The 70,541-nt window shown below is 40.3% G+C and overlaps 4 protein-coding genes across 5 annotated transcripts; 3 read left to right on the top strand and 1 right to left on the bottom strand.

Annotated features, from left to right (window-relative positions):
* Window positions 1-2,663: 2,663 nt before the first annotated feature.
* On the bottom strand, window positions 2,664-26,193 carry OSTF1 (osteoclast stimulating factor 1). The gene is made up of 10 exons (XM_074166851.1): window positions 26,062-26,193; window positions 12,846-12,892; window positions 12,150-12,200; window positions 12,010-12,073; window positions 9,067-9,120; window positions 8,506-8,613; window positions 7,993-8,042; window positions 7,799-7,877; window positions 7,229-7,327; window positions 2,664-3,956 (listed from the first exon to the last, which is right to left on the bottom strand). Exons 1-10 carry the CDS (start codon window positions 26,093-26,095, stop codon window positions 3,898-3,900), a joined length of 645 nt encoding a protein of 214 aa, XP_074022952.1. The 5' UTR covers window positions 26,096-26,193; the 3' UTR covers window positions 2,664-3,897.
* Window positions 26,194-26,461: 268 nt separating this feature from the next.
* On the top strand, window positions 26,462-35,340 carry NMRK1 (nicotinamide riboside kinase 1). 2 transcript variants are annotated; one of them, XM_074166849.1, is made up of 9 exons: window positions 26,462-26,531; window positions 28,656-28,768; window positions 29,188-29,278; window positions 29,930-29,978; window positions 31,420-31,591; window positions 31,673-31,744; window positions 32,769-32,875; window positions 33,799-33,888; window positions 34,270-35,340. In XM_074166849.1, the coding sequence occupies exons 2-9, from the start codon at window positions 28,740-28,742 to the stop codon at window positions 34,287-34,289; spliced, it is 630 nt and encodes a 209-aa protein (XP_074022950.1). In that variant the 5' UTR covers window positions 26,462-26,531; window positions 28,656-28,739; the 3' UTR covers window positions 34,290-35,340. The 2 variants fall into 2 exon arrangements, with proteins under 2 accessions (XP_074022950.1, XP_074022951.1); XM_074166850.1 differs by lacking the exons at window positions 33,799-33,888; window positions 34,270-35,340 and having other exon boundaries at window positions 32,219-32,864.
* Window positions 35,341-41,061: 5,721 nt separating this feature from the next.
* On the top strand, window positions 41,062-59,189 carry CARNMT1 (carnosine N-methyltransferase 1). Its single transcript, XM_074166537.1, has 8 exons — window positions 41,062-41,402; window positions 45,023-45,218; window positions 46,206-46,369; window positions 50,556-50,696; window positions 55,613-55,791; window positions 57,440-57,553; window positions 58,445-58,548; window positions 58,833-59,189. Exons 1-8 carry the CDS (start codon window positions 41,062-41,064, stop codon window positions 58,932-58,934), a joined length of 1,341 nt encoding a protein of 446 aa, XP_074022638.1. The 3' UTR covers window positions 58,935-59,189.
* Window positions 59,190-62,084: 2,895 nt separating this feature from the next.
* CZH9orf40 (chromosome Z C9orf40 homolog) lies at window positions 62,085-68,065 on the top strand. The gene is made up of 2 exons (XM_074166707.1): window positions 62,085-62,414; window positions 66,579-68,065. The coding sequence occupies exons 1-2, from the start codon at window positions 62,085-62,087 to the stop codon at window positions 66,732-66,734; spliced, it is 486 nt and encodes a 161-aa protein (XP_074022808.1). The 3' UTR covers window positions 66,735-68,065.
* Window positions 68,066-70,541: the final 2,476 nt, after the last annotated feature.

Genomic DNA, 70,541 nt, shown 5'->3' on the forward strand with positions numbered 1-70,541 from the left:
CAGCTTTCTAGGAGAGGCTGCAGAATGGACACATCATCTTAAGCATCAATTATCAGCTGGGAAATAGCAAGCATCTGGTAAATGGGTAGCTGGGGTTTTTTCCCCCTTTCACAGGCAGACACTACCACCAGTCCAAATTCTGCCCGAGAACTTTTGATACAGAGTTACATTTTTCTGAACTGCTTCTGTACTATCGTCTTATTTTTAGCTTCTCTGCTTTCTTTTATTGTGTAGCTTTAAAAAAAAAAAAAAAAACCAAAACAAACCCAGCTGTTGCCTTTTCATCTTTTTAGTGAATGAGGATAACGATTTTGTATCAAAATAATTTGATCTCAAATTACTTTTGAAGAATCCTGTTTCAAGTTTTTCAAACCATTTCAGCTTGCTTCTGTCTCCTGATACGATCAAAGTGCAGTATGACTAGCACTGCCCCAGAACACTTTTTGTAACTTCAGCTCATGTCTGTCTCAAGAAGGAGCAAATGGATGACCTGTCAAAACAACAAATCTTTAATTCAGTAATGTATACTGCATGCTCAAACACCTGACTTTGTAGCAGATAACTGAAACGATCAGAAGGTCAGGCTAACTTACTTTCAGCAACATTTGGCCCTTGATATAAAACTCAAACACAAGAAACTCAATGCTGTCTTCAGAAATTAGGATTCAGGAAGCAGGAAGGTTCTAAGCTGGACTGCATGTTCGAAAACGGGCCACCGAGTTTAAACAGTTAATGTGACCTTAACTGTTTTAAGCAAATCACATTTCAGGTGACAGGACACGTATAAGAGCTGAATTTAGTAAGATGGGCTTTGTCTTAGTCAAACAGTGTAGTAACCTGAAGATTATCCACATGGACTAAGAACTCTACTGGAGACAAGTCAAGAAATGTTCCATTTTAATTTATACAAACCAGGGATTTTTGATGAAGCAGACAGAAAATTTACTGGTATATTTTGAAAAAGCCTCAAATAAATCGGAACAATTTCTATCCCCTAGTAGAACAGCACTTCTAACTGTAACACAGCTGATTTTCAATAAAAAGGCACACATGGAGTTCAACCAGAAGTACACAGGACAGAATATACTTCAATGTGCACTTAGGAGACAGCATAAGCTTGACGACTTTCATTTTGCTGCTCTTCTTAAAAACCTATTTTTCTTATTGTTACAAACCTTAATGCAGCTGTCCTTGGTAAGAGTCTTCAATTTATCCAAGAGCCTGCAGGCACACACGTTGTAGAAAGGTAGAAAAGTAAGGGGAGTAACTAGGTTTGAAAACTAGTAACATATTGTATCGTCTTACTCCAGCTGTAATTCCTTCTAGCTACAGGACTTTTGCTCTGTTGCTCTTGTTTTTTAAATCAAAACTTAACTGCTAGAGTTAGGCAAAAAGTAATTTATTGCCTGAAAGTTTTCACAGTGATTTGTATTTCACAAGATGAGTAGACAGTTGCATAAGGAGAAACGAAGTTGGGGGGGGGCAAGAAAAAAAAAAAAGCAGTAATTCTGGTCCTAGAAACAAATTACAGCATTAGCTAGCTGCCTTGCGTTGTAAATGTGCCTCCTTCAGGACACTCCAGTAAGGACTTCACAGGCAATCTCTGGACCCAGCTTGGACTTCTGTCACCATTCTTCCCTTGCAGCACTTAGATCTGTCTGCAGAAGAACACAGGGTCTTCCGGCAGCAGCTAATTCCACAGATGTGAGAACAACATTAAATTTTTAAATCAAATGCTGCAATTAATTTCTAGGATGTTGAACGCATGGCAGCAGAAGACATCACATCAAGAGTTACTTATGAATACAAATTCTGCCTCCAAAGCTTGATAGAGAAAACGATGACTTGGAAGAGCCATTCTCTCCACATCCTGTGACATCGAGCAATTTTAACCTTGTGGGCTTCGTTTATGCAGGAAAATGATTCACGCAACAGATACAAGAACATTTCTGCTTCTCTAGCCTCTTACTACAGGTCCTTTTTTCCTTGCACTGTGAAATTGCATCATGTTAGTCAACAGCATGCATGCGGCTTTACTGTGATAAGAGTCTGAGCTAGAAAAAATAGCTGGCTGATAAAATGAGAAGCAGGACAGTTTCTGCCTATTGTTAAGTCCTGTTCAACAATTGTTCTAATGAAAGCTAGAGAGAAAAACTCGGTGGCTTTGGTGTTAATTTCTTCCCCTCTAGGATCTTCAAGTTCACACAAAATAAAACATCACTGTTCAGTCGACCACAGTATTTCATAGGGCTAAAACATTTGTTTTATGGTTTTAACACTTAAACAGTTTAGAATTATATCTGCAGATGATTATTTGTGTAATGCCTCCATCTTACACAGTTCTGGTCAATCAAGCGCTGCCTTCTTTGGTAAGTGCTCATTTAACAAGCTTTACCTGTATCTAGTTCTTTCCAGATAATAAAAATACAAAAAATCTGGTTCAATATAATTTTAAAAGTGGGATGTAAGAGTGCTCTAGACTTCTTTTAATCTCTAAAACACTTAGTGTGATTTTTATTTATCCCCAGTCTTTCACAAGAGCTTTTCATTTATCCCCAATCTTCCGCAAGAGCTTTTCATTTATCCCCAACCTTTCACAAGAGCTTTTTTTGCTTTTTTTTCTTTGCTTTTTTTTTTTTTTGCCTTTTTTTTTTTTTTTTTTTAAGTAGCACAGGCTGCTGTGTTGGACTGAATCTATCAAAGTTGCTAATAGGGAAGTTAGCAACAAAAATTAAAAATGAGATTGTACTTCAAATACTTTTCTTACCATCACAGTAAGGAAGTATCCCTCAGTAGGGTATGATATTTGGCTGCAGCTATTTGAGCAATCTGAAGTAAGTATTTATTTTTTAACTCTGCAGGGAAGCTTTAAAGTGGCTCAATTTATTTTTCAGTTCTCTTTAATTCACAGGAAGAAGTAATACATATTTTAAATGTTTATTCAGCTTCAGATATCTCTTCTAAAGATAACTGGTATATTCGATATATATCTTCCCTCGTTCCGTCAAACACACTTAAGCTTTGAGGTAATTTAGGATAAGATATAAGAACATTTTTAAAAAATAAAAGCAGGAGATCTAAAAAAAAAAAATAGGCAGGATAAATAGAAAAATATTCTGTCTTCCTTTCACTATGAATAGTTTCAGCATAATGCACTTCAAAAAGCAAAATCATCGTCACTAAGTCCAGAAGTAAGTGTAAGTCCAGTCAAGCAAAACTGACTTAAGCAAGCATTTCACCTGAGTTTACATTTCAGGGATTGGGCCCACAGCAACAGAGAAGACAAAGCATCCAGGGCAGACCATCCCATGTCATTCTACCCCTTATTTAGAGGGGTACAGGAAGGAATGGGGGAAAAAATTTTTGCCAAAAAAATTACTAAAAAATAAAATCAAACTTTGCCTTGCTGGCTCCATGTGGACAAAAGATGGTCACGCTCTAGCAGCATCTCCATTCATGCCTGTCAGCCAGTACTGACTCTGCCAGTATTATCTTATCTGCACAAAGGAACCAATATTCAGGGAGATTTTGGAAAATGTTAGCAATAGTATCCTGCTGTCCCAGAGGGACCTTTCAGTTTGAGGAGCGTTTTCCAGAGACAAAAGGCACTTACTGGGAAGGCCTGAGATGAAACCTGTGAGTTTAGAAGATGGTCCTCTGCCCATTCAATGATAAAGGTATGCCACACTTCCTCTGTGAGATAATTCCAAAGGAACTCAGATTTAAAATGTGGCATCTTCTGGCATACGTGAAGATTATTCCTTTGGAACCTGTCATTTATATGCTATACTGGAAGACTGCAATATTCTAAATAAGATATTTTTACAGTTGTAAAGATACATTTTGGGAATGACATAGGCAATGCAAGTTATAGTTCTTTAGGCTGAATGAAAAAAGCTAATCAGAGTCTTCATCATCGAGGTATTCTTCCGCATTACTTAATGTTCGGACTGCACCTGGAAAGAAACAAAGACCCCTCTTAATCCAGAATAAAATCAGAAAAAGCTTCACATTGGCAATTCTTGCAAACCAGCACTGAAGAAACCTGATGCCTCTACCATTAAGGGATGTTAGGGCTACACAGATGGGGCTGTAGATCTAGATCTCAAAGGTAGGGAGGGCTAAGCCAGTAATCACATCTCCTACATATGAGACTTAGTCTGTTCATGACCTTCAAGAGCCATCTTCTGGCTCCTTGGAACCTGTACAGCAGAGCTGAAACTCTTTAATTCTATTTTCTGTATATATTACCCTTAAATTGCAAAGGAAAGGATGGCTGAGCTGGAGGAAGAGCCTCTATGGCTTTATTCTGAGTGCCTAGCTGGCTGCCATTCTCCGATTAAAATCCATCTATTACTTCCCCTCCCTCTTTTCTCACCTAGGTTTTTTCCTGAACAAATATTTCTTAGATCTACTTACAAGCTTTTGCTTTTGAAGGATACTAAGCAGAAAAAAAGGAGTACTATATGTGCAGCAATGCCTGGAGAATTACGTCTACCTTTGGGACTGTACAAAGATAAAGAGCATGGGCTTTTTGTGATGGATGATTATTTGCCTACAGATTTTCAAATATATGGGAATAGGAATATGGATTATACATAATGTAATGATATTGTACTATTGAAAGCCAGGAATCACAAGATCTTATTCAGTCCTATCTTTGCAATAACATATTAAAACAAGGTATTAAAAATACCAGGTGCAAACATAACAAGACTGACATAATTCCCAGAAGTGATAACCATGTTATCCTAGACTCCTGCAATATTAAAAATGAGTAAATTTAAAACTATTTGGATAAAAGAAATCTAAGATTTTTTTTTCCTTTTGAGTAGGAGAAGCAGCAGAGGAAGAAAGGAAAGAAAAGAAATAAATTGTAGAGCCTTGTGCTGAAGAGGTATTTCTTCTGTATAACAATTGCTCCCTTGTTCAGGGGCACAAATGACACAATCCTTTAATAACTTTAATAATTTTCATTTCTTAGAATATACTTCAGCAATCATGACATCTGAACGTGTGTGTACACACGTAAACACAAAACTAAACATTTCAGTAGAAGCAAAGTAAGCTTTCTTGGATAAAAAAAAATGTTTTATAGATGGACTATGACAGAATCCACATTTAAATAGGAAGAGATTTGAAATTGGGGGCAGGACGACTACTGATATAGGACTGAATCTCTGAAAAAGAGCAATCGTTTCTTTCAATCACATTGGAAATATTGAAATGTAGAACCAATAGACACAGAAGAATGAAATGAATAAAAATAACCAAGTAAATACAAAATATAAGGGAAGTATACAGATCAGTGGTGTCAAGAGAGATTATAAAAGACCAAATTAAGACAGAAAAACAAACAAGGAAGCCAATATTGAAATTGCAGTTAGACTGAGAACATCAGCTCTTATATCAAGGCAAAAAAGAAAAGGTAGTGTGAGAGAGTACCAGAGACTGGTGATAGATGAAGTGACTAAGGATGAAAAAAAAAAAAAACAATCAATCAGCCATGAAACAAAATTAATTTACAGGGAGTGAGGCAAATGCACCAGAAGATAAGTTACCTAGTTTCGGAAAATGAAAAATTAATACAATTATTAGGGACATTAGAACAGAGAACACTCCTGTACCAGGAGTATTTAATCTTTGACAGGCAAAGATTAAGTAAGTGCTCCTCTCAGGGATTAAAAATATGGTAACAGAAAAAATTCTGCCCTTTGTTATAACTGCTTTCTTCAGAGTTAAAACTGACAAAAATAATTTGTCAAGGTTTTTTGGAAAATCCTGATATTACCTCTGTCAAAAAGCTGTACAGTATTTTTGCTGCAACTGCTCTTCTTGGCCTTCTAAAGCTGCAGTCAGCTATTCCATTATTTAATTCCCATAGCCAATAACCACCCACAGGTTAGCATTTCCTCTGTTCTCGCTAGCCCAGTGACAATACATTTGCTAGACTGCATATCCCACGGATACAAGCTGTAACTCTGCCCGTGTTTTTAAGTAATTTCTCTTCTTGTGTGTAATTCACCTAGGGCTTCCACTAACTTCAGACTCCTGAAATCTACATTTATTATGCAATACTGAACATTTTTTTTGACTGAACACCAGTCTTTGTTCAGGCTTTTAAAACAGCCTTTTATCTCTTTAACTCTTTTGTACATGGACACTGTGCTACTGCGAGAGATGAACACAAGTGGGAGGCAGTGAGACTATTTTGATAAACACCTGAAAGCATTCTTTATTTCCCTATTAGAGAATCACTCAAAGAGACATGGGAACAAGAAATTTTAAAAAATTAGCAATAAGAAAATAAAAGAGGAGCATCGGTTGGTGTTTATTTGGCTTAGTTTGGAGTAATAGACAGGTATATTGGAGCACAAGTCTTACGAAGAGAGGCTGAGGGAGCTGGGGTTGTTCAGTCTGGGGAAGAGGAGACTGAGGGGAGACCTTATTGCTCTCTACAACTACCTGAAAGGAGGCTGTAGAGAGGCAGGGGTCGGTCTCTTCTCCCAAGTTACAGATGATAGGACAAGGGGTAATGGCCTCAAGTTATGCCAGGGGAAGTTCAGATTAGATATTAGGAAATATTTCTTTACTGAAAGGGTTATCAGGCATTGGAATGGGCTGCCCAGGGAGATGGTTGAGGCACCATCCCTGGAGGTATTCAAGAGAGGAGTTGACATGGTGCTCGGGGATATGGATTAGTGTTGGGTGGTGTGGTGGTGTGTGGGTGGGTTGTGTGTGGTGTGTTGTGTGTGTGGTTTTTTTTTTTTTTTTTCATTGGTTGGACTAGATGATCTTAAAGGGTCCCTTCCAACCTAGGTGATTCTGTGATTCTGTATAAGGGGGAACATACCACACATTCTACCCTCATACCCTGTCGCTTGTGGTATACTGCTTTTACAGTGGTTTCCATCCTTGCTTTTTCTCTCTCCACTCTGAAGGGCCTGCCTTCCATTTCCTTCCCTTTCCACATCTTCTGAACTCTTTTGCCTCTTACCGACACAAGTTGGCATATTGTGTGGAGTCAACAACACTAAACGTGACAAACCACAGGTCACTATCATAGTTATGCTGAACTAACCCTCTCAAGCGAACCCTTCCAAACACAACATTCAACCCACATAGCTCCCAAGTGGGTTTTGTGGCTATCAACATATTGATATTTGGCCAGAATATTAAGGGTCCCCTAAAAAGGGAAAATGTATCAGGAAAACAGTATCAGAAATACCTGCACTTTGTTTCTTCTTAAGCAGGGAAGCACAAGCTGCATTGGTAGCCATATCTAAAGCCAGTTTCTTCTCATTGTTCTTCAGATCTGTTCTTGCCCCTTTATAATAGAAAATTTTCATCATGAACCACTGTCCCAGCTATTTCTTGAGCAATGGTATTATGATACAAGTTTCAGTAGCATGAGTTTCAGAACAGTAATGGACAAGGGAATCTCATCTGTGGACTGCTCTGAAGCAGACTAAAAGCTATGGATGCTCTTCCATAAGCTACAGTTGGCTAGGGAACTCGATGGCTGCTCTCCCTTTCCAGGAAGCAGATGTCATTGCTGTTCTGGGGTTAAGTGCCTAACTTTGTCTGCAAAGCAGGATGAAATTTATCTTGAGCAGGTGAGATGTCTACTTTCCAAACAGCTGCCAGAATTTTCTGCAAGGCTTATAAAGTCAGGCAGGTATGCTGGCTAAGGACTGTACCTGGGTTATAGGAAAACAGTTAAAAAAATACAGATTAATAAACATTCAGGAATCTAGTCTGCCACACAGATTGTTGAAACCTTGGTAAAGATCTTTACCCTTTGCCAGCAGCATCTCTACAATATCTGCATAACCTTTCCATGCAGCAGCATGCAAAGCTGTGTCTCCCAATTTGTTCTGTGGAGTTAGAGGGAAAAGCAACAGGATTAAAATACAGCAAAAAACCTTTCAGCTTCTACCAAGGATGAATAACATCACACCTCTACTGTAAGGGTCTATTGGTTTAACTTACCTGTTGGTTTAACTCTAGGTTTGCCTGGGTGAACAGAACATCCACTATATCTGCAGAAAATAGGAGGTAGAAATAAAGAGAAAAAATTAGCGGAAGCAAATAAGGCTGTTTGCATTCATAGCATAAATTTTGGTTAAGATTCAATCAAAGAGCAACCCAATCAGCTACTTAAAATCTGTAACAGTCAGACTGCATTGAGCAAACAACCATTAGTCACAAAGAAATGCTACTGCATAAAATATCCAAAACAATACAACACTTCTTTGTGGTCTTCTTCCCACTCTTCTTCTAACAGTTACACTGATTGGAATGCCTGCTTCAACAGCAACAACAAAACACACAGTATTTGATGGAGCTGAACCTCCCTTCTAGATTTATCTTTTTTTTTTAAAAAATTAAAACAACATTTAAAAACCCCTTGCTTTATTATTTAATAATGCAATTTTAGCAGTCAGTCTAACAAGCAAATCGAGAAAATCACAGAACAGTCATTTCACATTAATTCTCTGATACCTTTGTGGCCTCCATGGCATGCCCAGTACAGAGCTGTGTTTCCAGCTTTGTCTAAGCCATTGACCCCAACTCGATTATCCAAACACTCTCTCAACCAGCTTACGTTGCCTGAAAGACAAATTCAGTTCTGATTATTTTTTTTTCATTTGAAAAGTTAACAGAAGCATTAAAGGCATGTAATTCTTTCTGAAGGGTGTCAGTCCTCCTATGAACTTATGAGGAGGAAAAGTGATTAGCAGCAGCACTTATAACTCATTAAACATCTAGTCCAAGTCACACGAAACATCTTTTCTTCCACTTCCAGAACACCTTTAGATCCCTATATTGTTAAATGGATGGTAGCAAACTCTTTTTCTGTGTATACAATCACAGAGTGGCAATTCTACCAGGCTGTAAACTAGCTCAGCTTCTGAAAGCTGCAAAACTTACCAGAAAACTTGTTCAACACACCAGACAACCAAAACAGACAGGGTATCTTCGTTCTAAATCTATTATTATTTTGGCAGAAAACAAACAAATCATCCTTTAGCATTACACAACTAAAACCCAAATCACACTTACCACGTTTGGCAGCTTCATGCAGTGGGTTATCAATAGATTCAGCTTGCTCTGCCACTGAAATGAAACAGAGAGTAAATTCTAACTACTTCTGAAAGATACTTGACACCTGTGTGGAAACAGAACTTCAATTTATTCCAGAAAAAAAAAAACAGTAATACATATTTGATTCTAATGTGAAAGGGGATTTGTGAGTGATGAACTAGTCAGATGCACTTCAATTTCCTGTGCATGGGAAAGTAATTCAGAGAAGAGCTTGTGAAAACCTCACACAACAGCATAAAGTTGATCAGTGGTTGCAAGACATCAGGAATCTGATAATATTTCATCTCTGTTGTTACTTCCTTTTCTATGCTTGGAAGATGGTTTTCAACAGTTGCATGTGGCTAGTCTTTCAACATACAACTTGCCATCTGTAGTTATGACTGAATTATTTCCAAGAGGTCTGGGATGGGTAATTAAAAAAAATTTGCCAATAGGATTCCTATTTGGTTTATGGACATTTTTTATTTCCCCTGGAAAACTTGCAGGAGATCTGCAAATCCAGACTGCTTAAACAATGTATGTAGCGATGGGCAGACTGAAGTTCAGGCTTCTGTAGACCTTTCCTTCATCTCACAAGCTTTAGGTTTTATTACAGAGGAGCAGCAAACAGTTCCCGGTCACTGTGCTGTTGCAACAGCAAAAAGAAACTTAACAACACTGTGAAAGAGTTGGATGTCAGACCATAATCTGGAAACCCTTTTGTAAAAACTTCTTTTTCAGGTGGAAAACCCTGTGACTACTAAGAGTACAGGCAAGCAGGACAGCGTACAATCTGAGAAAAGTAGGCTCTCTAAGCCCTGCACTATGGCTTGTTACAGCAGGCAGGGAGAACATGAAAGGGTGTTCCTCAGATCAAACTGTTACTGCAATCAGATGCAATATAGGCAAATACAATGTATGTCAGTTACCAGAAATAAAAGTCTCAAGACCATTGTAGCCTATCCGGATCTTTTCTTACTTTGGTGTGTATTTCTCCCACAATGCTTGTAATCACAAGCTTTCAGATGCTTATCTCTCTAGCTGTGAGTAAAATAAAACACAAATGCTAGATTCTGATATTTCAGCTTAAAAGAATTTGTGCAAAGAGTAAACAGAACCCCAAAGCAGACTGGGAGAAGCCAGTCCCAGAGCAGCCAGCCACTACACAAGCAGAACATGCTAGATAATTGAGTGGTGTTTGTAGTGCACAGCACAAAGCATTAACATTAGTAACAACTCAAAAGCCTAAAAGTAACTTTGTCTTAGAAATTTTTTGTCAGATGTTCAGTAATAAGTATTTTTAATGCAGCTAACACCGATTCTATCTTCATCAGCTTTTCTGTTCACAGTCTTTTCAAACATGTTCCTTCAAGCCCAGCAGATGGAGCACAAGACCCCACGAGAGGCACAGTAGTTTCAGGTGTTCCAGCTTCTGCAAGAAAGTTACACAAGAGCACAGCAGATAACAGTGTTTCAACGGTTAAGACTGAACCTAGGCAGTCGCAATGGCAGCAACCAGCCCTTTGAGGATTTTGCCTAAAGTTTGTCTAAATCAGAAGACATGTTCCTGGTACTCTTCATTCTTAGGGTCTGCAGAGGCTTCTGTTCTGCTTACACACGAAATTCTTGGAAATGTGCAGACCCCATCCTCTCCCACCCAGCCTAAAATGGAAGTTAAACTCTTGTTCAGGTAACTTTTCCAAATGGGAACACAAACTGAATGAGTAAATTGTTGATTTTATTTTAAATGTAACACACTTCAATGTTCAAAATAAATTTGAGTGTAGGTAAGCACGTGTAATCTATTCTTGTCTATTAACAGGGACAAGAATCTGTTGTCTCTCTGTTGCAGATGGCAAGAGTAGAATCAGTCTGAAAGTCACAAACTAAAGTGAAATTTGATGCCATGGTCTCAATAACTGCACCCCAGGCTTCTATTCATGTATTTCCACTAACTACAAGTCAGAACAGGGAACCATAGCATTGCTACCAGAATGTCTCCCAGTGAAAGAGGGACACCATGAATCTACCACAGTTCCTAATGTATTAGCAGTTTTGACGTAATATGCCATGTTACACTGCTACTCTGCCTACATTTCGTGAGAGGACTTGGATGAAATGTGCTGTGTTGTCTGCACTCATGGCTTGTCAAAGTGACTCTAGTTCAATCTGAAAAAGCAATTTCTATTCAGTCCAAACGGGTATGGGATATCTAACGTGGTGCAATCCCCAAGAAAATAATGTTTTCTGTGGCTGAATTGCAAACAAAACAGCCTTATTTCTTAAGTGGAACAAAAGAATCAAAGGAGGTCTACAGAATTGCTCAGAATCTGCGTTAGCAATCTTCCTGTCCATATGCAGGTTTACTTAACCATTCCCATATTGATTAACTGTCTCTGTAAGAAGCCACTCCACTCTGTGTCAGACTTCTTGATCTCTAAGCTACTATAGGCTGCGCCTGTCCATCCTTAGGTCGACTTAAGAAAAAGGCAATGTACAGACTGAAGGAATATAGCCAAGAGACTGCTAATGAGAAGATCTTGAAAGCTGCAACACATTCATTGAGGGTATCAAGAATACAAGCCTATCAGTTTCACGTGCCATTTGTAAAACCATCCTTTAGATCCACACATTCTTCCCCTCAAAACTGACAACATCTATTGCTGTTACCTGCACAACCAGAAACATGAACACTTGGCAAACTCAAGCTGCCTTTAGGTTATAAAAACATAAGATAGCCTGTCCACTGCTGATGTACAGTGGTGACTGATATTGCTGATGTATTCTGAAATACTCTGGTAGAGGACTGTTAAATGCCAATACTGTGATCAGTTTTTGAAAATAAGCGTATCAATTATTTTTATTTAGTGATTTCCTTTGACCGTGAATGATCTTACCAAATGAAAATATTCTAGACATTACCATAGTTGCTTGGAATTAGTCCAGTTCTCCCTTTGCAAGTTCCTTTCCACCAATTGGTATCACTCTGCAGAGAAAAGTGAAAATATTTTACAAGAGATATGCTGCATCTCAGAAGCATGTATGGGATGTTTTAGACTCACCATGTCTGAAATGTAAATGATATCTCCTTCTTCAAAGTACAGTTCATCTGGCTGTAAAAAAATAATATAAAAAAGGAAGAGTAAATAAAAATCTGAATGTGTACACTTAACATAAAACAAATACATGGATAAAACAGAGTATATTCAGCTCTTCTTCCAAAAGAACAGTCACTGAAATTCTCTAGCAAGTAGGCAACAGTCTGACAGTCTTTCATACTGTAGTTTGACTTGCCTACAGCTAACTTTTTGGATCTGTGACCGACCTGATAACTGAATAAAAAGCCTGTGACCTTTCCAATAGACCACTATGCAACAGAAGCAGTGAAATATATCTTGTGTTTGCTAACTTGATCCCCATTTTGATTGGTCCCAGTTCATCAAATCTCTTAGTTCTCCATTATCCTTGTTGCCTTTGGAAGAAAAGAAAAATTCACTTCAATTGCTGATCTTAGATTACAGGGAACTGATAGGAGAGAAGAAAGCATGCTGCTTTTAAAAAGAGCTGGACTTAAAGGAGAGTGATGATTAATCAGGCAGTTTTAGTCACACTAAGAATCAATATCCATCAACAGGTTTTTTCATTGAAAACATAGTACAGTAAGTCTAATAGGCCAACCCTAGCAGAACTGAAGAAATGTTATTATAGACAAGATTAAAATTAAGCTTCTCAAAATCCTGAAATCTAGATGTACTTACTGTTCTGGGCTCAAATGTATACAGGGCCCTGAACACTTTAACCTGCCCTAAAAAAGAAAAAATAAACAGTATTAGTATTGTGCCTTCTAAACACAGCATACACATACAGCCCTCAAATCCTTAACCCTTAAAGCTGCTTGCTGAATGAACTGGTGCTCTGCCTCTGTCAATGAAAATCATAATGAAAAGACTCAACCCAGCAGCATGGATTTTGAGGGAAATGGGCCAACTGACCAGCTAAAAGTAAGCTGTCTCTTGCGCACACCTAATATGGTCCTCATAAGTTACTGTTCAAGTCAACTAAAGTGTTGCCATCAATTTCTGAGGCAAAGTGTAGTTTCAGTCATACGCACCCACACGCACTCATACATGTTGTATATATTTTTATTAGTAATACCAGATTTGTCAAAGGATACAGAATTAAGGAAAGAACAAAGAAACGGAACAATGAACAATGACTGCAACATGTTCTCATACTTACTTGTAATCCTTACTAATTAGGAAAATAACGCAATAGCACAGAAATCATTGCATTTAAGAAAAACAACAAATGGTCACCAAGTCCTATTTATGGAATGTACAACGGACATGGTGTTCTGTTCAGATACTTAAAATAAGTTATAGTGTTTACAATTCCACTAAGTGGGCAATGTTTAGTTTATCAGGGCAGCTTTGAAAAGATTGTCAGCAGCATCCAAGCCAAGAAAAGATAACCTTAATACAGAGAGGTACAGATTTAATTGCATAAACTGCAAAAGAAGCACCCCTATAAACATTTTTTTTTTTTAAATTCAATAAAGGTACATTTCAAGAGCACCAAGCATAAAGTATAAGGTGAGTACAGGAAAAGAAACATTTATCTTACATAATTTTATTAGCTGAACTGCTGAAGTCCACTGAACTCAATGGAGAAATATATTATGCAGACTGTTCCGTTTTGTTTACTTTTAAATATCGGAAGTCTTAAGTATGTAGGTTTGTTTATCTTTAAAGTAAAGAGTACAGGGATGCAGGAAGAGTAGAGGGTTGCTGCCCAGTTACAGAGGGACAAGGTCAGGAAGGCCAAGGTGTGGCTGGAGCTGAATCTGGCAAGGAATGCTAAGAATAACAAAGGCTTCTCAGGTATGTCAACCAGAAAAGGAAGGTTAAAGAAAGCATACCCTCCATGATAAGCAAGAATGGCAAACTCGTAACAACAGACGAGAAGGCTGAGATTCTCGACAACTCTTTTGCCTCAGTCTTCACTGCCAACCCCTCTCCTCATACCTCCCAAGTTGATGGACTGGGCGAAAACAGGGGCTATGAGAATGAAGGACCGCGCACTGTAGGAGAAGGCCAGGTTCGAGACCTTCTAAGGAACCTGAATGTACATAAGTCCATAGGGCCTGATGAAATCCATCCAGGGGTCCTGAGGGAGCTGACGGATGAAGCCGACAAGCCACTTTCCATTATATTCGAAAAGTGTCAGTCTGGTGAAGTTCCTGCTGACTGGAAAGGGGGAAACATAACCCCCATTTTCAAAAAGGGAAAAAAGGAAGACCCAGGGAACTACAGGCTGGTCAGTCTCACCTCTGTGCCCAGCAAGATCATGGAGCAGATCCTCCTAGAATTGCTGCTAAGACACATGGAAAATAAGGAGGTGACTGGTGACAGCAAACATGGCTTCACCAAGGGCAGGTCATGCCTGACAAATTTGGTGGCCTTCTGTGATGGTGCTACAGCACTGGTAGATAAGGGCAGAGCAACAGATGTCATCTACCTGGTCTTATGCAAAGCATTTGATACTGTCCTGCATAACATCCTGGTCTCTAACAGAGATTTGATGGATGGACCGCTCGGTGGATCTGGAACTGGCTGCATGGCCACACTCAAAGGGTTGCAGTCAATGGCTCAACGTCCAAGTGGAAACCAGTGAAGAGTGGTGTTCCTCAGGGGTCAGTACTGGGACCAGTGCTGTTCAACATCTTTGTTAGAAATGTGGACAGAGGGATTGAGTGCACCCTCAGCAAGTTTGCTGATGTCCAAGCTGCGTGGCACTGTCAACACACTGGAGGGAAGTGATGCCATCCAGAGGGACTTGGACAGGCTTGAGGGGTGGGCCCGTGTGAACTTCATGAAGTTCAACAAGGCCAAGTGCAAGGTTCTACACATGGGTTAGAGCAATTTGATACACAAATACAGGATGGGCAGAGAACGGATTGAGAACAGCCCTGAGGAGAAGGACTTGGGAGTGTCAGTAGATGAGAAGCTCAACATGAGCCAGCAAACAGCCCAGAAAGCAAACTGCATCCACGTCTGCATCAAAAGAAGGGTGGCCAGCAGGTCCACAAAGGTGATTCTGCCCCTCTACTCTGCTCCCGTGAGACCCCACCTGGAGTACTGTGTCCAGCTTTGGAGTCCTCAACACAGCAAGGACATGGACCTGTTGGAACGAGTCCAGTGAAGTGACACTAAGATGATCAGGAGGCTGGAGCACCTCTCCTGTGAAGACAGGCTGACAGAGTTGGGGTTGTTCAGCCTGGAGAAGAGAAGGCTCCAGGGAGACCTTATAGCAGCCTTCCAGTACCTAAAGGGGACCTACAGGAGAGATGGGGAGGGACTCTTTATCAGGGAGTGGAGCGATAGGATGAGGGGTAATGATTTTAAACTGAAAGAGGGGAGATTTAGATTAGATATCAGGAACAAATTCTTCAGTGTGATTGTGATGAGGCACTGGAACAGGTTGCCCAGAGAAGCTGTGGCTGCCCCATCCCTGGAAGTGTTCGAGACCAGGTTGGATGGGGCTTTGAGCAACCTGCTCTAGTGGGAGGTGTCCCTGCCCGTGGCAGGGGGGTTGGAACTCGATGATCTTGAAGGTCCCTTCCAACCTGAACCATTCTATGATTCTATGAAATATCTGAAGTATGTGGCAGTATTTCAGGTTCTTACACTACACTTTACATGTTTATATAAATTAACCTGTGATTGAAGCAGTATTTGGTCCACCAGTCTAATGCACTACTTAGACTACACTTAGCCCAGGCTATTTTGTATCCTCAGAGAAACTGGTAACTTACTGCCAAAGGCTAGTACTATACAATAAAGCATGCGTACACAAAATCTTGTGTAGTATATTATATGCAGAGAACTGAGTAACAAGAGAGTAGGTTTCCTTATGTCTCAAGAATAAGCTTTCACCTTTCTGTGAAGAAGAACCATTGCTAGAAACTTTTTGCCTGTTTTTTCCTAGATGTAGTCTTTGCTACCGCAGTACCTAAAAGTCTAGCCACAACAGTGACTTAAGGGCTTTAAGGGCTTTAGAAATGTCAGCCTAAGTGTATATATGCTGATAGGCTTGAGAAAGGAGGATGGTACTCAACTGCACAACCTGCCATTTTGCAGCATACCGCACAGTCTTGGGGTGGCTCTTAAAAGATGTTTCCAAATACCTCTGAATATTCCCTAGCATGAGCCATCCCACAGCACACGTTTATGAACTGGTATTTACCAAGGCATAACTACTAAGCAAAACATTTCTGTAGTCCTGTCTCAGCCTTTTTTGGAGCTAAGTGTATGTAAAAGTCTAACCATAAAATTAATCCATGTAAACTTTCTAGATTGCCAAATGCATGTAGACACTGTATATATGATTTTTCGTCAAATTTTTAACTGTATCCCATGCTTCTCCCAGATCTTATTTTTTTAATATCACCACAGAATTTCAGTTTGCCTCTACTGGTTCTCTCTCTCACACAGCAGCCATTTCCTAGACATAAGAGGTCCAACACTTCCCAGACCTTTGCCTCAGAAACTAAATACCCGTACTGTGGCATCAGCTAAAAAAGGATGAAAGCTCCATTCTGTTTGTTACCCATATAGAAATGATGAATAAGGACAGTGGACCATAATGTGTCCTAGGTCTAAAAGCTTCAGAATTAGATGTCTGAACTGCAGCTGGGGAGAAGTCAAACAACACCACCAACACCACCACCACAAAAAAAGAACAAGAGATGACAAAGCAAGATGGGTGAGAGAGTTCCGTCCCTTCTCCTTGGCTTTCACACACAGATGACAGAAAAATGCAAGACAGAACTGCACACTGACAACTCTGGTGACTTGAGCCATCACACACCATGTTTCAAGGTTTTATGTAAGTAAAAGGAGGAAATAGACAACAAAGTGGAAGAATAAGAAATATTAAAGAGGGAATGCAAAGATGGCAGAAGACAGGGAAAAAGCAAGAAATACAGTTTTGTATGTGTCCTGTGTGTTTCCTGTAATAATGTACTGCATGTGTGTCAACAGGTTTTCTAATGCTATTACACCCTAAGGGAAGGAAAAGAAAATGGAAACACTGATGGTGACAAAAGTATTGCTGAAATGTTCTTTAAACAAAAGGCAATTCATGGTTTGGTTTTTTCCCTTTTTTTTTTGTTTGTTTGTTTGGTTTGGTTTTTTTTATTTTGGGTTTTTTTTTTTTTTTAATTCTATACAACAGAAACAGAGAGTTACTTCCCCAAACGTCAAGCTGTGGTGTCACACATAGCACAACATATTCTAAAGCATTTTCCTGTGATGAAATATGAAGTACAGACTTGCACTATAGATCTGCAGGTCTGGTTAATATTAATTTTACGGCACCTTATGTGGAAGTTAAACACTACTCATTACTAGCACCAATATTTTAAATATGTAATATATAACTAAATATAAATAGACATTAGGCCTGCTGCTTAATACTGCTGCATTTAAGAGCTAAGAATAACAGGACTTCAGCACTTGGCATGGCAATTTTCATGCAAAAAATTAATCTAAATGATTTAAAACAACATAATATAAGGACACAAATGGCACATTAAGCTTGAATCTCTGTTCTCCAAATACAGACAAATTCTATTTTAGTAGGTACACGAGTACCTGTAAACACTTGAAGAAATTTAATCTAGCAATGCCCACCCCTAGTCATGCAGACAGGCTTAGAGCTTGCACTGGCAGGTGTCCTTCGGAATAAGAAGAAAGTTAGGAAGTGCCTGAGGACCTCCTCTGCTCCCCCTTTCTACTATCTCTCCACTCTGAAGCACATTGTAAGATTCATGTAGGACCGAGCACTAATGCATTAACACTGATTTGAACTTATCAAAGTTGACTGACTGCAGCTCCCCACCATGGACTTCTAGAGAACAAAATAACTAGAATACAGAAGATGCATGTACCTTTTAAAGATTAGGGCACCAGACAAACACTAATGACTTCATTCTCAGCATGACTAACAAGGGGATTATCCCTTTTAGAAACAAAGGAAATGGAGACACACTGCAGTGATGTGTCCCACGATAAATCTTCTAAATGCAGGAACAAATTTAAACGGTTCTTCTTTTCAATCCCATATTTAAGCCACAAGGCTGTCTTTTCCCTTCTTACAGAATTTGCATTAAACATCTGCAAAACAACTGTTTGACAAATAAAAAAGGTAAGTTCTTACACATACTAAAATGATACAAATATTATTAGCATACAAACTCCTCAATTCACAATTTGCCAAACGCTTCCCCAGTAACACAACAGGGTAAAGGAGTGAAACTAATGAATCTCTCTAACCAGGAGCATAAAACAAATGCCTTTATTAGGCTGAGCCGACTCAATGCCCTTCAAACTATTTTGGATAACTTCCATAAACTTCTGCTTTTATCAGGAAACGAAACAGGCAACTAAAATTTCTACTGTGACCTTCTCCCAGCTACATGCACAAACGTAAAGAAATTGAGGTGCTGAACAGCAACAGCTTAAAAATGAAGCTTCTGATATGTACTGAACTGGAACAAGATCCCTGCTGTGCTTTTTAAGACAAAAAAGACCATTTTCTCAAAAGACTAGATGCTCTTTGTTTCCTCCTAGCAATTTTGAGGTTTATGTTTAATTAATTGCAGTATCATTAACAGAAGATTGTTTCCAAAGAAGTGCTAAGTGTTTTCGCAACAAGGAGTTACTGTTTCTCTCAGTGACGCTTTTTTCCCCATTTCCTTTCTCTTCTTTTACCCCAGCTTTTCCATAGGACTACAGACACTAGCATTAAAATGCCCTCTTTTACTCAACTTGCCACCAAAGCATTCTCTGCTTTCCTCTTATTTGCTTTCACCCCTTAAAGGAAGGGCGGGGGAGGGGGGAAGGGGAAGTTAAATAAAAATAAAAAAAATAAAAGACCCAACCCTGAATGGCAGTGCTCATATCTTTTTTGACTTGGGCTGAACTTCCAGTACCGTGGTGGGTTGACCCTGGCTGGAGGCCAAGTGCCCAGCAAACCACTCTATCACTCCGCTCCCCAGCTGGGCAATGGATAAAAAAAAAAAATATAATGGCTTATGGGTTGAAATAAGGACAGAGAGCTCACTCACCAATTACCATCACGGGCAAAACAGACTTGACTTGGGGAAAACTAATTTAATTTATTACCAGCCAAAAATCAGAGTAAGGTAATGAGAAATAAAACCAAATCTTAAAACACCTTCCCCTCATCTATCCCTTCTTCCCAGGCTCCACTGCACTCCCAATTTCCTCTGCCTCTTCCCCACCAGTGGTGCAGGGGTACTGGGAATGAGGGTTGTGATCAGTTCATCGTACAATGTCTCTGCCACTCTTTCCTCCTCAGGGATCGGATTCCTCACACTCTTCCCCTGCTGCAGTGTGGGATCCCTCTGACAGGAGACAGTCCTCCACAAAGTTCTCCAATGTGGGTCCTTCCCATGGGCTGCAGTTCTTCATTAACTGCTCCACCATGGGTGCCTTCCATAGGGTGCAGTCCTTCAGGAACAAACTGCTGCGGCGTGGATGCCTTTAAGGGGTCATAAGTCCTGCCAGCAAACATGCTCCAGCGTGGGCTCCTTTCTCCACAGGCCCACAGGTCCTGCCCACAGAAGCCTATTCCAGTACAGGCTTCCCACAGGGCCACAGCTGCCTTTAGGCATAGACCTGCTCTGGCGTGGGATCCTCCACAGGCTGCAGGTGGGTATCTGCTCCACTGTTAACCTCCATGGGCTGCCGGGGAACAGCCTGCCCCACAATGGTTTTCACCACAGGCTGCAGGGGAATCTCTGCTCTGGTGCCTAGAGCACTTCCCTCCCCCCTCCTTCTCCACTGGCTTTGGTGTCTGCAGAGTTGTTGCTCTCACATATTCTCACTCCTCTCTCCAGCTGCAGTTGTGGTTGCACAGTAACTTTTTTCCCCTTCTTAAATATGTTATCCCAGAAGCACTACTGCTGATGAGCTTGGCCTTGGCCAGCAGTGGGTCTACCTTTGAGCCAGCTGGCATTGGCTCTATCGGACATGAGGGAAGCTTCTGGCATCTTCTTACAGAAGCTACCCCTGTAGTGTCCCCCCTGCAACAAAAACCTTGCCATGCAAACCCAATACAAGCACCAAAGGGGACAGAAAGCAATTTAATTAGCTGTCAATTTATATTACTTCTTCAAATGAAGAAGTTCTTCGTGCAGGAGCCATTTATTTTGGTTAAGAAAATAGTCATGGCATCAAGCCAACGTTCACAGGAGCTACTAAGGCCTGGCCCCAGTGGACTTAAATGGGTCTTTTGGTAGCATTTGACACCCTGCTTCACCTCCCACGGACAGAAACAATCAAATCTCATTGACAGAAACAAGGTGCTACAAATCATATATTGATCCTGATCTTTTCAGCATCTTTTCATTAGCTATATTTAGAGTGAGCAGCTCCAGACTACCATAAAAACCAGAATTAACTTTAGATAAACAGACTCACTGGGTGTCACAAAGCACAATCAATACCTATAATACAGAGAAAGAGAGAATCTCTGTGGTCTAGAAAATCAGACTTGGTCACGGTCATCTATGGATAAATTAGAAAACTTCAACTCTGTCAACTCCGACAAGAGTTCAAGCTAATCCCGGGCTAATTGTCATCAGCCATCCTCCTCCTTGCTCTGATAAGGCTACACAGAAGCAGCTGAGAATCTGGTACACTCCAATTTGATTGAAAACAAACAATTTGAATCCTGCAACAAATAGACCAAAAAGAAAATATGCATAAGATTTGAGATGTGGGGAAGAAAAAGTACAGCTTGCATGTTCCAGGGCCTATGCTTGTTTGAAAGTCTCCTCCCAGAACATGTATAATTGGGACTATGAATTTTTATACATGTTCAGATTAATTTCTCTGGAGGAAGTGAAAGGCATCTTCTGCTTAACTTCACAGAAAGCTTGGCGGCAAAAGGACAGTGTGGTTGTTTTCTCAGTGTTGGCCTAAGAACATGCAAAGGAACTATACAACCTGGCAATACCAGCAATTCAAAGTCACAATCTTTTGGACAAGTGACAATATCAAAAGTAAGCTGCAGATCAAAATAATTTGTGATATGCCTGCAGTTTGTTTAATAAACAAAGAAATTTTCATGTTATGATCTGCATGTCTCTTTGGAGATGTGCAGTTTTATTAGAATGACCTTATGGCCACACTGAAGAATTCTTTTCTGGCTTCTCGGGAACTGGAAAATAAGGTGCTTTACACTCACACCTTCAAGCAGGAATAAAAGTAGTGGAAATATGTTTAACGGGAGTGCAGCTTGTATTTTGGCATTTTGCTCAAAATACCTTTCACAAAGACACAACAGAGTACAACACAGCATTTAAGGACTGCCACAACTGAGACAGAAAAAAGTAGAGACGCCACTGGTTAGAGAACCATCTTCCACTTCTAAGTAGTGCTTGTTAGAAAGGGGAAGTGAACACAGGGCATACAAATCGGAGGGAAGAGGAGAGAGTGTATTAAACAAACAGACAAAACAGACAAACAGACCTAGGAATCTGCTTTAGGGACATGCTGAAAAGAATTCAAAAGTTAGACTGGTACCACTGTCGATGACAAATTATGGTAGCCCAGGAACAATCATGGACTGCACCAGTCAGTATCTGGAGTAGGAAGGAACAAACAGCATTTGCTTACAGGAAATCAGAATTTAGAAGATGTATGTGAACACAATTTCACAAATGAATTTTGACTAGCACAGTTTCATGATGAAATCTTCTACTTCTTCCCAATTTTATTTCTGCAAATACACAGAACGCCTTCACTTGTGGGAAGCTTGTTTCTGGCCCCAGCAGTTCGCAGTAAGAAGTGGGTTTGGGGCCAGAAATGAAAGTTTAAAATTCACTTTGAAATCAGACTTTCAACTATTTAATTGTTCCTCTGATGTTTTTCTCCCCTTAGAGCTGATGCCACAACATAACTCCCCACATTCACATGATCACATCTCCCTAGCTAACAGAAACCTTCCTTTGACTACAGAAGGAACCCAAAACATCACAACCTAAGCCAAATTTAAGCCTACTGGTAAGACCTTAGGCATGTGACTCAATGCAGGTCTCTGTCACAGAATCTTCTTGGTTGGAAGGGACCTTTGAGATCATCGACTCCAACAAACAAACACAAAAAAAAAAGTCCTGTGAATGCTGTCACAGCTCCTACTTTATTCCTAAGAATTAAGGCAGAGTGAACTTGATTGTGATTCAAACTAAGTATTTCTGTTCAGAATCCTATTTTTAACTGTGACAGCTACTAGTGGCTACAAAGTCAACAGACCTACTTTCAGGTAGTAACCCTTTATGTTACGTATGCTATGTTTCCTCCCACCTCTCTTCTCTCAATTGGAATAATTTAAAACTGTAATTTCCTTGGGACAAAGATTGGTCTTTCTCCATAAAATGTAAATGTTGAGCAGACTCTAGGCCAGGATGAACAAACCTCAGTATACCTGGAGAATATCAAAGTACATAAAGTTCCTTTAAAATATTTGTATACCACTTTCATCTCCCCAAAAGCTGTTGCTGTACAGCTCTAATCAAAAATACATTATCAGACAGAGAGCACTATACAAGGAAACAATTCACAAAAGCCAATATAGCTAACTGAGTTCAAAGGACTTCATAAGTAACTTTTGTACATAGGATTAACATCCAACATTGAAAGTTTAAGAGGTTTATGAGACATCAATAGAATTTTGAAATATGAAAGGGAAACCATTCGCTTGCATAACACTGGCAGAGAAAAAAGTTTCTGCTGTTTTCAATTCCCACTCCACTTCTTTGTGTCTTCAATACATGTATAGCAAGTGTAAATAGAAAATACAGCTAGAAAACAATAATAATTCAGAGCTTGAAGAGAAAAGCAAAGCTAGGCACTTGTTTAAAAAAGAACTTTCAAAATACTAGAACTGAAAGCGTTCGAAAGCCTCTGGAAACCAATCATGAATCAAGGGCTAACCACAGATGATTGACAAACATATCGGATGATTGTCTAAAATATATTGATCTCAAAACCATCTCTCTGTAACTGAAATCCTAATGTGCTATGCACGCCACAGGATTAATAGAAGAGCCTTCTGTCAGAAAAAGTGCTCTCAAGTACTGAAGAAAAACACACGCCATGCTATGGCTACTTACGTTTTTCTCCCTTTGCACCTCCTTTTTTTCCCCACATTTTTAAAGCACCATCTAGCCATCCAACTCTAATGTCCAACATCTCTGTGATGAACAGTAAACACTTACTGCTTTATAAAGCATGAGTATTTATTTCATTAAATATTTTCACTTCCCACCACCTGCTATATCTCCTTCCATCTCTCTCTAGCCTGCACTTTCTTTTTTCCTGAACAATAAGGAAAGACTATAGCAACCAATATCTTGTTTTCTCTGTTATCTGTCTTGAATTGTAAAAATTCAGCAGAAAGGCAAGCAAGTTTCCTGTTCCCCGACATGGGTTATAGTCCAGTTTATAGACTGGATACCTGATAATAGTCAGTGAAGAAAAATTAATGCAGTTTGACCAAACGCATTAGGACATCCCAACAAATGCAGTCTAAAAGCCACCAAAAGAGATAGCATTATGATGCTATAACAGCGTATTTCACCACATGCAGTTCCGATATTTATCTGTCTTTAATTAGCATACATTCATATACATAGCCCTGAGAGATCCAATGACAGTACCGCAGGCATTACTGATATTATAAAGAGAACAAAGACAGATCTACAACTACAGAAATATTTTGGAGTATGCTAGAAGACAGTCCATTCCTGAAAATGCCTTGGAAGAAAATTAATGCAACAGCCTCCGTAAGACTTTCTCTCTTAATTTCATTACCCTTAATCAGCTCTGAAAGCCACTATCAAGAGTCTTGTTCTCTTCCTCTTCCTTCTTCAGCCATTTATTTATACCTATTTCCTTTTGCTGTGTCAAGTGCTCATGTGGTAAACCAGCTCAGCAAGTTCAGTAGACATAAAAATAACCTAACATAAAAGGTCAGAACACCGATCCAGCTTGTCATGTCACTAAATGGAATGGAAAGGGGATGGTGGGGGAGTGGAGAGGGTAGGCAACCTGTCCTTTTGATGGCAGTCTGCATTTTATCAGATGAAGCATACCACAAAACTGCACCCCAGCAAGCTAGTGAGAGACACCTGCTATTAAACATAACACGTTTGAGTTAGTCTGATAGCTCCTGCAGGTTAGGTAGGTCTAGGGCCTTTAACTCCTTAAGAATCTTAGACTAAATTTAACTCATATTTTTTCAAATCAGAAAATGGAGTTATCAACTTCATTGGAAGAATCTACTCTTCTTACATATTTGGTTGCTAAGAGCAACACCACACCCTTGCAGAAGCCCACAGATCTCCTCAGTACAGGTTTTTGGTGAGAGCCCACAACAGCAATGCCTCTATTACTGTATTTTTCATTTCAAATAAGCTGTTTTCAAAGAGGCTTAGAAAACTGCAAGGCAGAGGAAATTCTTCCAAGGATGAAACTCTACATTCGGAGAGCTTTAATAGATTTTGCTTCTGTGGGTAGGTCAAGACTGATGGTTTAAATGGTCTAAATCGGATTTGCACTTACTTGACTTCAAATTAATAACTTGTTTTATAAGCTGTCTAGTTAAAATACTCCATTAGGTTATGTATTTAATTATTTCTAAAAAAGTCGGTATTTCAAATACTATTCTAAGTGTGAAAAATACTGAAATTCAGTTCTACTTAGGGATCAGATAATCGTATTCTGGGAGATACCAACTAGTCTTACCTATTTCATTACATTCACAATGAATTTTTACCTTTAAAGTATGAATTTAACCATTCATCCTCAGAGATGATACGCAAACATTATAAACAGCAATTGCATTTTCCAGATCAATTCCTTGTTTAAGAAAACAAAACCCTAAACCTAATGGCTTAAGTTTTGACAGAAGAATGCATGTTTACCTGAAAGATGCCATTGTTGTGTAAGGTTTAAACCATGCAACTTCCAATATCTTTTCAACATATTTTTTAAAAACCTGTGATTGTTTTTAATTTTCTTGAAACTTACTTTGCACTAAATTTATCTGAAAAGGGTGGAGGAGGAAAAAATTATGCATCAATAACTAAATACACTAGAAAGGGTGACTGCGCACATTTGCACCAGATTGTCAAAGGACACACGGGGAGCTTCATGGTCGGGAGTCCTCCAAGGGAAAGCCGTGGATGTCATGGAAGAAGAAGAACGTAGCGTGAGACCATGCTATCAAACTGCTCTTATGCATCAATATATTGCTAATCCATGCAATCACAGGGCGAACCTCGGAGTGCTTCCATCGCCTGTTCCTTAACAGATTAAATGCTTTCCTGCGCGCTTCAGCCCACGCAAGCTTCCCCTCGACGGCGGCCGCTGGCTGGGTGCGGCATCATGCCGAGCGCCATGGCTACTATGGCCACCATGGCTACCTCGGCTCCCGGGCCAGGGCCCGCGTCCCAGGGCCGGGGTGAGGGTGCTCTGCACAGCCCCTCCACCCTGGGGGCCGGTCCCCGGGCGATGGCTCTGCCCCGGCGGCACCCTCTCTAGCCGCAGCGATCCCGCCCAAATACGACGCCTGCCTGCCTGCCTGCCGAGGGCAGCTCCACCACGGCTTCCAGCAGGGCCGCTGGCGCTAGGGCCAGGGAAGGGGCCGCTCCTCCGCCGACACCGAGCAAGGAGCGCGGAGGTTAATGGCGGCGGGGCGGGGAAAGGAAGCGGGAGGTGGCCCTGCCCCGGTCCCCCCCCACCCGCCTCCCGGCCGGGCTCCCTACTCTGACAGCCCAGACCCGACTCCCGAAGCATCCACGTTGTCAGCCGGCAGCGGGCTGCTCCGTGCGCCCGGTGAAACGGCCAGTGAGGCGGCCGGGGGGCTCGGCCCCTCCCTTACCTGGCTTAGCCGGTTTAGGTGGCGGCTTGGACATGGCGAGGGGCGGCCGAGCGCAGACGGGGGGAAAGCGACGGGGCGGCGATCGGCTGCCTGCGAACGGGCCCGCGGCTGCCGGGGCGGGGCGAAGCGGGGCGGGGCGGGCAGCGGCGCAATGCCCTCGACGGGCTCCCGGGAGCGGCGGGCGCCAACGGGCAGGAGGAGGAAGGAAGGACGAGCGTGGAGAGGGAGGGAGGAAGGGAGGGAGAGAAGGAGGGGCGGGCGGGGAGAGGGGCGGGCACTACAAGCAGCGCCCCCCAGTGGCGGCCGCAGGCGCTTCGCCAGCCTCCGACAAGGCGCCTAGCGAATCCCCGCCCGTGCCGAGGCTCCGCCCCGCCCCTCTCCGCGCTTTGTCCCCGCCCCCGAGGGAGGGGCGCTGCGAACGGGAAGGGGCTTGAGGCGGCGGCCAATAGGGGCGCGCGCGCGCGCGGGCGGTAGGTGGTGGCAAGGCCCGAGGAGCGTGGGCGAGCGTGTCGTGTCGTGTCGTGTCGTGGCGCGACCCGGCGGCACCGGTGGGTTTGCAAGGTGCCTCGTCCCGGGGGTGTGACAGCAGCTCCGTGCCCCGCGGGGGCCGCCCTGCCCCGGCGCGGTGGTTAGGCGCGCCTGTGACAGCTCCGTAACCGGGCATAAGAGGGGTGGGGCGTGTCCCCCTGCGCGGGTGGCCTTCGGCCGGGACGGTTTCTTCTGTGTACCCTCCCAGAAGGTGTCTTTAAGCAGCGGTTAAAGTGAAATGCCAGCCTCAGGGGCGCCGATGTGTGGCTACCTGTTGGGGGGGCGCGGGGCTGTGTGGCGGTTGGCGTGGGCTCGCCTCTCAGCCCCTCTGCCAGCCCGGGCCTGGGGGTTTGGTGCCCGGGAGAGACATTTCTCACCCGGGTCTGGTGGTTCCTAGAAGGAATCATGCCTCGGCTGTTACCTTGTGCTGGAGCTTTGTCACACTATGCCATTAAAAACAGGGTAGTGGCAATTAGGGTTATCATGGGGTTACATTCTGTTTAAGGATGCTAAACCCACTGGAGTAGTTAAGGATTTGTGTGTTGCAACCTTGGTGACAGATTTCGCCGTTGCAATTCGCGTTATACATTACTCTGGGGGGAGGAAGAGTTGGTGGTTGGTTTTTATCACCCTGGTGTTTTTTTGCCTTAAAGGGGGATTAACTTTTATACAATGACGTAAATTAGAGTCCAAAGCTCAGCAAGTGCATCTAGATGTTATTTAGTTTGTTACACAGCATTTTTTGTGGGACAAAGGCTAATCCTCTGGAACACAAACCCTACTGATGATTTTTGGAAAATTTGTTGTTGTTGTTGTTTTAAATGGACTGAGTATCATCAGTTCCTGAGAACGGATTGTCCGTTTGAGCTCTTAGAATAGATAGCCCATACGATAAAAATGCATCACGTCATTGAACCTGAGAATTACAATATTCTTTGAAAACCCTTGCATGCTACCTTATAAAACTTGCCAGTGCCAACTACTGTAGGTATGCAGCACCATTGCAGAGCAATGGCTGTCATACTGGTGATGACTTGGACTAGTCAGTATGTCTAGTTTTTTTTCTATAACAGAAAGAGCACATAAAGCAGCCATGCAAAGGTCACATCACAGACCTGTGAAACAGTTGAACTTCCGGTCATTGCACCAAGTGCAAAAGGATATTATTATTTCAGACTCCGTGTATGTCTAAAACTTTTAACAGAAATAGTGTGGTTTTATTTTCATACTGATTCCCTGTAACAGTCTTTTTTCTAGTGTAGTACAGATACTTGTTTGTTGGGGACAGGAGACGGTGTTACCTGCTCAGTCCTTTCAGGTCTTAGGCGTCATAGGCCTTACCCCCTTATGACCTAAGAGGACAAGAGTGTTTGCATGTGGTTAAATAGTTATTAGTTGGTGTGTACTCTTGGAAAGCAATGTTTGACAAATGTTAAGCTGGTTTGACAAACTCTGTAGACTAGTGCTGCTGTCAAGAGAAGCAGCCCTGTTGTCCTTCTGCTACATCATACTTTTGCGGGCATAGGTAACTGAATGGTAAACTGGAGGGAATTTGTTCAGCTGAAAACTAAAATTTTCCCCTCCCTCCTCCTTTGCAGAACTGGTTCTTAACTTTTCCAGTATAGTTCACTATGGACTCTGCAAACACCTGCTCCAGAAGAAAGTTCTAGGAAAAGAGTCAGGGAAAGTACAGGATTGTGGCTTCTAGCAGCTCTGACCACTGAAGGTGTTCAGCCAGCCAGAGCCTCAGGGTTGGTTTCCAGGCAGCAGCAGGGCATATGGGTGGACAAATGTAATCTTTTTCAGAGTTTCAATCATTGATCGTTTCTGGGGAAGATCAAAGCTACCCAATCCTTCTCGGTGCTAAATTAGCTAGGATGGCTTAAACTGCCTTTATAGCATTTTAATGACTGCAGATTATTCTGTGGGAGGAGGAGCAAGTGTATGCTGTTTTTTTGTTAGCATTAAAAACAAGTAGTTGAGGTTCAGACAGTAGCTTTGCAAAAAGAAAAAGCATAGGACAGAAAATAAATCTTACCTATAATTGATGTTTCTTGACATAATAGCTGCTTTCCTTGTTGCTGAATGAAGAGTTTTCACTGGCTACTATTTTTGACTGTGAAAAGGAAGAACTGAGGAGGAAACAAACTATGAAAGTATTGGTTATTGGCCTTGGAGGGTAAGTATTAGCAAATTAAATTTCCTCCACAGTTTAAGACTGGTCTTCCTTCAGAATGAAGTGATGTCATTTCTATTTCCAAATGGATAATTTTTTGAAAATAGATTACAAGTACAACATACAGTTGTCTCATTTTATGGCATGTAACTCTTAGGAAATTTTTCTGTCTCTGTTGGAGATCTCAGGTGCCACCTCTCTAATCTCCTTTGTGGCACTGCTAGATTTACTGTCTGGAAACTGTTGGAACCTGCCAGAAAGTTTCTATAGGTAGAGAGTATTTAACGTGAATAAACTTTAGGGGGAGTTTGGATTGTGTATTTGCGTCTCACTATGTAGAAATGTGTGTGTGAGCTTGTACATATGTTTAAAAGATTGATTTTTTGTCTTGATGCAGTTTTTATTATGTTTTTCTGTCTCAGTGTAACAAATGGAGGGAAAACAACACTGGCAAAAAAGCTTAAGAAAATGCTTCCCAACTGTGATATAATCTCTCAAGATGACTTCTTTAAGGTAATAGTATTCATGGAAAGACCTGATAGGTAAAAGTAGGCTCGAGGAGATTTTAGTATAATTTCTTCTCTTTTCAGTTCTCCTGTTGATAAACTTTTAAAATTGACACTGCTTAAAATAATGTCGACTTCATGAGAAAGAGAAGCAAAATGAGCACTGGGGTAATTAAACTTTCAGTGGCCAAAACCACTGAGTATACCTGGCACCTGACACGAAGTTTACTGTCGTCTTTGATACCCTTTTAAAATAAGGGTGTATGTTGGATGCATTTTTCAAGATACTTTGTGCTAATGAAGTTAATGATACTGTGTTAACCCTACATCCATAGATAGTTCTTTTCCTTCCAAATCAAAACAGAAAAACAACTTTTCCATTGATGTTGGAGTTGTTTGTTAAGGAGGGTGAAGCATCTTCTTATTTCTTAAGTAAAGCTCTAATGAACTTAAGAGGTATGATTTGGAGAATTTGTTGTTCTAGATTAAATAAAGTGTTGTATTTTAACAGTTGTATACAGCAGTTTAATTTTGAAGATAAATTTAATCAATCGGGATACAAAAGTGTATAACCCTTATGTTTGAAACTGAAGAGTATGTCTCTGTGACAGTGGTTGTAAAAGCAGCCTTGAAAATATTGAAATTTTTTCCCCTTCAGCCAGAGTCTGAAGTAGAAACAGATGAACGTGGATTTAAGCTATATGATGGTCAGTAACTTTGATGCATTGCTTTTGAATGTTGTACTGAAATTCTGTTGTGCTGAGCTTGAATGTTTCTTCCCCTCCTCCTGCTGCCCCTCTTCTCTTCTGAGCAAGACATTAAACAAATGGTTGTTTCAGAGCAATCCTTTGCCTAGTTTGTTTCAGCTCAGCGAGGTAAATAAGAAAACTTGCTGAACTAATAAATAGCTCAAGCTAGTGCTTGACCTTTCATTTTCTCTTTTTAATCCTTTCCTCTATTTCTGCAGTTGCGTCATTTGCAGTAGCAAATGGTACTGTTCAGGTAAAAGTCTTGGTTTGCAGCACTGGCATAATCTTAACCTCATCACTTTCTATGTGACGATGGGTTGTTTTTTTTTCACTTTGGTAATGAAGTCCTGGGATATCACCACTGAGTCTCGGTCACTGTCATACTCCAAATCAGTCTAAACTCAGGTCTGATTCTGACACCTTTACTTCATGTCTGATCTCACATAGAGACCAAATGTTTTGAAGTTCATGGTTAATGCTGGCTCAACATGCCAATTTAGTCTTATGAACTAGATCCAGATCCCCTTTTGGTTCAGGTCATATCTAGTTGTGAACAGTTGCTTATTTGCCAATCCCTGTTGACACTTGGTCATCACAAAATGCATTACCCAGAACGTTGGCCAGGACCTTAAATTCTATCTGAAAACTGATTCTTATCAGCTATGCAGTCTTTGGCTCTACTGCTAGAGTTAATGAAACTGGAATGTGGAACTGGAGGGATAAGTTGGACGTTCTGGTTCAAAATCTGTGTTTAAAGTTGCTCTTAAAATCTCCTCTAAAATGTGTCTACTCTTACGTTATCCAAAGGCTGCCTTCTCTCTACCATTCAGTACTTACTCAGTATGTTCTTGCAGACACAATGTCTGCAGACAAAAACAGGTGCTACATTGTGCTGGTTTGCTTTGTATGCCGTCCTCCTTTCAGTCCATCCACCCCCAGCTTCCAAATACCTGAAACCAATGAAAATCCAATGCAAAAGAATTTGAGTGCACGCGCTCCTTTCACCTGTGTCAGTGACAACTGACACAAGGGTGGAAGTCTTGGAGTAAGTTTTTACAAGTTTTGTGGAATAGGAGAACAGTCCTGCAGTTTGTACTGTCAAGGGAAAGGCTGTGCAGTGAGTTCACACTTTGGTGCTACAGAGTTGAGAGACCATACCCACTAGAAATACCTCAGTCCTGGGGAAAGCTTTAGTTTCAGGGTATCATCAGTTGCAAACATGGAACTACTAATATACATGAGACAGAATTTTTGGGGTAATTCTGTTTCCTTTCATTTAGACTTGTATGTAGACTATTAGATTCTTACTGATTAACCTAGAGGGTTAATCTAAGGGTCGTTCTTTTTTCTTTTTAATTCTCTGTTTTTAAGGGGTGCCTGACTTTCTGTTTTTATCTAGTACTCGATGCCCTCTATATGGATGACATGGTGAAAAGTATTCGCAATTGGATGAAAAACCCAGCAAGCTCAGGTGTTGTGACAGAAGAGCCACAGAATACATGTGACAACCTGAAAAATACAGTTCATGTTTATATTTTGATTGTTGAAGGCTTTCTGCTATACAATTATGAGTAAGCAGTAGTATGTAACCTGGTATATTAAAAGCTGCCCTAAAAAGGAAGAGGTGACTAAATATGTTGTTGTTATTTTAGGCCACTTAATGAACTATGGAATAGAAGATATTTTTTGACCCTTCCTTATGAAGAGTGCAAAAGGAGAAGGAGGTAAGATTATTTGGTTATTGCTCATAAAGGGTCAGTGCATCCCCTAAGCTGGAGAGGTTCTTTTGTATTAGCTTTTCTTTGGTGCTTGATAAATGCAAACTATTAAGATCATCTGTCCTCTGATTTCCAGGGAAGACCATGTGGGTGTTTAACCAACATTAACAAAAGTATGCAGGGATGTGTGGGGGTTTTTGTTTTGTTTTTTTTTAGAGCAGAAGGATATTAAAGTGTTAAATGTTTTATGAACACTGAAAAGAGAATTTGTTGTCCAGGTAAATTATTCAGGTTACTGACTGCATATTGGAGTTAAACCATATTTAAAATGAGAAACAATTAAAAAAATATAGTAAGCAGCCTTATCCTTAGTTGAATACAGATACATGATGATTATTGTTAAAGTAACAATGTTCATGTGTGGTTTTAGTGTATGCTTTGTTTAGACTGTGCATTAATTGTACTGTATATCTGATGTAGATCATTGAGCCCGTGTCTGACTTGCCTCCAAATTTGGAGCAATGCTGTTTGGTTGGAGGAATACATGTGCATGAAGTCAGAATCTGCTGGCTCAGTGAAGAAATCCTCTATTCAGCTGGCTTTGGTTGATTCCACTTTCTCAGTTTCTCACTAGACTCACCTTTAAAGGACTTCATTGTCCAGGCTGGAAGTGACTAGACAAAACTGCTAGTCATTTAAAACTTGAGAAATCTGTATAGCCATTAAAAAAAGATAAAAAGTAATTTGTTTTGGTAACGCTTTCGATACAGCTTAACTTACATATAATGCCTTTTTCATTAACAAAAAATAAAAAATTTACCTTATCTCAAACATAACTTGATTGGCAGAAATAGGTAAGTTATCAAGAGTTTATATTGCAGATTATATTGAAACAAAGGCGCTTCATTTGCACTAACAGTTATGTGGCCTGCCAGTCTTTTTTTGTTTTGGATAGATGCTCTTACAAAACCAGCTGACAATAGGGAAAAATGTAAAACTTGTATGGGAAAGCAAATCTATTTCTGTGTAGCACCAGAGTCTATCAGCCAGCAGATACACCGGGGTACTTCGATGGACACGTGTGGCCTATGTATCTGAAATATAAAAATGAATTGGAAGAGAATGCAAGTAACGTTGGTATGGTAGTCTTAATTTTAAACTTATAAAATGCTTACGTGTGGCATTTGTGCAGTTTTTTGGGGGATGTGGGGGTTTTTTGAATGGGACAAAGTTTTCTTCAGATGTTTTCGTGGCACTTGGACAGTAGGTTTGTACCACTTGTTGGTTTATTTTTCAAGTCTGTAGGGCTTTTTCTGCTTTTTTAATAATGAAAATTATGATGTTAAAAAAATAGAAATGTTCTGATCACTAATTGAGTCCATTTAACAAGCTAGTTAGTGTGTGCACATATGCATACGTGCATATGGCTAAATAGGAAGCTTCTGAGACTGATGCTCTAGCAGAATTCCTCAGAACAGAGCTGAAGTCCTGGTTGATAAGCTTAGGATACTTCCCAGGTGCTGACTGTACACACTGCAGTCACCAGTCTTGGGTGAGAAGCTGGGCCAGCCGATGGGCAGTACCTTGAGCTTGTGTGACGTTCACCCTTGTACAGCTCTTGGACTGCCTACTTCTGGAGTGGAGGCCAGAGGAAAGAGAAGTTGGGTGGTTGCTTCATCCTTACCGTGCAGTGAGAATGGGAACCACGATGCCCTCTTGACTTGCTCAAACCCTAAAGCTGAGGAAGAACTTGAGGTCTTCCGCTGCATAGGAACCTTTCTGCTGAATTATTCCATTGCTGTACTGTCTTAATGTTATTACTGCTACCCTTATGGAGACTTTCATACCCCAAAACATTGTAAATTAGTTCTTAGCTAGGATAGTTTTCCATAATGTTATTTTTTAATATGTAAAATGGATTTGGGAAAGAAGAAAAGAGAGGTACTGATCTTGGTTTTTATCTCTTCTGATGGCACCCATAGGAATACTGAAAACTACCAATTGCTATTACAGATAACTGGCATAGAACTCATGAAAACTTCTTCTTTTGTCTTTCTTAGTTTATTTGGATGGAACAAAATCCCAAGAGGAGCTTTTATCCTGTGTGTATAGTGATATAATAGAGGATTTAAAAAAGCTGAGGGAAGGAAGTAAGTAATGTTATGGGAAATTCAATCTGCTTATCCCATTCCAAATTAACAAGAAGCTAATCCTTTTATATGGAAATACTGCAAGGATTATATAGATCTATATCTCTTTAGGTATTATAGTCCTTATGCACGTTTGCCCGTTACTCTAAGTTATCATAAGCTATAACTTTTAAGTTCCTTGAAATTGGATATTCTGAAATAAAAGGTGAATCCACTATTATTTAATAATAAAATAATAATGAAAAGGGAATAAAAAGAAGGAATATGGGCAAAACATCAGCGAAAGCAGACGTGTTGGTGGTATTAGTTTCTAATATACAGTGAAGTCGCATGCAAATAGAGAAATGACACTAAAGGTTAAATGTGTACTTTTTATTTTAGATGAGCCGGTCACAGCATGATAATGTAGAAAGCCTGGGTTCCATTTGATACAAATTGAAAACCTCAAGACTGTCATATTTGGCGAGCCAACCAACTGAGCTGATGTCACGTGTATGTCCCTAATACTAGTTCATACAACACAAGTAGATTTGTAGTGACTATTAACTCTGTAAGCCTCAGATATTGTTAAGTAGTATCAACAGTGCATTATTCTTTGTAATTCCTTTAATCAGTCATGCTTTGGCTGATCTTTAAATCTGATTGAATGCATACATTCTGAAGAATATGAACATTTTTGTGTACAAAACTAAACTATAAAGATGCAGTTCTTTTGGATTAATAAGCATATTCGAACATGGATGAATACAACTTGAAATGTTCACATCTGAATGACAGTGATTACCTCTAATATTCTTATGAGCTTCTAATTACTGGTAAACATGGCTAGGGGAACTAGCTATATGCTGTGGCAATAGTAAGTTTAAGATTGTATAAGCTGTAGCAGTGCTTATTCAGTAACTGAAGGTGTCATTGAATACCTTGTAACTGAACTTACTTAGACTTTAGCTAAATACCTCCGTGGTGTTTGTCAAATAATTTTTATGTTGAGTATTGTTTGGAGCAATTGGGAATGGATATTTAAAAAATCCAAACAAATGTGAAGAGAAGTCAGGTTGTTGGAAAAAGATGGGGGAATAAGATGTCAGAGAGAATGCAGATGCATCACTAACAGGGTTAAGTACGTATATTGTGCAGAGATCCAGGACTGGGATGGCACAGACTACTAGACAACAAATACATGCTTCAGGGAGGAGGAAGGAAGAAGTAATTCTTATTAATATTCATAGCTCAAGTTGAAATTATAGTAATGAAAGTTTAGCTATGCTAAACATATGTTAAAGCTTTGTTGTAGGATTTGTGTACATATATTTAGATAAACTGGGAAACTGGGAAGTTGATCATATTTGGTTGCTGAATAAGTAATGTAATATATTAACTCTTACATTTTCTGTACAGTAGCTTACATTTTTATCAGCCAGAATAAAAATCAAGCTACAGACATGAAAAGCCAAGGATGGACTACATCACTTATTATGCGTCAGATGAACTGATCATTGTGATTGAAATGTAATGCTTTATTGTTAACAGGATTAAGAGTCTTAAACCTGTATATAAGAAAAAGGTCTTAAACAGATTACAGCTGTGTAGAGCTCTGTTTAAGACCAAGTGCTTCAAAATACTAATTTGTATTATTATTTTGCAGTAAAATACTTCAAGTTGCATTTGCTCAAATGCAGTGATGAGCTATCTGACTTTAAACTGTATTTTTGTTTTTATTTCCCTTTGGAAGGGGTGCAGCTGTGAGAGATTAGCTAATACTTGGATGGTTGTGGTGGATTGACCCACTAGGCCGTTCTGTCCCTCCCCTCTTCAACTGGACAGGAGGAAAAAATATAACAAAAGGCTTGTGGGTCAAGATAAGGACAGAGACATCATTCAGCCATGACAGTCACAGAAAAAAACAGACTTGGCTTGGGGAAATTAAATGTATTGCCAGTCAAATCAGAGTAGGATAATAAATAAGAAAAAATCTTCAAACACCTAGGCTGAACTTCACTCCCAAATTCTCTTCCTCCTCCCCCTGAGCAGCGCAGGGGGATGGGGGATGGGGGTTGTGGTCTTCTCATCACACGTCGTCTCTGCTGCCCCTTTCTCCTCGCGTGGAGGACTCCTCACACTCTTCCCTGCTCCAGCGTGGGGTCCCTCTTATGGGAGACATTACTCCACAAACTTCTCCAATGTGGGTCCTTCCCATGGGCTGCAGTTCTTCATGAACTGCTCCAGCATGGGTGCCTTCCACAGGGTACAGTCCTTCAGGAACAGACTGCTCCAGCATGAATCCCTCAAGGGGTCACAAGTCTTGCCAGCAAACATGCTCCAGCGTGGTTCTGCCAGGAGCTGCAGTGCCAGCTTCCCACAGGGTCAGCTCCTCCTTCGGGCATCCATCTGCTTTGGTGTGGAGTCCTCCACAGGCTGCAAGTGGGTATCTGCTCCACCATGCACCTCCACGGGCTGCAGGGGGACAGCCTGCCCCACCATGTGCAGGGCAGGAAAAGATTTTATTATGGTAACCTGGGACAGATTGCCTCCCCCACCCGAATACGTAGAGTCCCAAGCACCTCTTATCTCTTTGTTATGGTAACCTGGGGTAGTTTGCTTCCCCACCATCTGCATATACCCCTGCATGGGTGCCAACATGGTGTCCAGCCATGGATCTCAGAATTCGGATGATTGCATTACATCAGGAAGTTCACTAATGAGCAAACCAGGACATTGCATATGCTTGATATGTTAAACAGTGCAGGTTTTATTATCCACCTCAGTGGTGCTTTCCCTTGAGCTTCAGTCCCAAGCAGGGCTCCACTGCGTCAGGTCACAGTTAGTGATTAGCAGTGGTGTCCCAGAGCTCCTACTGTGGTGATGCTATGGTTTCCATAAATCCAAAGATTTCACTTGTTGAGTGCTGTGCTTTGTCCCTGTGGCATCTGTACCTGCTTTTCACTTGTAACAGCATGGTCTTCACCAGGAGCTGCAGGGCAATCTCTGCTCCAGTGCCTGCAGCACCTCCTCCCCCTCGTTCTCCAATGAATTTGGTGTCTGCAGAGTTGTTTCTCACATACTCTCACTCTTCTTCTCTGGCTGCTGATGCAGTTTTTTCCCCATCTAAAATACATTATCACAGGGGCACTACCACTGTTTCTGATGGGCTCAGCCTTGGCCAGCAGCGGGTCCATCTTGGAGCTGGCTGGCATGGGCTCTGTTGGACCCGGGGGCAGCTTCTCACAGAAGACACTCGTCTAGACCCCAGCTACCAAAAGCCTGCCATGTAAGACCAATACAATGGTAAAGGGAAGAAATTTTTTTGTTGTTGCTTTTACCATCCCTGCAAGGAACTTGAAGGCTTATGGTGCCCCTTTCATAAACTTTTCAAGTATTTTCTTGCATGGAGAAATGTGTGAGTACAACTTAATATGGTAAGTTGGTTCCAGAGGAACATAAGGGATCCTTTTATGAATTGAGCAGGATAGGAAGTGAAGGGTTAAGACTGAATGGGCTTGTCCTGGTTTGAGGTAAAATAGAACCAATCTTCTGTTCAGCAATTTTCCTTTTCAGCTAAGCCTCTTCTAACTAACAACTCTTTGAAATTAATGGCATATTTTTCATACAATGTCTGCTTCCAGAGACTGATAAGACCTGATTATTTATAATTTATGCCAAGGAATGGTATGCAGAGTGGTTCTTCTTATAATTATTGCTATAACAACCAAGGTCAGATAACTTTGTACCATGTTGGAGGGTCAGAAGTGGAAAAGCGTAGAGGGGTCACACCTCTGCAGAGAAGCAGACAAGACTGGTGACCCCAAACTGACCAACAAGGTATTCCATTCTATCTGCCCCATGCTCAGTATAAAAGCTGAGGGATCAAAAGATCAAAGCGCTCTTTCTTCAGTGGCTAGCATCCCAGGAGGACCCTATCTGTTTGTCTGCCTTTGATCCCAATCTGAGCATTCCTGAATCCAGTTCCTGAGTTCAGCTCCCATCGATTGCCAAGTCAGTCTGGGACTCTCCTAGTGCTTGTCAGTGATGTGATCATCATCTTGGGAAATTATATAGGTTTGTATATATATTGTACATATTTAATTATTTTCTCACTAATATTATTACCTTTTCTCTTTATTATTAATATTTCATTTACGTAGTTTACTTGCTTTGAAACTCATCAGTCTGTCTTTCTCTGATTCTTCTCTCACTTGGGAAAGAAGTTAGAGGGCATCTGCCATTTGTTTTAGTGGCCAGTCCAGCCCAAACCACAACGGGGCTGCCCTCAGGAGGAGGAAGAATTTCAGTATTGGCAGTCCCAGCGTGATTTTATTCAGCAAGTTTAGCTGTGATTCAGAGGAGGGACTGAACAATTAAATCACCCAAGTGTGCAGATGATACTGAGCTTTCTCAAGTAGTCTGATATTAGTCCAGTGGCAAGGAGCTTAGTTTTGTAAGATCTGGCAAAAGGGGTAGATGAGCTCCAGTACAGACGTGTGCATTTGTGGTGTAAATCATTTATCAGAATACACATGGTACTGAACTTGCAGTTCAGCAACACGTAGTTGCAACTCAGAGCAGAGATCTTTGGCAGTTCTCCTGAACATCACCACGTTGTGGAGCAGCATCAAAATATTAGGTAGGCATCTTATGGAAGGGTAATGCGAACAAAACACGTGGTGCTACTTTGCTCCTGTGTAAAACCGATGGACACACATTTTCAGTATTGGGCAGTTCTGGCTTCTACATCTGGAAGGAGTCCATAGTGGCGTTAAAAGAGTGGCAACTAATGTGATCAAGGGAATGGAGAAGCCATTTTGTGAGGAGAGACTAAAAATGCTGGAACCCTTTTAGTCTGGAGAGAAGACTGAGGGGAAAAAGAGCCAAGATTTACAAAATCTTGAAAGCTGCGAGTCAAGTGGATGCAGATCTAGTATTCACCAAATTGTACAAATACTAGCTTAGGGGGGAATCCTCCTTTGCTTGAAACAGATTTACCAATTACATTAAGGTAATGTTTCACACAGCAGACAGTGAGTTCTGAGATTTAATGCCATAGGAGGCAAGCCAGTACCAGCAAGTTCAAAAGGGACTGGGAAGATTCATTGACACCACACCCGTAAGAAGTAGTAGAAGCAGCAGGCAGAGCTATACCATGGATGGCCTGTGAAAGCTGGCCACGCTCACCTGTGGTGTCTAAATTGTGTGTCCTCTTGCCAGTTGCTACAGCAACTCACCTTAGTAGAAAAAGACAATGAACTCTTTGAGTCTCTTTGGGAGATAAAGTATTTCAGGTGCCGTTATAAAAGCTTACAGAATTCCCCTGCAACATTTGTATGTTGGTAGGATGCTTTTGCTTTGAAGGTGGTACAGCCCCTGAGAGGAAAAATCTACTTTGCCCCTGGCAGATGCCTTTTGACTGCCAGGGCTATGCTAGCTCTGTAAAGTGGCTGGGGAGCACTGCAGGAGAGGAGCCTGCAGTTCTTTTGTGAAGAAAAGATGTTTCTTTGGAAGTGGTGTCACATTCCGCTGGCTGCAACTTCAGGCTGCCACAGCTGAAGGAAAGGTTTGCTAAGTGTCTTGTGGGTGTTTAGAAACACAGTGGCAATAAAAGTGTTGTTGCTCTATAGAAGGCTATTGGCTTACATAAGAAGCAGAGAAATGCAAGCACAGGATTAGTTTGACGTCAAGGAAGCAATTTCTTCATGATGTCAAAACAACAGAATATGACAATGTAGTAGTCATAAACACTGATGTAGTAGGAACAAACTTTTTATGTTGCAGAGCTATTACTAGCTCTCTAACCTTCACAGTTCAGTCTAAAAGCTGAATTTCGAACTGTTTATGCTGTATATCAACTCAGATTTTGTCTGATAGGTTTTGTCACATACATGGTGTTTCCTACTGTATGAAACCATTTCATGAGCTCTTGGCAACAATGACTCTTTTGACCATCCAAGAATGATGTCTGTGCTTTCTCTCCAATACTGCACTGAACATACCTTTGTAGTCAAGGCTGCCCAGTCAATGTAGTTGCAGGAGAGCCAGAGCAGTGTCAGAGTAAAGAAAACTGGAAACATTAAGAGTAAAGTGAGAGTGTTTGTTGTTTCCAGAGAAAAAGGGTAGTGTGCCAAAACCCACGTCCTGTTCCCCTTTGACGCTACTTGGTGTACTAAAAGACTACAACTTTCTGCATGTGGAGTGACTAGAACACTGCTCTTCAGGCTCTCAAACTGAGGCGGGGGTTAGCCCTTGCAAAGGCGGCCCTCTGCCCTGAGCTGCCTGTTCTCAAAGCAAGTTGCAAAGGTGACTGGTGACTTGCTGCAGGACGCACAGGAGGGTGTCAGCAGCTAGTCGAACAAGTCCTGTCAGCTGGAGGAGGACATGCTCAATTGTCCTCAACCTCAGGGTTTCTGTAGGGGGAAATCTTCCATCTAGTGACTCACGCACAGCTAGACACTGCTTAATTTGCCTCCTCACTTTTCTCCTCCACCCGTATCTGTCCCCCTCCTTTTTTAGGGCAAGCATAATCCAGCCATAGTCTGGTGGAGAGGTACGTGCAGAGCTCCCTTTGTGGCCCCTCGTCAGCTCATCTCCCTCACTGCTGACGGCCAGCTGCTGCACAGTGTACCTCATCACAGTCCGGAGCCGCCAGCCAGGCAGAGAAGGCCTGTGGCCTGCCAAGCACAGAGAGCTGCGGTTCAGTAGTTGCTGAACTTGTACTTCAGTTTTCGCGTGAGGCCTCCAAAGGAGCTAGGCAGCCAAGCACCCTCTCCAGGCACACCCCAAAGGCCTTTGAGCGTCCTTGCCCCCATGTGCCACCTCATACCGGCTGGGACTAGGGCTTTCCTCCCTTCCTGTGAGTGTTAACCCCTGGAGAGGGAGTGCTTTGCGGCGGCACGGATCTAAAAACGGTCCGGGAGCGCCGTGGGCGGGCTCCTCTGAGCCTCACGTCTATGGGTTCCCAGCCCCTCCCTGCCCCAGCCGCCATTACGCGACACTCGGCTTCCCGCTGCCACCGCACACCCCGCCCAGGGTCACGTCACCGCCTCGGCCCCGCTCACCGCCGGCGGGCACGCGCCTGCGCCTGCCGCCCGCCGCAGCCCGCCGTCCCTCCGCCCCGCGCCGGAAGTGAGGGAGGGAGCGTGCGCGCGCGGCGGTGCGCGGCCGTTGGCGGCGGCCGTTGCGGGGATGTCGGCCACGTGCGCCGTGTCCCGTAAAGCGCATCCGCCGCCACCGCCGTGTCCCGCGGGCGAGAGGGACCCGCCGGCCAAGGCGATGCGCAGGGGGCTGCGGCGGGACCACCAAGAGGAGCGGGAGCAGTTGCCGTGGGCGGGAGAGGGCGCGGGCGGCGGGGGCGGCGAGCCCGAGGTGGAACGGGCGGCCTCGCCGGGCGACGAGCGGCGGCGGCGGCAGCCGCAAGAGCCGAGGGCGCTGGCGGCGGCGGCGGCTACGGCAGCCGGGGTGGAGGAGGAGGAGCGGCTGGAGCGGGAGCATTTCCGGAGGATCATCAACGCCTTCCGATACTATGGGTAACCCAGACCGGCCGCCTGGTGTGCGGGGCCATGCGAGGGTCCCCTTCCCTCCACCGTGGCCTTCTGTCACACTGCAGGAGTCAGGAGCTCGCTGTCACAGCGGGCGGCCCGCGGGGCTCCGGCCGCCTGGTTCCCGGAGCTCTTGCCTCTTCTTTGCCTGTCGTGTTGGCCGCCTCCCTCGGCCTGTGCGCCGTGGGGAGCGCTGCGCCTGTAGCGGGGTGTAGGGGCGAGAGTCAGGAAAGGACCTCGGCTCCCGTTTCCCTTCTGGATACCCTCAACGTCCCTTCGATGTTTTTTGCCAGCTAGGAAGGATAAAAGAAAAAAAAAAAAGTACGGCGCACCTGAAATGGGTGCAAAAGATCTTTTTTTATAAGATAAAACGCTTTAAGATGCTGTAAAGTACTCAAAACAGTAGTAGTTCCTGCTGGTAAAGAAATGCAAACGGTGTTTCGATTATTAGGGCAAATCTTGGAAAGACGTGTTAATTTGCACAAGAGATGAGACTTGTTGATAGGGCTAATGGATGCCTTTTTTAGACATTTGTTAAGTCAGAAACCTGCTTGATGGCCCCATAGGAGTGACATAAAGTGAGAGGGGGACACACCCGGCTTTGTATCTGAATCCCCTGAATGGAAGAGGAAACTAAAGTTACTCAGATTGCGGGGGGGGGGCGGGAGACGGACTGGCTGAAAAAATCCAGTCCTCTACAGTATTTTGTCTGCTACTCTAGGTTCAGGAAGCACATTTGTGTACTTCAGTTGACAAAACCCCACCATGAGAATCGTTATGTGCTGGACCCTTTTCGTCGGTGTAATACAAGCATAATTTTTACATGACAGCGATGTTCTTGGAAGGAGTGGATGATATTTAGAGTATTTCTTCTGCTTGCTGTATTTATGTCGTGGCATTTTGTTGTTTTTCAGGACTAGTAGTAGAGCAGGAGGTTGGTCTAGATGACATTTTGATGTCTCTACCAAGAACTTTATATTAGTTATTACTATTAGCACAACAGTCAACTGTAATTTACTTATATCACTGATGTAATTGTATACTGGGGCCTTAGAAGCTGGGAACGTGTTTATCAACCTCATGCTCAGCTGTGACTCTGGGTTGCTTTTGAATATTTCAGTTTTGATAAACACATAACAAAAGGATATGACTCAAATTTCTGCTACAGAAATTGAATTAAATTACCTCTGACTCAAAGAAATAACTCTGAATTTAGGTGAACTCATCTATATATTGGTTATATATCATATATCAGTTAAAAGTCATTTAATTGGAAACATTTGTATGAGTAAGACAATAACACTTTCAGATGAGTCCAGATTAAAGTTCTTGTATTCTGGAGACACAGAATCATAGAATTGTTCTGGTTGCAAGAGACCTTTAAGATCATCCAAGTCCAACCATTAACCTAGCACTACCAAGCTACTGCTAAGCCATGTCCCTCAGCACATCTGCATGTCCTTTCAGTATCTTCAGGGATGGTGACTCAACCACTTCCCTGGGCAGCCTGTTCCAATGCTTGACAGTCCATTCAGTGAAGAAATTTTTCCTAATATCCAATCTAAACCTCCCTTGGCACAACTTGAGGCCATTTCCTCTTGTCCTATCACCTGTTACTTGGGAGAAGAGACTGACCCCCACCTGGCTACAGCCTCCTTCCAGGTAGTTGTAGACAGCAATAAGGACTCCCCTCAGCCTCCTTTTGTCCAGGCTAAACAACCCCAGTTCTCTGAGCTGCTCCTCACAGGACTTGTTCTCCAGACCCCTCACCAGTTTCGTTGCCCTTCTCTGGACACGCTCCAGCACCTCAACATCTTTGTTGGAGTGAGGGGTCTGAAAATGAACAGTATTCGAGGTGTACCCAGTGCTGGGTACAGGGAGACGATCACTTCTCAAGTCCTGCTGGCTACTCCATTTATGATACAAGCCAGCATGCTATTGGGCTTCTTGGCCATCTAGGCACATTGCCAGCTGTTTACCAACACCCCAAGGTTCTCTTCTGCCAGGCTGCTCTCCAGCCACTCTTCCCCAAGCCTCTAGCGTGCATGGGGTTGTTGTGACCCAAGTACAGGAGCCAGCATTTGGCCTTACTGAACCTCATGCCATTGGCCTTGGCCCGTCGATCCAGCCTATCCAGATCCCTCTGCAGAGCCTTCCTACCCTCCAGCAGATCAACACTCCCCCCAACTTGGTGTCATCTGCAAACTTACTGAGGGTGCACTCAATTCCCTTCTCCATGTCTTGATAAAGGTATTAAACAGAACTGGCTCCAGTAATGAGCTCTGGGGAACACCACTTGCAGATTTAACTCCATTCACGACAACCCTTTGTGCCTGGCCATTCAGCCAGTTTTTTTACCCAGTGAGGCATACACACATCCAAGCCATGTGCAGCCAGTTTCTCCAGGAGAATGCTGTGGGAAATGATGTCAAAGGTTTTACTAAAGTCCAGGTAGACAAAATCCACAGCCATCCACTAAGTGGGTTGCCTTGTTATAGAAGGACATCAGGTTAGTCAAGCAGGACCCGCCTTTCATAAAGCCATGCTGACTAGGCCTGATCACCTGGTTGTGCTGTGTGATGGCACTGAAGATGATCTTCGTTCTTTGTGTAGCACATAAGTAATGTTGGAGATAGTAACCGGTCACATTTCCAGACTGAGGTTGCAACTAAAATTGCAGCAATTGCACCTTACTCTCTGATAGCTAGTTTTCAACTCGGTGCTGCTGTACGCTGACACAAGAGTTTGAGAAACTGCAGTATGACTTTGCCTGATAACATGATTATCTGCTTCTGGAAGGGCAGTATCCCTTGTCTTGGCTTTCTTACCGCTTTCTGTAGACTTCTTATGACTGTGCTCAGCCAACTTGACTTGCTAAACTGACAGAAATCAAATATAGCAAAATGTGTACAGGCCTCTTCAGTGTTAGCAAGTTGGACGAGCTTTGTGGCAGGCTTAATGAGTGCTAGAACAAGGTGGAGGGCAAAACTGTTCTGGGTGAGGAGAAGGAAGAGGAAAGAAAAAACAACCAGTCCTCTTGGCAATAGATTCACCTTTTTTATGGAATTTATTTTGGGGAATTGGAAGAGTTATTTTTAGCTTGGATAAATTACATGACCAAATTCACAGTACTCGTACTTGAGTGGAATATGCTGTTAAAAGATGGTAGCTCAGTATCTTAGCGTGGGTACCAGAACTCCAGTGCGGTCCAGCTGTGATTTGCAGTTCTTTCTGAAGCAGTTGATTTTGAGGATCGCTATTCCCACTCCACCTCTCTGGTTGTTCATTAAATTTTGTAGATCCATGTACTAAGGTAGTGATCACCTGTGCTGGAAACAAGCAGCTGATGAAACTGCAAGAAGAAGACAGTGGTCCTCTTAAACTGCAACATGTTAAAAGGAGTGGTAATGTAGAACTAGAGTTTAAACCAAACATTTTGCCTAAAATTCTTGAAAACTTGTTCTCTAGTAAGGAATTACAAAGTCTGATCACTTTCTGTTTGTAAATAAACGAGTAATTGTAATTGGAGTAGCTTAGAGTGAATTATTTATATTTAGTGTGTGTATTGCTTCTAAATATCTAAAGACCTTAAACCTTTTGCTTTTTAGAACGAATATGCATGAACGGGTGAACAGAACAGAGAGACAGTTTAAATCTCTCCCAGCTAACCAACAGAGTCTTCTTCCTCAATTCCTTCCCCACCTTGACAAGATTCGGAAGTGCATTGATCATAACCAAGAGATCCTACAGACCATTGTGAATGACTGCGTTCATATGTTTGAAAATAAAGAATATGGAGAAGACGTATGTTAAAATGGACTTTTTCATACTTTAAATTCTGTATGCTTTGGGATTTTCTACATTTGTTTTTCACCCTCTTAGTGCTCCAACTTTCTTTCCTTTCGCCTTCATTTTCTCCTTACTTGTTTCCTGTTTGCTTACATTTTCTTACTCTTGTCTTTCACATCTTGTAGAGCTCATGTTTAATAAAACTGTTGTTAGTCCTTGTAGTTACACTTATGAAAACTAATTGGTGAATCTGCTAATTCAGGGTAATCATTCTAAAAAAAGCAGTTTTTCACTCCAGTTCGATCCTGGTTATCCTGGTTGCATTTTAAAGTTATTTTTTCAGTTAACTATGTAGAGCATAAATGATGGTGTCTGTCTTACTCTAGGATATTATATGTTATAGCATTCTAAGTCAGTTACAATTTTAGAAAGGCCAAGTATTTTTCATGTTCTTATCCGTGAACACTTTTTCATGACTTACCTACTTTTTCAGTGTGTCATCTATCAAACAAAATTGCAGTCAGACTTAAAAGACTGGCAGAGATGGTAACGGAAGTCCCTTTTTGGTATCTGCAGGCAAGGTACGGTAATGGGCAGCTCTAATGTGAGCTTCTCAGTGTTGCCTCATCAGTACCTAAAGGGGATCCTGTTCTCAGGGTAAGCAGTTCAGCTGCTGCACTAGCTAAGCCTGTGTCCTTTCCTGAATAAGGACTACCAAATGTGCTCTGCTATACTATACTATGTATTGTTTTTTTGATGTGGAACCTGGTTGCTTGGGTGCCAAATTGAGGCCAGCAAACTGAATTTGTTTAGGATTCCAGGTTGGATTTGAGCCCTGGTTGCAGGAGTGAAAGGCGAGTGCTTTGTCAGCTATAACTCCCAAGAGCCCTTACAGCATGGCTTTTGTCTGTTTATAATTTACTTTTTCTTCTTTTTTCCTTTTTTAAAGGTACTTGGTACATTTTCCACTAACCTTTTTTTTTTTCCTCTCACTTTATTCAGGGAAGAGGGAACATTACACCAGCTTCAACATTTGACATGGATAAATTAAAATCCACTTTGAAACAATTTGTGAGAGACTGGAGTGAAGAGGGAAAGCCTGAGAGAGATTCCTGCTACCAGCCAATCATTAGTGAAATTATAAAGAACTTTCCAAAAGAAAGATGGTAATAGTGTTTTAAGACTTAACTTTATGTGAGCATATGCTTTGCACAGATCTAACAAAGTTTTTATGGAGTAATGAAAAGCTTGGATTTAAAAATACATAAATTCCTGTGAATGCAGTGGAATTTATTTTTTAATCAAGAAAGCTTTTGTTTCTAATACAAGGTGTTGGAAAAGAGCATAATCATAGACTTCACAAAGGAACACCAGGTAAACCAGAATTAATTATTATTTTTTTTTCTGCAGCTTGACATAATGGGATATCTCTTAACTTTTCAAGTAGGAGACCTCAGGAGATTGTGAAGTTAATTCAGTTGTGCTCAGTGAGGTAAAGTTTGCAGGTTAGCAGATGGAGTGCATTTGCTGCAGATGAAAGGGAGGACCCTTGTGACAGCAGGAAGTATGAGTATCGCCCTTCATGGTGGAAGGAGGGAAGAAGACTCTTAACCTCTATTGCAGTTTATTGCACTAAGAATTTACCCTGCAAATACTTAATTCTAGCCTTGGTTTCAGACAGGTATTACAAGGCAAGTCTTAAAAAAGCTTTGCTGCCTGTGTGAGGGTAGCTTTGTAACAGCGTTGGCTTGTTAACAACCCCAAAATAGTAATCAGTGCAGGGGTTTTTAGGTACCTTTTAAGTAGAAGTATGCTGGTAGAATCTCAGGAGGGTACTACTGCTGTAAGAATTCCATGTTTAATGGTTCTGCCATTTATTCAGCCCAGTCATCATAAAGTAGCTTTCAGTTTAAACTGGGAAATGTAGTGAACTTTGTACTCATAAACGTAACAGGTCAGAACTTGGTTTTGATATAGCCGTGTGCTACTGTGGGTTTCCCGCTTTCTCAGTAATTGATAATAATGCACTTTTACCAATTTTAAAATACCTTCCACTAGGTGTCTTTTGGTTTTCATTAGTAAAGACTTAGTGCTGGCAGAAGATGGAATGGACATGGTTGGTTTCACTTTTGCCTTGAGCTAACCTATTTGAAGGTGTATGCACCACTAAAAATGTTTTATCTGAAGGCGAACTTTCTGTAGTGTTTTTAGTGCTAATAGTGCACTGCATAAGATAATAATGAATTAAATACTACAGGTTACCTGATGTACCTCTGATGTGCAGATCTGTAGGAAAAGTCATAGTTTCAAAAGTAATCATTCTAATCTTCAGGGGACCTTTTTCTCTGTGTGCTAAGCTGTTTTGGTTATGGGAGAGGTAACTTACATCAAATCTTAAGAGATACATGACTGAAGTTGGAAAGTCTTGACTTTTACATTAATAATCTATCTCAAGCACTCTAGTTGGTATTAGGAAGGAACATGCAGTAACAGACCTGGGGAATCTGAAGTTGATAGCTTTGGGCTTCTTTACGAGGAATTCTGTTTGTGGTTGTCAAACACAACTAATGTGACAATGCTTTTGTCCCTGTTGTGATGGCTCTGAAATACCAGTTGGGTTTTTTTTGGCTCTACAGAAATCTCAGAACTTCACTGTATAGATCAAATTTGAGTTTGTCATATGAAACATTTTTTTTTAATTTATAAAATGCATATTACATACCTATTTAAAGGTTTAATATTGATGATCATTATAGACCTGTTGTAGCATTTAGACCTTAGAACCTTTTCTGTGTTCACATATTGTTACTTATTGTTGTCAGCTTGCTCTTTTTTCTCATGACCGGAGGCTCTCCTGCTTAGGTATACTTAACCTCTTTGAGGCAAGAAGCAGAGTTGTTCAGAAGGTCTTTTCTCTTCGTGTATTATCAGGCTTAACTGGTAGTGCCACCTCGTCCTTGTCTGAGAGGTGGCTTTCCTGGCAGTGTAGGCTGGCTGATAAATCTGCTTCCAGTTTTACAGTTTTGGACAGGAGCAGTTGTTTTCAGTTTGAAGGGATGGACAGGGACTGAACTGACCATAGTGAAGTTATTCTAGCTGTTGTGTATAGTGGGTGCAAAGTCCATTTTCTCAGGGGATGACAGGCTGTGAGGGCTAATGTGGGAAAACAGCCTGTAGATGGAACCTCAGAGTGCAGCTTTACATTCCTTTAGAGTTCACTTTTATAGCGCAGAGTGCTGAAGGCTCCTGATGTGATGAAATGAAAGTGCTAGAGAAATAGTGTGGTTTTGGCACCGGCTAATGAAGACAGCTTTGTCTAGATGTATTTTGCATTGAAAAATATGGAGAAATAAAAATTTTAAAGCTGTCGTTGTAAGTCACATTTTACTTTTTAATGGCTTCAGTGGAATTGTACAGTCAGTTTCTAGTTAACATTGTTGGTTCTATTCATTGGAGTTATGTGCAAAAGGAGTTTAATTTTTGAAACTATTTGAATATGTTTCTCTCCGTGCACGCACATGTTGTATTGTTGCTTTTATTTGCAAGATTGGCATGTATTGGTTTTGTTGGCGTGCAAAGAACAGGAGAAGTGAAGTGCTGTATATGCTTCCCCTTCTGGTACCATGTAGCCCTCTTCCCTGCTTTTTAGCCAGCCTCCTCTCCCCACACCTGTCAGGTTAATAAGCCAATATTTCTTCCTTGTTGCCCCACAGGTTTTTAGCGGGTACCTGATGGATACCCATTTATGTTCCTAAACAGTGCTAGATCTGTGTCATAGAAATCCTGCTGCTGCTGGCTAGTTCAAAGCTGGTTTCACTGTGGATAGCCTTGGGTTACTATAAGTTATCACAGTTTGGGATTATTTTTTTTTTAAATGTGTTTGCTACTGCTGCAAGTACGTATCTACCAAAGGAAAGTGGCTTCACAGGAGTGCTCTTAAGTAATAGCAAAGTCTTGATTTCTTGCTTCTTTGTAATGAGAAAACAAAGAATCTGAAAGTATAATAGAATGGAAATGAAAATCAGAAATTAGAACTACTTTGATTTTCCATTTGAGAGGCTTCACTAATTAGATGATTAAGCCACAAACCAAAAGGGACTATTAAAACTGTTTTGTTAGTTTGTGTGGCCTTTAGAAAAGAATAATGCTTTCTCTTGATTTTGGGTAATAGTCTTCAGAAATGTACTACTTTTCAGAATTTACGTAACTCCTTCACTCATCTTCATGGTTATGCAGCATGCTAACTCTTTTGAACCTTTTTTTGTATCCTGAATTTTTAAGTAGTGAAAGGCTTTGCATTTTGCTTTTATCCTATGTTTGGAAGTGCTGATTGTGGCTTCTTTCATTTAGGTGGATATAAATTGATATACAGATTATTTTGTCTGTGAATGTGACATGCAAAAGGTAGGGTAATGTGAGTGTTCAAACTTGGTTTTTTTGGTATATGACATTATGAAGTCTTGTTCATGACTGAAAACATATTTCTTTTTAGATTAAGCATCTTTTCATTTTGGCGTGGGAGTGATTTTTGGTTTATGAATGAAGGCTCGATTGCATTCTGATGGAAGTCTAATGGTTAGAATATGTATATATTGCCTTTTCTGCCTGAAAGAAAATGTTGAGATTCTTAATTCTTCTATTAGTTGCTGAACTTGGAAAGTTGGGAGAGGTTTTCTAGGTGTCACAGTAAATACGCACTGCTGGATGTCTTCTGGTTGTCTTCAACTTGATGCCTAGTTAAGGGAAGTGAAGATTTAGAGACCTGCAATATACTTTGATTTAGAAAAATATTTTGCTACTTAATGTGTTTGAGTGAAATCAGTGAACAGCACATGTAAAACCCACAGTTACTGAGAAGGTAACTACTTTAAAGTTTTTACAGCCTGAATTGCTCATCAGCTTCTGGAAGTTTTGTTTGTTTTGTTTTTCTGATGTCAAAATACTTGTTTATTTTTCATGCAATGTAACCAAGAAGATTTCTAGAATATTTACTAGGTGTCAGTATGCCTCCTAGAAAAATAAATGGTGTTATATGATAATGTTCTTTCTTCAATTCACTTAAGAGATTTTTAGCTTGATAACTGTAAAAGTTTTCAGGAAAAAAAAGTTTTGTAATTATGCTTTGTATTCTGAATGAGGGTTGTATATGTTCTTTTGAGTTATTTCTGTGAATTATTTTGTACAATTAACCAATCTGATCAAACTGGCTCAGTTTGCATTTATAAAGTAAAGTCTACAGGAAATACATTATAATATCTTAAGTATATGGGGGAAAATGTTTGACTGGACCTCTTAAGTTTTGTTAAGAGGTATCAGATAAAAGTCTTAACTATTATTTTTGTTCTATTGCAGGGATTTCTCCAAAGTTAATATCCTGGTACCTGGTGCTGGGCTAGGTAGATTGGCGTGGGAAATAGCTAAGCTCGGTTATGCTTGCCAAGGAAATGAATGGAGCCTCTTTATGCTCTTTTCTTCTAACTTTGTACTCAACAGGTACATAGCTTATGTTTTACTTGCTGATTGATACCTAGGGAGGCAAAATTATAAATGAGAAAAACTTGACTAAATAAAACTCACAAGAGTATCTTTGTAAGTCCTAGCACAGGACACGCAGAACCACTTTTTAGTATCTTTTAATGAAAAAAAAAATAAAATCAGTGGGATAAGCGGGGGAGGGAAGCATTGTTCCAGAGTCATTAAGGTTATAGCAGGAAGCATGGCTTTTAAGTTATAAGACTTAAAATCTCTAGACTGTACCACAGATTTTCTGCATAATTTTGAATATGTTTTTGTGATTTATTTCACATCTGTTTCTGTAAAATGCACACCTATCTCACTGGTCTCAAATATAGACTAGTTAATATGTGTGTGATACTTAGTGGTGGTAATTAGTAACAGAGGAAACATGTTAAAAGTGTTACATTCCATACTAAAATTTTAGGTACTGTTTTGACATGAAGAACAACCACCGAAGCACACTGAACCACTTCTTAAGCAAGTGGCTAAAATGATATAGTTCATATTTCCACAATTATGCTGAGGTACTAAACTTAAGTGTAGTAAATTTCAGTATAGGTTTAACTTCGAGTGACATTTTTATATTTGTTACTCTTGTCGCTTGAATTGGAAATTACTTATTACAGAGGAAAGAAGGCAGCAAATACAACTGTTCTTTTAAGAAAGGGAGTGGGAAGGCTGGTGTTGGATGGGCAGCTATGAAGAAGGTCGAAGGAGGTGTTTTGTTTTTGGGGGGCGTTGGTACCAAGTTCAGAGAGAATTTGCCAGTGCATTTAAACCTTCGCTGAAAACACCTAAACTATTGGCTTGTATTGTATATTACGACATTTTGGAGCTTTGTTTGTAGACTGATTGTTTATAGAGCACTGTGATAATGTTAAGTATGTTATGGATTACTGTTCAAAAACAAGGGGAAAACACTTTATTATGCTGCTGCATGTCTGCTTAAAACAGTAGTGTTCAATGTGATGAAAATAAATATTTGCTAAAGGTTGATTTGTTCTTTTATTACATTCTTAAATGACGCATCTGGTGGTGAAATTGCATATTACAGTTGAGCTGATCTAATGCCTTGCAGCTACTGAAAGGAGGTCACATTCTTCTTGTGCTTAGGTCTACAGCCCTGCTGGCTCTTAGGCTCTTTGAAACTTTTGAAGTTATTCAAAACAGCATAAAAGTTTTCATTTCCATCTTTGAGAGCATTGATCAGCTCTCATAGTAGTTCAAATCTGAAAGTTAACTTTACCCCTGGCTACATCTGATGACATGGTTTTTTGTCTTCCTTAAATAAGGAGTCTTTGGCCTGTGTGTGGAATTCTCCTGAAGATCCATGCTTAGCCTATGACAGTAATCACTCTTAGCATCTAATGCTCATGTGGTGTTTCCTATTTATGTAAGATACTTAGCAAAGAGGTGCATATGCATTAGACTTGCTAACAGTATTAGATTTTAGACAGTAAAAATGTGTTGCTCAGTTTCTGTAATCCTCATCTTTGCTGGGCAAGTTATCAGTTACAAATTTCCTTGTTAGCATGAAAGGGAATACCGCTTACCTGACTCTGAATTTCAGTCAGTTCAGCTAAGTCCAAGCATTCCTTTCTGCCAGATCTAGTTGTGGGCTTGGAATGTCTATTAAGAAAGTTTTAGGCACTTTTGGGATCTTTCATTTTAGTCTTAAGTGGCTGTTCCCTGTTAGCCTTCTGAAGTGGACATGTCTGCCTTTTTGGAACTAGAAGAAACAGGAATGTTCAAGGAAGGATCTTGCAGATTAGTTTTTAACTGCAGTTTTAGTTTAATTTTTGTTTTCAGTTGATGAAAGCATGAGGATTTTGCTAACATGCTTACAGTTTGGATATACCTTCTTTCTCTGACCCTGCTTTATTTTTAGGAAGGCAAAGTACTGTCTTGAGTGTCAAGCCAACTACTACAGTGGGCTCCTAGATGTGGTACAGTGACTTAAGTCTTCTGTATATGAAGACGTATCTAAAGTAAAAAAAAATCTAATTCTCTTAAATTGTGACGTTTTGTTACTGTAGATAAAGTTGCATAGCGTGGTATGTAGAGAGTGTGTCAAGGTGTAACTGTGGTCACCAAAAGTGTTTGAAATTAATGAGAGAGCATTATTCCAGTGAGGAAGCTCTAATTTGAAAATAAAGTGACCTGGAGTAGTTAAGCTACAATGACTCCAAGGCTGCTGCAGTCCTTGTATGGGATATTGTGCTTTTTCTTGTGTGGGTAAGGTTCTTACTGCTGGTGTATTTTTCTAATGTTTAGATGAGTTCTGGATATCATGACACATGGAAGAGGTCATCATTAGTGATATACGCACACACTTCATTTTTTACATATTTTGGAAGACCAAAAATTGAAAGGCATAATCTGTTTTCCTGCTTCTGGAAAGCATACCAAAATTTTCAGGCAGTCTAGAGCCACAGACTTCACTTTGTTACTTCAAAGTACTTCAAAGCCAAGTTACTTCACTTTGACATCAGACAGGAAGGAAACACACACTAGGGTTGTATCTATCTGGAGGAGACAGGAGCAGCTGGTGGCTGACTTGCTGTTTTCGGCAGCTGGAGATTCTGAGCACAGGGTCAGTAGACTCGGTCCAACAGCTTTCAGTAGCAGTAGTCCCACTTTATGAGTATTTGGGAAGGTTCATTTGAAGTAATATAAAATCACTTTGCACCCAAGTCAGAGAGGGGTTAGTTTAGAAAAGCTTTAATTAATACCAGTAGAATTCATGCTAATAATTGGCTAATCTATCCTTTCTGGCAAGAATGTAATTTTAGATAAATCTTACCACTTTGAGAAGGCTGCTTAATTGTATTTGGTGCATGTCCATGAATCATAGAATCATAGAATGGTTAGAGTTGGAAGGGACCTTAAAGATCATCTGGTTCCAACCCCCCTGCCATGGGCAGGGACACCTCCACTAGAGCAGGTTGCTCAAAGCCCCATCCAGCCTAGTCTTGAACACTTCCAGGGATGGGGCATCCACAACTTCCCTGGGGACCTGTTCCAGTGCTCACTAATGCCTTGGGATGAAAACTGGTAGGCATTTTATCTTTAAATCAGTTGACAGAAGTAAGATTTGACATCCATCTTTTCCAGAACTGTCTTTTTGACTAAATGTTGAACAGTAAATGCTCTGCCCCTCCGCAAAATAGTGAAGTGCAGCACAGTTAAAGATGTTAGATTTTTATAACATAACTTATATCATACATCCTTTGTTGGAATGATGAATTACAAAGGACTGCACTACTTAGTTTTGAAGTATAAATTACTGAAGCTGGAAATGAAGGTTTTCAATCCTGAATATGGAGAGGGATTAGTCTTTTATATTAAATTGGAAATTCCTTTGAGAACTGTTCAAAAGTCTACATGAATATACTTTGTGCTGGGAAAAAAAATACAGGGAGGTGTGTGTTCCCTTACAACTCAGAAAAAAACTTTATTCTAATCTACTCAGATCTCTTATTTTCTTCACCTGGCTCTTGGAGAAATTTTCATTCTTAAATAAAAATGTTCTGATAATAATACAAATTGATTTGGAACATATGGAGAATGCTAGAATGGTTAACACACAACTTCTGTTGGCCGGTGTGGGGACTTTTCGGTGTTTTGTTGTTGTTGTTTTTTTTTTTTGTGTGCTGGGTTTTTTGTTGTTGGTTGGTTTTGTTTGTTTGGGTTTTTTTTCTTCTTTAACCAAAATAGAAATGCTTTTCTTGAAGAAAATTATGCCATGTTATTAGGTCTTTTTCCCTGTTTTTTTTCGCTTTGACTGCTACATATATCTGATTGATATTTATTTATTCATTATATATGGACACAGTTGATGACTGCAGTGTACTGCTGCTCAAATATGGGTTGGTTTTGTATTGGTTTTTTACTGATAAAATGAAATATAAATATGACATGAAGAAGGTGAAAAATGTTATTTCAGAGACTTTACAACAGGTGTTTTCTATTCACCAGCCAAAAGAGTGCACTTTCTATAACCTGGTACATCGCTTGCAGTTTATTAATTGTTTGATGATACGTGTTTTATGGGACAGATGTGTCCTCTGTCTCTGGAAGAAAATGGCTTCGTTTTTAAATTACAAACTGATTTTACAGGACTGTGGGGAAAGCTGTTTTTCATACTTCAATGCTATATTTTATCACTTTTTAAAATAAGAATTGACTTGGTCACATCAACCCACAAATTTTATTTTACAAAGACGTGTTTACTTAGCATAACTGCAACACTCCCGATGTTACTAACTTAAAATGACATCTAATGCAAACCTACTCTGCTTTGCAAAATTGAATTTATTTTTTGAAATCTAAAAGCATCCTTTCACTTATCATCTGAAAAATGCTTTTGTTCTGCTGTGCTTCAAAACGCCTATGGTTATGATTCAGATGAGACAAAAGTCTAGAATGAGAACTAATTTTTTCAATAAAATTCATGGAAGTAATGAAATGGAACAATTTTTTTTTTTATTAAATAGGAAAAAATGATCCAGAAAGGCTTAGCTTTTCTGAATATACTAAATCATAAATTTCATTAATCTTACAAAAGAATCATATGTATTTTCTTTCAGTGGAGAAGTAAGTCAGGGAAAATGGTAAAAAGTGGGAAAAGACAATTTTAAAATTAAAAAAGACAGTTATTTTGAGGTGATAACTTTGGTCAGAATAAAATTGTTTTTTTGATCAGTTCATAAATTTGTGGGCAGTCTGAAGTGTTATGAACAAGGTAAAAGTCCTTAAGAAAACATGTAGCTTTTGCAAGAATTTTATCAATGAAACAATGGATGTTGGTGAAAGTCTTTGACTCCTACATTTCTAGATAATAGATAAGCAATTAATTGAAACTGAGTTGTGCTGATTTCTGTATTTTGCAGATGCTCTGAAATAAACTCATGTAAGCTTTATCCCTGGATTCATCAGTTTAGCAATAACAGAAGATCTGCTGATCAGATACGTCCAATTTATTTCCCTGATGTTGATCCTCATAGTCTTCCTTCTGGTTCAAACTTCTCTATGACAGCTGGGGATTTTCAAGAAATTTATTCTGAGTGCAGTGAGTAAATGCAAACTTCAAGGCCATCCATATAACAGTATCTTCAGAATATTTATTATGGGACAGTTAATGGTTACAAATAGAAGGGAATTGTATCTACAAGCATTAAGCAAGAAGTACTATCTGTGGCAAGATTTTCTTATTCCAAATCAGCTTTGCTTTTCTTACTGGTTCTCAAAAAGTATGGACACTACCTTGCCTAACAGGTCTTTGTTGCAGTGGTCTCTTTCAGAGTAAGACAGCATAGTAGTAGTATGGAAAAGTTTACTTGATATAGAAAAATGATGTTACAAAAGGGGCAATGTAACTAGTCACTTCTCTAGTGTAAAAGATAAAAATATGAGGGGTTTTATGTTGATTCATTTCCTGTTGCAAAAGCAAAGCAAACTGTTTCAGTAGTACTAAATTATAAATGGAAACAGTATATACTTATTGACTGTCAACAGTAAATATTTCAGAGGCACATTATGGGGATGATAATTATCAAAGATTGAATCTTCTGTCAGTACAAATAACCTTATTTTTTCTTGTGATACCAGGTTAGTTGTGCTGTCCTCAGTGTAGCTATGAAGTAATTTTTCCTGACTAACCTAATGTTGAATTAACCTGCAGCAGACTATTTTACGTAGTGCCTACTCTACCAATTACATATTTAGGATTTGATCAAGGGTAGCACTCACCCAGTTCTTTTATACGTAGTCTAATAGAAGCCTGTTTAGAAGTCACTATTTTTTCCTTACACAGTATTGTGTAACAATATCAATCAAACATCTATTTTCTATTTCCACCTTTCTGTCCCTACTAGACCCATAGACATTTTTCACCAGGATTACATAGCTATTAATCTACCTGTTATTGTGCAGGTAGACTTCCAGATATTTTGTTGCAGGATCCTTCCTTATAGCTTAATTTTCTGAAGGTTCTGTCTTACCTTAGAACATCTGATACTGGCATAAATTGAGACTTTTAATTTTTTTATTTACAGAACTTAAAACTTATGCAATATCAAGGATACATGTTTAGAGAAAAACAGGGAGACTCATGCTTTAAAAGGTAGACTTTGAAAGATCCTGCTTGTTAAATTAACTAGTAAAAAACGGCTGGAGAAATGTTCAGATACTGAGTAAAATATTTTAAAGCCATGTGATTTTTGAAAGTACACTTTAGTCTACAGACTTGTATTGTTCTAACCAGAAAGGTCCAAACCCATTGGGTATTTTTGCAGTTGTATTTTTAACTGTTGTGGTTAAAAAGTCTGTAGGACAGGTGAGTAATAGCACACTTGGGCCTTCATATATATAAAATATGTTACAATATTAACATTTTACAGTATATATGTACCTCATTTTATCTAATGTGTATGAATGCTTCTATAAAATGCATAAATAATAAATATGTATAATATTTTAGAGTGTGTGTGTATATGTACACATACATATATATCTGTAGGTCACATGAACGCAAACTTCACTGTTGTTAACGTAAACAAAAATATTTTATTTACTTGTAAACAAAATTAATAGCCTTCAACTGTTGTTAGTTGAAGGTAATGCCGAGTGTATAAACAAATACTGGGATTAAATTATGAACTTTTACAAGCGTAGAAACATTGAAACTAATCTTTGTATACTTTGCTCTTTTTGTGCAGATACATGGGACTGTATAGCAACTTGCTTTTTCATAGACACAGCACATAACGTTATTGATTACATTGATACTATATGGAAAATACTAAAGCCTGGAGGAATATGGATAAATGTAGGCAAGTGTGACCAACCTTTCTTCCTGCCAGCCCTGACTTAAGTTTGATCTCGTAACAGGCATCTAGTAGTTGAAAAGAGTTGGGGAGATGAATGTGTCTGTGCTGAAAACACAGATGATCTCTGTGTTGCAATGATCTCACGTGTGTTCAGAATATGTCCAGATGTTTGCTATTTATAATCAACTCAACACAGTGTGATTTTTAAATACAGAAGTAAATCTTCCTAGTGGAACGTTTTGCATTCATGCATCAAAAATTTATTTGACAAATGCTTTTTTTTTCTTTTTTGCTATTTTTCTAAGAAAATAGAATTTGTTCTGTGTGTAAATACTTCCTTGCATTTTTTTCTTAATATGTTGTCTAATTTTTACTCTGCTGCTTCTAAGCAGGAGCTTTGGGAATGAGATTTATATATGCCTTGTCTCAAAAGAAAAGAGACTTAATTTAGGTCTTCCCTGTTTAAGGGGTTACAGGCAAAACTCAGGAGTTACACATTTTGTATTGTAGAAACTGGTCAGTCACTAGTCAGTCACTACACCAGTCCTGGCCAGTTGCAGAATGCAAGCAGAGCTCCTGAGCAGACCACAGAACGTCCTGCCTTCTCTTCTATAGATACAGCAGTGATGCTAGACTGAAGAAATTTTAAGATAGAGAAAACACAATCTGTTAGGAAATGAGACTTCATTGTTGAATAAAGAGCTGAACTAATTTGCTGTCATTTTGCATTGATTCTGAAATTTGTTATAAAAATCATATTCGAGTGATAGAAATGTGTTTTGTCTGTATTTGAATGAGTCTAGATATAAGCATTCTTTGCCCTTTCAGTGCTTTTGATTTTTAAAACATTTTTGTCTTCTTGATAGCTATTTCCATTGTATCTTTGTAATCTAGGTCCTCTCCTTTACCACTTTGAAAACTTAGGAAATGAACTTTCTATAGAACTAAGCTACGAGGATATAAAAAATGTTATACTGCAATATGGATTTCATGTAGAGGTAAGAAGATGCTGTAGTTTGCAATGAGTAGTATTGGTATAAACCAGACAAACTCCTTTGAATAAAGGTTTACCTTAAATTTAGTTGAACATAATGGCATATGCTAATAACTTCTAGGAGAATTACATCTTTATAAGAGTGTTGCAAATTATTTGCTTTCCTCATTTTTAAAAAAGTGTATAGATGGGCTTTGAAATCTGATACAGCAATTTCTTTCTTTTTAGGAGAAACTTGTATAGTTTTTGTTGGGAAGGTGTTTTGAAAACTGCTGCTTTTTTTTTCAGGTGGAAAAAGAATCTGTGCTGTCAACTTACACTGTGAATGAACTCTCCATGATGAAATACTACTATGAATGCGTGTTGTTTGTGGTGAGAAAACCAGAATAGAAGTGGTCCGAATAGGTTAATCAGAAGTAAATGCTGGCTTGAAAGCTAGACATGAGAGTAAAATGGACTGGGTGATGTCTGGACACAACCTCAAATCAGTGGTGCCTTCTTATTCCTAATAGTATTTAGATAGTGTCTATTTTCTTAATATCTCTTGCTATCCAGACATGTTCTATGCCATGCATATTTGTAATATACTTGTGAAAATGGAGGAAGAAATGTTCACATACACTTATTTGTGCTTTGGAATGCATTAAAAATAAAAGCAAAAACATTTTCTTGAGAGTAAAGTTTAATGTTTGCCGTAACCAGGCTAATTCTCCGCATATGCTGCCTCATTTTTCATAGATCTATAATCAGTATCTTTTTTCTGCTTTCTGATGTTATGAATGCATAGTGGTGCTTACTGTACTAGCTGTGTCACATTTAGAGAAGTACTTATAAACATATACCTAAATTATGAAGTCTGAAGTGGTTGGAAAGTGATACAATTATTCTTGATAGATACAATAGCCTTCAGAACTGTTACAGCATTCTCTGTGGAACTGAGATGAAGTGCATTGTACAAATGCTAATCTTTGTACCACTGTTGACAATTTAATCAAAACACAGAACCTATAGACAATAAGAAATACTATGTGAAAGCTGAGTACTGAGTAAAGGAAAATCAGCACGTCAGCGAAAAGCTGTATGTTAACCTCATTTCAGGAATAACACCAATTTTGATTAATCTCTTAGTGTTGAAACTGAAATATATTAGATGCTTTGCCATCTTAAAATACATTATGAGTCACCTACTTACTGCTTAAGCCAAAACAACGAAGCAGTATTTTTTGTTAACCATAGTTAACAGAAAGTCATATTATACCTTAAGCTTTTTTAAAGTTGATAACATAGCTGAGTTATTCATGCAAAGTGTAGGTAGTGCAACAGAAAAATCCCTGTTTCTCAAAGGGGGAAAAAACCAGTTACATGTAAATAGTGTGTGCTGTAACCTAATCATCTCTACCTGAGTCAGCATACGCAGGCCCGTTGGTAGAGTTTCCTTGTGACTTCAGGCACTTTAGCCTTGTGACTTAGTGACTTCTTGATTCCTTACCCTAATGTGTTTTTTTTTTCGTTCTGGCAGATGTGCCTTACATGAATATTTAACCTACAAATTATGATACTATACAAGAGGCTAAGTCTTCTGTCACTTAAAAGTCACTTCAAAGTGACAGAAGATGTACATGAGAAATCATTAATTAGTAATCATTGTGCTGAGAGGAGACGTCATGTCAGCCATTTTGTTTTCTTAATATATTGGTTACCCTAAGTACCATTTTCATCCATTTTCAAAAATTTCTTTAAAAAATAAAAATATTATGATAAGGAATCAGGGGTGTTTTTTTTGTTTTTTTTTTTTTTTTTGTTTTGTTTTGTTTTTTGGTTTTTTTCATATTTGGTCATAGTGGCACTGGAAAATAGCCTGTTTGTTTCCCATTCTTCTAGACCCTCTTTCTGATGGTGATGTCCTAATCGCATCTCTTCAGTAGATCTGTTACTGGCTTTTGGATTTTGCCCATTAAGGCCAGAAATTTGTGCCTTTGTTCCTAAATTGAAAGTCTGGAAGGAAGGAAAACACGAACTGTTTTTTTTTTTAATTAGTTTCAACACTGCATAAGAGAGGGTGTGTTTGACTACTGTGCCCCTTTCTGCTCAGAATCCTTATTGAGAATAAAGGCTCCTGGTCTACAGACGTGTTCAGTTGGAGTTTTGCTTAAACTAGTCTTATTTGAACTGACTCTTCTTCATCCCTGAAAGTGCACCACGAAGAGTTAGCTCTATAAAATGAACTGTCAAAGTTCTACCCTGCTCCAATAAAAATGTGCTTAAAGCTGAAACACTGCCATTGCAAGGAGGAGATGAAAAATAAAAGCCCTTACACACCTAAAAATAATTTTTGAAAAGCTGATTGAATTTCCTTATTGTACTATTTACTGTTTGGTTTTTTTGAGGGGCTTTCTGATTCTTTGCCTTCATTCTGATTTTTTTTTTCCTGTAGATAGAATATGATTAGTCTTGATTTTCAAGCTCCTTGAAATAAGACAAGGTGAGGTGAATGCCAGTTTTGCCATTGCTGAGTAGTAGATCTATCTGTAATATTGCCTAGTTTCTGACCCCGACCTGGTCTGTAGTTAAGCTCGAGACGTAGTGTTCCATTGTTTTCTGCAAATAGGAAGTTGAACTCTTGCTCTCCGGCTGGATTTCAGTGTCCTTTGTTCTGCTGGGTTTCTTCTTTGCCACCCCACGTTGTCACAAGTGCCATTTTTTTTGGTGTTTCTCACACTTGGTTAGGTCAGGTATATAGTGACGTGCTTTTGTTTCTAATCTAGAAAGTGCCGGTTTCCCCCGGTGTTTTCCTTTTAAGGGTTGCATTAAGAGTTGGAAGCTGAATGATCTTGTGCGTAAGCCGTATGAGTCAGTAGTGTTCTACCTGCAGTCCTATTTATGAGTCCTTAAAATTAATCACTGTTATTTTTATTCAGGGGATAATAATTGTGTATTATTGAATGTGATGACGTTCTTCAGTTGTGTATGTGGAGGGAGGGAGGGAGACGCGCTTAAGGTGTTTTGTCAGCTGGCGCCAAGACCATGTTAATTGAGGTCACTATTAAACTGTACGCGGCATCGGGTGTAAAATAAAGCGCTGCAGAACCCTCAGTGTAATACTTCTTTATACGGAGTGAGTTTGACAATGTAAAAGCGGCTCGTGCTCTTACTTCCACACGGTACGCGCTAAAATCGGTTATGGAGGCCCGAAGGGGAAGTCTCATATCTGCGCGTGCACTTCCCCCCATTTTCAGTGCGTGTAATCCACTCGAATTTCCTCAGAAATTAAAGTCTGCGGTGTGACGTCACGTCGCCCGTCTTCGCCTTGTCCCTTCGCGCTTGGGGACGATGCCGGTGTTTGCTACTCCCAGTCCCCCGCGCGCCCGTCACGCACGGGGGGGTGGGGCCGCGCTCCGGCCCGCCCCCCCCGTCTCGTTATCATGCTCCGCCCCGCCCCCGAGCGGCCCGCGCATGCCCCCTGCCCCCGCGCGGTGGCGGTGCGTGCCCTGGCGCGGGGGTACGCGTGCTCTGCGGAGCCGCCGGCGCTCGGGCCCCCTCATGGCCAAGCGGCGCGCGGAGCCGTTACTGTGTCACGTGCCCATCAAACGGCTCCTGCGCGAGCCGCCGCCCCCCCGCGCTGCCGCGCCCGAGCGGCGCCCCCGGGGCGAAGCCGCCAGCGCCGGCCCCGCCGCCCCGAAGCGGAAGCTGGAGGAGGCTGAGGCGCCGCCGGGCAAGCGGCCCGGGCTGCGGGGGAGCAGCCCCCGCGGGGAGCAGGGGGACGTAGGGGGCAGGCAGCGGAGGCGCAGCGGGCCCGCGGCGCCTCAGGACGAGCGGACGGTGGAGGGACGCGCTGGTGGCCGCGGCAAAGAGCGGGCCACGGCCGTTGAGGTAACGGAGCGGGGCTGGGGCGGCCGGAGAGGCCTCCCGGGGAGGATGCTGCGGTGGGCGGGCCCAGGCGTCTCGCCTCCGGGCGGAAAGTCGTGGGCGGTGTCGGTGGCAGCTGAGGCGTTACCGTGCAGCGGCCGCCTTAGCCCGCTGCGCCCGGGGAGCGGGTGTCACCTGGGGGGGGGCGGTGGACCCGCAGAACCGGTGGCCGGAGTCCCTCGGCCTTAGCCAGCACAGCGCTCAGTGCCCCGCAGCTCCTTCTCTGCCTCACGCTGTTGATCAGTCGGGGGCCTCTTAAAAGCTTTTCTTTCTTCTTTTTTCCCTTTCCTGAAGCAGAAGTAACGTTTCTAGCTTCCCTCCCCTCACACAAACACCACCTCTCCCCCCCAGTACAAAATTTGACGGGAAACTGCCTGTCTGGAGTTCACCACAGTTAAGTCTGTCTTCAGTGATATCACCATCCAAAAGTATGGTGGAAGCTTGAAAAGTTTATTTATATTTTCATTTACGTTATATGTACAATATTATTTATATTATTATTTATATTATTGCTATTATCATCATCTCTATTGTTTGAGGCTGTAGCTCAGGCTTCCTACAATATCTGACCATTTGCTTTCTTAACTTTTTGTTTGGGATGGGCGTTTAGTAGTGATACTAACCAAAATGTCTAGTGAAGGCGGTGTCGGGGGAAGGGGATCGGTTGTTTAATGATCAGGATATGTAGAAGTGCACGGTTGACTTCTGGCACTTCTGATTAATGTTGAACAACGTGCATTCTCCCTGGCCTTGACCACATTTCACCTTGACCACAGTAGGCCAGAAGACAAAATATGGTACTAGGAAAGTTTTAGTTTTGCAAAATAAAACGCTAGGTCAAATTTCATGCCTATCTATAAGCTTGAAATATGTAAACTCACCTTTCCTCCCACCTGGATCTTTTAAGGGAGACCAAAATATTTGATCCAGTGATGTGGAAGTGGCAGAAAGTCTCAACAGGTCAGAGGGACTTTGAACTCCAGTTTTAGACTCTCCGGTTTTGAAAAGTTGAAGCCTTTGCTAGTGTAACACCCACTTTACACTGGTCTGTAAAGAAAATCTTGGCTTTCCTTTCTCAGGCTCTGCCTTTTGGTAGTGTTTTTTGGTGTTTGGTTGGTTGATTTGTTTTGTTTGGTTTTTTTTTTTTTGTTTTTGTGATTTTTTGTGATTTTTTGTTTGGGTTTTTTTTGTGTTTTTGACGGTAGAATTAAGGCACCAAGGAATTGAGGAAAAAATTTTATGTCCTATGAAAATTACACATCCTTATTATTAAAACACAATCATATCTTTCATTTTTGAAGAGAGAGCAAGCATCTTCTGAAGCAAAGCAAATTAAACCAATTGAGCAAACCTCTACAGAACACTTTTGCTGCATCACAAATACAATGCTGGATTCTTTACTTATACATATAATGTTGTGAGCTTTAGCAGTGGTAGGAAGGCAGAAAGCCCCCTGGATTTCCACGCTGTAAAGAGTATTTCTCTCTATAAAATTTTTTTATAGGACTGTATTTTTAACAGGTTGTTTCCCTAAGTACGGTATTGCATAAAAAACCCCAGTTTTTATGTAAAACAAAGCTCGGTTAACGACAGACAAGAGGTGTTTTCGTCCATCTTCTGTATGTCCTACCTGTATGTTTTAAATCTTTCACAAAGATATTTCTGATGATGATGGTTTTTACACCTTTCTGAAAATACAGCTGTAGGTTGGGATTGTTCACTCCTTTGTGGATTGTGCAGTTCATTACAGTAATAAGCATGATCAGGACACTGTTAATTTCATACAGTTTTTTTTCAAGTTATGAGCAATTCCAGTTACATTACAGTTGACAAGAAATATTTGAGTTTTATTTGCAAGCACACCTTTGCAGCTAGACTTGGAAAACTAACTCCTTAAAAATTAAACAACTTCATCCATAGAAACTGAGCTGTTGTATCTCTTGAGTTTGCAGCATGTTACCTACCTTGCTAGAATTTCTCTCAAAACCTGCTTTGAAATATATTTAGGTGAATGTGAATATTTGATACTTTATTTTGCATTTTATGTATGAATGTTTAGCGTTTGCCTCTGTCTTTTGTGCTGCTTGGTTACTGGGAGGTACCAATAAACTGAAATACTGCTCCTCTGGAGACCAGAATACTCTTGAGATTAATCCTGTGTGTAGTCTGTGTCCAAAATTATAAGTGTGCATATTTTTGTGGTTATGAAGTTTTAGATTATAATCTCCTTGAAACAAGAATGTTGTCATTTACTCAGTGCATAGAAAGCACCTAGCACAGGGGTGTTCTGACTTTGCAAGTGCTTAGGTCTCACAATATGAGCAGTAACTTACTGAAATATAAGGGGAGTGCAGATGAAACATAAGAAGAATTTGTAAGTGTACCTAACTGTTTTTGAAACTCCATTGCTGGAGATTTTTTTCAAAGAACTTGTTAGTCACCTGCTCCGCACAGTTCTGTGTGAGTGACGCTGCGTAGGTAGCTCCACAGACTGGAAAATCTTCCCTTTCTCTTCTGCACTTTGTTGTTAGTGCTGTGCAGTACAAAAATTTCAGTTTACCAGAATATTTATGCAAATATGGGCAACTGCTTATAGTTTGGCTTTCTTCCAGTTTCCATATAATCAATTCTTCTGTTCCTGTGGCACTATGTCATTTAATTGGTTTTGGTTTCAATTCCCATTAATGGGAACTCATCTTCTTTAATTTTTCCTGAAGACAATCTTTTCCTAGTGAGCAAATTCACATTAGTAGTACTCTACAGGCGTGCAGCCATCTTGCTGCTATGAAGTGTCTACATCTTTCATGCCTCTCTTAATTATCACAGAATTGTGATACACAGGGGTTTTGTAGTAAAACCAGGTTACCTACTACAACAGATTAGTTAATGAGAGATTTGTGCTTTTAGTAATAGAAAAATGTGTTCTTTAAATGGAAAGTATGGTGAATTTATGTACTTCTCTCTTTAGGGGAGAGTGGGGAAGCATAACTTTTTCAGTATCTGAGAGGCTTTATGGATGATACTTACTTATGGATGAATTTTTTGAACATTGCATTTTTTTATTCTGTTGCAGAGCCAGTAGACAAAGCATGAAATTTTTCAAGAGCCATTCCAAAACAGTTATACCAGATTATTTGTTAAAAATACTTCTGTTCAGCACCTGTTATAGCTGAGACATTAAAGTAAAATATTTCAAAATTCTGATTGTATGTTAGGAAAAACACAAACCAGTATTACATGGAAATGTATTATTTTAGGTTTGTGGTAGCATTCAGTGTTTTTACATACCAGAAGAAAGTATGTGCTCAAGACATAAGGAATGACTTGAGAATACCTCTTAAGTGTATCGTGTCCATACAAACATGCACAGATTGGCCACTGTTCATAACCTCAACATGTAGTTATAAAAAATAGTGTGTTTTCTAACAGAGATTTAAAAAAAAAAAAAAAAAGTTGTGGTTCCATATTAAAGTAGTAGATAAGTACATCTTCCTCCAGAGTTTTTCTTATACAACTTACTAGTTTTTAAACTTTCCCCTTCCTGCCCGTAAAAGAGATATTCATTTTTTTCATGTATAATTGAGTACAAAATGTAGATACAGAAAAGAAACAGCGGAATGTGGTAGGAATGCTGTCCAATGCTTTACTTTTCCTGCAAGTATCAGCCTCTGAGTTGATCGAAAAGAGCTAAATACATTCTTCTGAATACTAGCTTCTAAATGCAGATGAAATTTGTATACCATCGTGAGAAGAAAAAGCAGTGAGCAGTTTTCGCATGCAAAGTCCAATAATTGCACAAGTTTTACAGTATTGTTCTGTGCAAAGATTGCAAGTTGAAGAAATTGGTGGACTTATGGAAGTATTTCCCACAGGTTGTACAGCAGTTCTTTGCACGAATATTTGAAAAAACAAAAATAAATTATATTTGGTTGAGATTTTCTATGGTGTTTTCCTTAGAGATAGCGCACATGCTTTCTGTATAAAATTGTAAGAACCATTAATGTGGAACAGCTGAGTAACTCTTCCTTGTTGTGGTTTCTTTTATAAAAGTTTATTTTTATTATTTTGTACTGTTGTGATAAACAAAAAGGCAACAAAACATTAATGTGTATTTGTCTCTTTTCAAAGCAAGAAGAATTCTGTCAGTATAACTCATTCCTGTATTGGAGAGCACCATTGCCTACTATTGATTTGTCTGATATTCAGAACCTAGATGGAGAAGCTCCACCAGAAGCTAAAACTCCTTCAAGGACTGATACCATGGACACTGAAATGGAGACCTGATCAGTTGTGTCATCGTTGTACATCTACTCACAGGAAACTTGTTTCCATTTGGATTCAGGTTTTTCTACTTGGGAGAAAAATAAGCATGCTTCTGCCTTCTTGACGAAACAATGTATGTCAGTCTGCAAAAGCAAGTCTGAGTTGTCTAAGTGAACGGGATAATCACTATTAGATACTTAATAGTAAGCTGTCCGGAGGTGTACAGTGTGGACAAGGCTATGATGCCAAGCAAGAATGCTTGAAAACATGGAAACAAGGCTAAAAGATGACTACAGAAAAGCAGAACTTTGGGATGCAATTAAAAGAAACAGGGGGATATGTTACATGTCAAAAGGAAATGGAAAATCATTTTGCCTGTCCTGAACAAAAAGATGTAACTGTGGTACCTGAGATATTTCTCATGTGAATGTTTCATAAAGCACACAGACTGTAGTGATTTTTAATGTGGTTTTTTTTTTGTGTGTAATAGCTAAACCAAAAAATAAGAGTCTACCAAAACCAGAAAAAACATTCCCTTTTCTATGCAAACCAAAAACAAGTGTGGCAGGGAGGAGGAAGGAAAAGGGGATATTTTCTTCTGTAAGTTGCCACTGTTCTGGAAGTTTTTCTCATTCTCCTTGTAAAAAAGTTTTTTCACTTTCTCCTTTCACATTACCCAAAGCAGTGGGCAGCCAGCTTTTAGATTTTTGGTCCATTCTCAAGTTAATGCTGTTCTTATTCTTTGGGATGTTAGCTCTGAACAAGTAGGTAGCATCGAAATGGCAGGTGTGCGCAGATGTGTCAAGAAAAGTTAATGGAAAATTACCACATACGCTTTTTCAAACTTAACTGACTGAGGTGTAGTTTTTACAGAGATTGTGGATCTTGCAAACTTTTTTTTTCCAAATTTTTTCAAATAATTTTTTTGAAATTTTCATTGAATTAGTGTTTGGGTTTTTTTGTGAAATACAAACTTGATGCTTGTCTTCTGTAATTTATTTACAAGTTGAAGTACAATTAGAAATACTTGTCTTTAATAGTTGCCTGAAGTTGTATGTACAGGCTGTCAGACTTTGCAGATTTGATTTGACTTTAAGGATAGAAAACACTGTATTTTTGCTGGAATCACCATTGAAGAAGGCAACTTGTGAATTTTATTTTTTTTTTGTTATGTATTTGCTAAAGGACAATAAAGTTTTGCCTGTGTGTATTTGAAAACTTGGGTACTATTACTGTGTGAAGTTCATGACTGTATGTCTTAAGATTGTTGCTTCTATAACTTTGTCATTTTATTCGGGCTTTTTGTTTAAAGTTAGCTTGTCAGCCTTCTTAGTAAACATTTGGAAAGTTTTTTTCAGTATTTGTGTTCTATGGTATCTTTATTTGTACATTGGTTATTTGTTTTAGATTGGTAATGTCTCTTACTACCCACAGAAGAAAGGAGTGACTCAAGCATTTCATGGAGCTTGTTTAGTTGTGCTTCTACCTGCAGTCAGATTAGCTAGATACATATTTAAACAATATTCATTTTTCTCACACATTTTCAATCCTATTTTTTAAGTCCAAATATGTCACTTTGTCTTAGGAAGTACTTTACAAATGGTTTTAAAAGCAAACTCCTTTTCTGGCAAGAATGCATCTGCTATTTCATGTTTACCATACCATAGCCAAAATAAATTAGTGAGGAAATAGATTCATTAATTCGTTGAGGTGTTTGGGCTTTTTTTTGTTGTTGTTTTTTGTTTGTTTTTTTTTTTTTTTTACCCCAGGTAATATATGCATTCCTATATTTGTGGATTTTATACTGTTTCATACCACCCAGTATTCTCAGGATCCAGTATTTTGCATTATTAGCTAGTGTCTTTTCAGACACACTTTAGTCACTTAAAATCTTGGAGCTTCGTACACAGTAGGTATGTCCTAGTGACAGACTGCATTTTAGCATTAAAATCTGTCTCCATTATATTCACAGGACAGAAGAAGTTTTATTATTGTTGCTAAAATATGTATTTGTGCTTTTCCATAACAACAAAAAAATCCCTTTAAAACAAATCAAGATTGCACTATGTTGTAAGCCATATGTTTACTTTATTTGCAATTATGCTGTAGGCAAGAACTTTCCTCTTAGCTTGTTCCTGTCCCGGGCTCTGGGTTATGGGCTGGAATGTTATGGTTACTTTCAGAGCATTTGCCGAGCTGATTATTTTTTTCCATTCATCTGTTTGCAAATAGAGGCAAATTTAAAAGCCTTGGAAAATTTTCTGAAAGGAGTCTGAGAGTTTGGGTTGTACAAAAGGCTGTGCAAGGTGAGGGGAGTGATGATGGGTTACCTAAACCTTGCATTACAGCTGTCAGAATGTGTCATCAAGACATGTCTATGCTTAGTGTCTGGTGTCTCCAGATACCATGTGTCACTGTGGGCTACCAAAACGCTGGTCTTGACTTCCACCTCCATTTTTCTAGTGAGCTCTTATTCAAGGGCTGTACATGAGTTATAAGTAAACTAAAGATGTTTTACTTTGCATGTGCATTCATATCCAGTGAGAAGAAAATGTTCTTTTGAAATAACAAAATGTTGGCACAAATTTTAACACAACTCAGGAGTAGCATAATACCTCCAAACTGGTGATCTTCACTTGAATGTTCTTAAACTTTCAGAACAAAAAAATTGTTTATGCTCTCTCTAGATAACTCGGAATTTGCTTTTGTCTAAAATGTTCCTCTCTAAATTGAAGAACAACTGTCAAAGGATTAAGACGTATAACCACAGAGATCATGTAGGTACTACCCAGGTTGATAAGGGTGTTGCATCTGGAAGTTCCACAGTAAGGGTATGGGTATTCTAATGAGAAGTGAAATGCTGGCACTAAATATGTTTCAAAGCAGATAAAAACAGCAAAGTAGTATTACCAGCATGTTGGCCTGTGTAAATTTCCTGTCTCATTCTAAACTGAAAGCCTGTTTTATATTTTCTGATTTGTGTTTACTGAAGGCCTATACTATATTTATGGTTCCTAGGATAGGTAAGCCCGCAGGAGAAGCCTAAAGCTCAGTCCTAGTCAGGAAATTGAAGAACTACTATGAAAAACAGGCTGCATTAATGACCGTGTGTTGGGTAAGTTAACTGTGGTAGAAAGAAATTAGAAGAAGGTTGGGGAATGGAAGGTAGCTGATGAAGTAGCATAGCAACTGAGTGCAGGCATAGTTAGCCAGCAGAGCAATGACATGACATGCAGCAGTATTTTCAGCACTGGCTCCATCTTCAGCACAGCAACATATACAATAATGTGAATATGGTAATTAACAGTAAATTTATTATGTTTCTCACTGTTTTGACAGTTACTGCTTGATGTTTTTTCCTGTTGGCAAGGCCAGGAATTTTATGGACATTAAAAAAGTACACGCTTATGTATATGGGAAGTTGGAAAATCCACAGGATTCTTCATGTAGAAAATAAAGAGTGTGAATGTATGTTTCGAGGTAGCACCAAAGATACTTACTGCCCACCATTTGGCAGCTAGATCTGTTTCTGGCGGATTTGTTGTGGGGAATTCGCCATTATTTTTGGGAAAGTATCTGCTGGCAGCTGCAATAAGAGATACTAGATTGCATGGACTAATTGTTTGGTATACCAAAGCTTATGTTCAAATAAGCATTTCAAAACAGCTAGCGTGCTTGGGCTGGCTTAATTATTTCCGTGCCTACAGTTATAACCTTGACTCTCTAGGTGGCAATACGCATACATGGTAAACTACAGTGAATCTGGAAAATGGTTTGGCTGTGCTTTTATTCTGAACTGCTACTGAAAATTCGAGCAGTGACATCATG

Source organism: Numenius arquata, chromosome Z (assembly GCF_964106895.1).
Source record: "Numenius arquata chromosome Z, bNumArq3.hap1.1, whole genome shotgun sequence".
NCBI lineage: Eukaryota > Metazoa > Chordata > Aves > Charadriiformes > Scolopacidae > Numenius > Numenius arquata.

Coding starts and splice junctions, on each gene's coding strand:
- OSTF1 (XM_074166851.1), bottom strand. CDS start 26,095: ATGTCCAAGCCGCCACCTAAACCGGCTAAGCCAG. Junction 12,074..12,149: donor TCATTTACATTTCAGACATG/GTGAGTCTAAAA, acceptor TTTTCTCTGCAG/AGTGATACCAATTGGTGGAA. Junction 8,043..8,505: donor ATGCCATGGAGGCCACAAAG/GTATCAGAGAAT, acceptor TATTTTCTGCAG/ATATAGTGGATGTTCTGTTC.
- NMRK1 (XM_074166849.1), top strand. CDS start 28,740: ATGAAAGTATTGGTTATTGGCCTTGGAGG. Junction 29,279..29,929: donor CTCAAGATGACTTCTTTAAG/GTAATAGTATTC, acceptor TTTCCCCTTCAG/CCAGAGTCTGAAGTAGAAAC. Junction 31,592..31,672: donor TTTCTGCTATACAATTATGA/GTAAGCAGTAGT, acceptor TTGTTATTTTAG/GCCACTTAATGAACTATGGA.
- CARNMT1 (XM_074166537.1), top strand. CDS start 41,062: ATGTCGGCCACGTGCGCCGTGTCCCGTAAAGCGCATCCGCCGCCACCG. Junction 45,219..46,205: donor ATAAAGAATATGGAGAAGAC/GTATGTTAAAAT, acceptor CACTTTATTCAG/GGAAGAGGGAACATTACACC. Junction 46,370..50,555: donor AACTTTCCAAAAGAAAGATG/GTAATAGTGTTT, acceptor GTTCTATTGCAG/GGATTTCTCCAAAGTTAATA.
- CZH9orf40 (XM_074166707.1), top strand. CDS start 62,085: ATGGCCAAGCGGCGCGCGGAGCCGTTACTGTGTCACGTGCCCATCAAA. Junction 62,415..66,578: donor AGCGGGCCACGGCCGTTGAG/GTAACGGAGCGG, acceptor CTCTTTTCAAAG/CAAGAAGAATTCTGTCAGTA.